The sequence below is a fragment of the Schistocerca americana genome, chromosome 2 (genome assembly GCF_021461395.2).
Source record: "Schistocerca americana isolate TAMUIC-IGC-003095 chromosome 2, iqSchAmer2.1, whole genome shotgun sequence".
Lineage (NCBI taxonomy): Eukaryota > Metazoa > Arthropoda > Insecta > Orthoptera > Acrididae > Schistocerca > Schistocerca americana.
The window spans coordinates 171,583,798-171,655,886 of record NC_060120.1 but is presented as its reverse complement, the minus strand read 5'-3'; the positions used below and the strand labels follow the sequence as shown (position 1 = coordinate 171,655,886).

At 38.8% G+C, this 72,089-nt stretch overlaps 1 protein-coding gene across 2 annotated transcripts; it reads left to right on the top strand.

Annotated features, from left to right (window-relative positions):
- The first annotated feature begins 19,506 nt into the window (after positions 1-19,506).
- LOC124595964 (tRNA-uridine aminocarboxypropyltransferase 1) lies at positions 19,507-52,879 on the top strand. Of its 2 annotated transcripts, none has more exons than XM_047134900.1 (5): positions 19,507-19,822; positions 25,716-25,856; positions 35,972-36,033; positions 47,306-47,445; positions 50,380-52,879. In XM_047134900.1, exons 1-5 carry the CDS (start codon positions 19,640-19,642, stop codon positions 50,625-50,627), a joined length of 774 nt encoding a protein of 257 aa, XP_046990856.1. In that variant the 5' UTR covers positions 19,507-19,639; the 3' UTR covers positions 50,628-52,879. The 2 variants fall into 2 exon arrangements, with proteins under 2 accessions (XP_046990856.1, XP_046990855.1); XM_047134899.1 differs by having other exon boundaries at positions 19,507-19,828; positions 50,380-52,878.
- Positions 52,880-72,089: the final 19,210 nt, after the last annotated feature.

The window sequence follows — 72,089 nt, the reverse complement described above, 5'->3', positions numbered from 1 at the left end:
ACAATGTTAAAGAAATTATGGTACATTCTCCACACAATGACCACTAGGTGGCCCAATTTTCAAAAACAAAATAAATAAATAAAAAGCAACCATGGTCTATGGGTAGGGTCTTTGATTCATTATCAAAATGTCTTTGGTCCCGGGTTCGAACTCCGCCGCTACTTAAATTTTGATTAATAGTCAGCATTGGCGGCCATAGATTTCTGGCATAAGAAGTCGCCCTCATTCTGCCAACAGCCTTGTCAAAGAGGGCGCAAGAGCAGACAGAAGTTCAGGGGGCACTCTCTCGTCCAAGGGGCAGGAAACTGCCCTAAAGGCAGAAGAATCCGCAATGCTCAATGGCATGAGGATGCAGAAGGCAATGGAAACCACTGCATTAAAGACACATAACAGGTATCCACAGGCCTGTAATTGAAGAAGTCTCATGATAATCTCTCCCTTAGCAAAAGATTCTGGAATAGTCCCCGATTCGGATCTCTGGGAAAGGGGCTGCCAAAGGGGAGGTTACCATGAGAAAAAGATTGAATACTCAACGAAATAATAACGTTCTATGAATCGGGGAGTGGAATGGCAGAAGCCTGAACATGGCAGGCAAACTATAAAATCTGAAAAGGGAAATGCAAAAGCTCAGTCTAGATATAGTAGGAGTCAGTGAAGTGGAAAGAAGACAAGGATCTCTCCTCAGATGAGTATAGGGTAATGTCAACAGCAGCAGAAAATGGTAGAGTGTGAGGAGGATTTGTTATGAATAGGAAGGTAGGGCAGAGGGTGTGTTACTTTAAATAGTTCAGTGACAGGGTTTTTATTATCAGAATCGACAGCAAACCAACACAGACAACGATAGTTCAAAATGGTTCAAATGGCTCTGAGCACTATGGGACTTAACATCTGAGGTCATCAGTCCCCTAGAAGTTAGATTACTTAAACCTAACTAACCTAAGGACATCACACACATCCATGCCCGAGGCAGGATTCGAACCTGCGACTGTAGCGGTCGAGCGGTTCCAGACTGAAGCGCCTAGAACCGCTCGGCCACTGCAGCCAGCTGATAGTTGACGTATACATGCTGGCATTACAAACTGAAATGAAGAGATAGAGAAAGTGTATGAAGATTTTTTAAGGGTAATATAGTATGTAAAGGGGGATAAAATCTAATAGTCTTGGGGGACTGTAATGCAGTTGTAGGGTATGGAATGGAAGAAACGGTTACAGGAGAACGTGGGCTTGGGACAAGGAATGAGAGAGGAGAAAGACTAATTTAGTTATGTAAAAAGTTTCAGCTAGTAATAGCGAATGCCCTGTTCAAGAATCGCAAGAGGAGGAGGTATACTTGGAAAAGGCGGGAAGATTTCAGTTAAATTACATCATGGTCACAAAGAGATCCCAAAATCAGATACTGGATTGTAAGGCGTACCCAGGAGTAGATATAGACAGATAGCAGTATAGTAGTGATGAAGAGTAGATTTAATTTAGTCAGGAAGAATCAATACATAAAGAAGTAGGATACAGAAGTATTAAGGAATGACGAAATACGCTTCAAGTTCTCTAAGGCTATGGGTACAACAATAAAGAATAGCTCAGTAGGAAAAACAGCTGAAGAGGAGTGAACATCTCTAAAAAGGGCCACACAGGGTAACAGAAGAAATACTTCAGTTGATTGATGAAAGGAGGAAGTACAGAAACGTTACGGGAAACTCAGGTATACAGAAATACGAGTCCCTGAGGAATGAAATAAATAGGAAGTACAGGGAAGCTAAGACGAAATTGCTGCAGGAAAAATGTGAAGACATTGAAAAAGAAATAATTGTCGGAAGGATAGACTCAGCGTATAGGAAAACCAAAACAACCTTCAGTGACATTGAAAGCAAGGGTGATAAAATTAAGAGTGCAACGGGGGATTCTGCTGTTAAATGGAGAGGAGGGAACAGATAGGTGGGAAGAATACACTGAAAGCTTCTATGAAGGGGGAGATTTGTCTGACGTGATAGAAGAAGAAACAGGAGTCGATTTAGAAGATATAGGGGATCCAGTATTAGAATCACAATTTAAAAGAACTTTGGAGGACTTAAGATAAAATAAGGCACAAGGGACAGATAACATTCCATCAGAATTTCTAAAGTCATTCGGAGAAGTGGCAACAAAACGACTATTCACGTTGGTGTGTAGAATGTATGAGTCTGTCGACATACCATCCAACTTTCGGAAAAGCATCGTCCACACAATTCCAAAGATGGCAAGAGCTGACAAGTGCGAGAATTATCGCACAATCAGCTTACAGCTCATGCCCGCACGTTGCTTACAAGGATATACAGAAGAATGGAAAAGAAAATTGAGGATGCGCTAGATGACGATCAGTTTGGCTTTAGGAAAAGTAAAGGTACGAGAGAGGCAATTCTGACACTGTGGTTAATAATGGAAGCAAGACTAAAGAAAACTCAAGACACATTCATAGGATTTGTGGACCTGGGAAAAGCGTTCGACAGTGTAAAATGGTGGAATATGTTAGAAATTCTGAGAAAAGTAGGGGTAAGCTATAGGGGGGAGATGGGTCATATACAATATTTAGAAGAGCCAAGAGGTAATAATAAAAGTGGACAAACAAGGACAAAGTTCTCATATTATAAAGGGTGTAAGACAAGGATGTAGACTTTCACCCCCGCTGTTCAATCTGTACATAGAGGAAGCAATGATGGAAATAAAAAAAAGATTCAGGAGTGGAACTAAAATTCGAGGTGAAAGAACATCAGTGATATGATTCGCTGGTGACATTGCTATCCTGAGTGAAAGTGAAGAAGAATTACATGATTTGCTGAACAGTCTAATGAGTACAGAGTATAGATTGAGAGTAAATCGAAAAAAGACGAAGGTAATGAGAAGTAGTAGAAATGAGAACAACGAGAAACTTAACATTAGTATTGATCGCCACTAAGTAGATGAAGTTAAGGAATTCTGCTACCTAGGCAGTAAAATAACCAGAGATGGACAGAGCAAGGAGGACATCACGAGCAGACTAGCAATGGCAAAAAGGGTATTCCTGGCCAAGAGAAGTCTGTTACTATCAAACATAGGCCTTAATTTGAGGAAGAAATTTCTGAGAACGTACATCTGGAGCACAGCATTGTATGGTAATGAAAGACGGTCTGTGCGAAAACCAGAACAGAAGAGAATCGAAACATTTGAGATATGGTGCTACAGACGAATGCTGAAAATTATGTGGAGTGATAAGGTAAGGAATGAGGAGGTTCTACGCAGAATCAGAGAGGAAAGGAATATGTGGAAAAGACTGAGAAGGAGAAGGGACAGGGTAATAGGACATGTGCTAAAACATGAGGGAATGACTTCCATGGTACTAGAGGGAGCTGTAGAGGGCAAACACTGTATAGGAAGACAGAGACTGGAATACATCTAGCAAATAACTGAGATCATAAGATGCAAGTGCTATTCTGAGATGAAGAGTTTAGCACAGGAGAGGAATTCGTGACAGGCCACATCAAACCAGTCAGTAGACTGATGAAAAGAAAAAGTCTTTAGCAGAGTAAAAAGGATCTGCATAATAGATAACCAACTGTACAATCTGTGCTAAAATAAATCGAATGATTGTTCTACCTCTTGAGAGGCAGTTTGTTAAACATCTTCATATGTAACATTTCAATAGCTGTTCCTTGATTTAGATAGTCTATAGTATTGTATGCCAATATCCCTATTATTTCTATTACTATGAGAGTGTAAATCCTGTCTAAGATAGTATTCTGATAAGCTGTTCTTTGTGTACAAAGACAACAGTGTAAATGTACAAATGTATTACAGTAAATATGTTTAGGTCAGTAAACACAGGTCTGAGTTTGTAATGATCCTTATAGCTTTCTTTTTCAGCAGCAAAATGCCCTTATTGTGAGTGCTATTGCCCCAAAATGAAAGCCCATAGGACATAATACTGCAAAAAAGCAAAATAGGCTCATCTTACGTAAACCAAAAGTATATGGCTCTTTTAAATTTCTTAACAAGTACACTGTTCTAGCCAAACTTGTACTACTATACTCATATTTAATGTGTAAATCCCAATCCAGGTTTACTGTGAATAACAATACCTGAAAGTCTCTACTGACAAATCTCTTAAAGTAAATACAGTTTGTTTAGTTTTGCTCTCACTGAAAAAAATCCATTAACTCAAAATCAGATTGACACTTGCATTCCTGTCCTTAGTCATAGTAAGAAGGATATCAACATCTAAACTGACACTGAAAAAATGCTTTCATTAGCCTAGAGAATGGAGTGAATATTTATATAAAATGGTAAATCATTTATCACCAGAACAAATAGCAATGGTCCCAAAGCAGAACCTTGTAGCACACCACAATTAGTGTCAGCTATCTATGATCTCTCCTTTTCAGTAAACACAGTTTGTTTACAGTTATTAAGAAATGAATCAAAAGTGTTACCGACTTTGTTATTAATGATTCCATAGCGAACAAATTTATTGAGAAAGGAATCATGCTCTACACAATTGAAAGCATTACTAAGGTCGCAAAAAGTAGCCAAAGCCACATTATTCTCCTCATAAGCACTAAGCACCTTTTTAATCAAAGAATCAGGAGCATGAGCAGTAGATTTTTCCCTCCTACGGCTATATTTTGCAGCAGAAAGAATGCTACTATGTTACAAACAATCGCATAATTGGTGATAGATGACAGATTTTAAAACTTCAGATAACCCAGTGTCAGAAATACTAGGTGGTAACTAGAGGATCAATTTCTCTCTGCCCTCTTGAAATTTTAGCACTTCTGGCAATAAATCTCCATTGTTTGCCTAACAGCAAAGAAACAATGATTAGCTATTGTAATGAAATATGGTCACGTTTAAGTTAAAGAAGTCTGAGTTTGTAGAACTGTTAATGATTTAATTTGGCATTCTTACTGAAAGACAAATAAACCAACCACCATTTTGTCCTACAGAGCAATCAAATTATTACCGCCTGCTTTTGGTACCATTTTTGTTTGGAGAACTGACGAAAGATATTAAAAAGGATGTGACTTCCACGCCTGGTAAGGATGGAATACACTGCCAGATGATATAAAATCTCCCAGAAGTAGCATTCAGAAAAGTGTTACACATAGTTAACCAAATATGGATGAACTACATATTAATAGAGGATTGGACAACTCAAGTAGTGGTACCTATACTGAAACCACTTAAAGATAATGAGCAGGTCAAATCATATAGACCAATTGCTCTATCTTCTTATATCAGCAAAATCTTAGAGCGCCTGGTAAAAAATCGTTTGGAATGGTAGCTGGAATCGAATCAGATACTTTCATTGAGTCAGTATGGTTTTAGAAAAGGCAAAGGAACAATAAATAATTTAAATATCTTAACCTCAAATATTTATGAACCAACAACAAGAAAAGAGAGTGTAGAAGCTCCTCCTGGTTATAGTTGGAGTGTATGTTCGTATATCTATGTTGATACAGAAGTTGGAAACCATTGGAATCCGCCACGAATGATTTATGGAATCAGCACCTTCCTTTCCAAAAGACATATATGGGTTCAGTTCCGAGATAAAGGAATTGGGCCATGTCGTCTTACAGCACGTCTTCTGCAAGGAACTTCCCTCAGCTCCATACTATTTGCGCTATATGCTAACGAGATGGAGAGAATTATTCTTTCTGCAGTTAAAATTTTCGAGTGCGCAGATGATATTAGTCTGTATGTGTGGACCAATGGGATAGATCAGCCTGTGTGTGAACTACCAAAGGCGATGGGTGCATGGGATTTTACATTACATAGCTACGGGTTACAGATTTCGCCAGAAAAATCGGTACTTTTCTCTTTCACGAACATCTAGATGCCTGAACAGTGTAAGACTCTCTAGTTATAAAATACCACTAAAATCTCAGGCTAGGTTTCTTGGTGTTCTCTTCGATTCCAGAATGAGTTGGGTTAGTCACATGGGAAAAATCATTGAATTATTTTCGGATCGGTGACAAGAGTATGGTGGGGGGCTCACCCCAACATTCTGCTCACTCTATATCACAAGTTGATACATTTCTGCATAGACTATAGATGCACGTTCTATCACAATGCTGCTACCAGGTACCTAACGTTGCTCGATAAAGTGCAGTACAGAAGATTATGCATCTGCCTCGAAGCTATGCATTCTTCCCCCGCTAATGCTCTCCTTCGGAAAGCATCAGAAATGCCTTTGCATATTCACAGAAGAGTGATCGTTATATCTTACAACGAATGGCATTAAACATCCACTGATAAAGAAATGCAAAATGCTCTCTCAAATCGGGAATAACAGAAATGTGAGGAGACAGCAGTTTTATATCTACTTTCGATACTAATGCTGGAAATATCTACAAAATAAAATACACCGAAGTGAGACTCTCCCAATGTTCCTATATAGCTACCGCAGGTCTTATCACAATATTCTTGTAACAAACGTCTTATTTTCCAGCAAAGGAGAAAAATATGGGCAGTTTTCACGAACATCATACCTGTCAGAAAAATGGGTAGGATATCTTCAACTATTTACAGGTGGCCCAAGAAATGGGGACGGCAAATCGTGCCAGATGCACCTTCTCATGTCCAGAATCTGCAGAAGAAAGAATCAACTACCAGGCGACACTACCATATTTCTAGCTGAAACTTTCGCTGTTACACAGGGTGGAGAAAAATTGTGTCACGAAATTTTAACCCTGGATAGGTGGTCCACTAGCAACCAAAATTACTAACGTTGTGTAGGTCGACAACGCACCATTTTTAAGATAAGGACACTTGGCGCCACGCGCTCCTATTGGCCTTGGGACAAACAGCGAGACCTATTCGAAACGTGTGTGTATGACGTTGGGGCGGTGACGGGACGAAGGACGTTTGTATGTGTGAACTACAGTCTAACATAACAATCGCGACACTTCGCCTCGATTTTGTTGTCTACTACGCCAGCAGCGCGCCAAGCGGCCAGTAAGTTCAACTGCTGAGATTGGGACGATAGTAAAAGCGAAAGGGACTAGTAGTTGTTTATTTTGGTTTGTAGAGTGTGTTTTCCAAATGGGAGCGTAGCGTAGCACAATAAATTGTAGCAACAACAGGAAGAAGATACCACATCTGTCTTTTTTCAGGTTTCCTAAAGAACCCAGAGAGGAACATACCATCATGTTACTAAACTTTATTGTCAGGATTCGCCTGCAAACTACAGGTATATCGATGATTAATGGTTCGTTTTAGGAGCAGAAAATGGCTAGTGAATAGCAGACGAGAAGATCTTATGAAGAAAGCCCTGTTTATCTTTATAATAACGTTAAGTTTTGTCCGCTAAACGTCGAACAAAATCAGTTTGTGAATGCAGACAAGAATAAACTCGTGTGGAATGCAGTTAACCACATTGTTTGACTTTCCAAATAAGCCACCTCAACTGATGATGAAGAAGAAACTACCACAAAGGTTCGACAATCCGTCTAAAGCTGTAAAACACGCTATGGCACAGAAGCAGCCCAGTTCAACTCTCCATATATTAGTGCCAGATTCTTCTGAATCGTCAACACCAACCTGCTTTGACGATGAATTGGTAAAATTAAGTGCAGTCTAGAAAAAGCGTGTGGAGTATCGAAATGTGCAGATCGCTAGACTTCGTGCAAAACTGTTATGGTACAAGGACTGACAGCAACAGAAACTGTATCAGAAGGATCAAATGAAGAAGCACAAACCAATTTCGAAGACTATAGGTTCCCGATATTTAAAAAAAGATGCCATTGACTTGTGTTAAGCCAGATTAGCATGCCATTTGCAAACTGGAAAGACGAAAATAAGCTATCTGCTCTACATTTATTATATTGCAGCACTCAGACATCGAAGTTTTGTCGGAATGTTTTATGTTTCAATCAGTACATACATTAGAAAGGTATATGGAAGGCATACAAATAATATGTGGGGTAAGTGACAATACGTTCCACCTTTTAAAGCAGAAGGTACAGCATTTATCCGATACTGATAAGCTCTGACCTATGGTCATTAAACTCCCATACACCAAATATCTCCTAATAGTAAAAGAACAAGCGCTTCTCTTATAGCAGGAAGAATGGAATGAAAGTCAAAAAAGAAGAGGTAAAATCTATGCACATATACAGACGTTCATACCAAGGCAGCGATGGTTTGCGAAGTCCAAATATTCAAGGAAAATTGTAACATCCATTGTGAGAATGCATCTCAATCATAGCTCTTTCCATGCCCATTTACATAGGATGTGGGTATTGGAGGCAATCTTATTTCAGTGTAGACACTGTGAGAAAGGCAGAGTCAACTTTTTGAAGGATCTCTTAAGACGTGGTCACTGCCAGTCGCTTTGCACAATCCTGATTCTCAGAGACACAATCAGGAGAACCTATGATGCTATAGTTAGTTAGTTGGTTGCGTGTTCCGTTGATCAATCCCACAGTACAGTAGCTGTTATGATTTGGAATGTGTCAAGTGTACAAGAAATGCACATATGAAACAAGATTTTTTAATATATATATATACATATATATTACAGTACAGTGTTAAACATTAATATTTCTATGATTCACCCCATTCCCTTAAATGGCACAACATGCATATACTATATTTATAGATTTATTTGTTCCTTTTCAAGAATACATCTATGCTATAGAAGAAGTTGTTAAGGAGATGTGATGTCAATATATTTTTGAAGCTATTACTGCTGTCTATCAGACATTTTATTTAATCTGATAATATGTCAAAATTTTTTATAGTATTATATTTTACCCCTTTCTGTGCCAAAGATAGATTAGGTAAAGGGTAGTGTAGGTCTTTCTTTTTTCTGGTATTATAATCATGAATGTCACTGTTGTTTTTAAATTGGTCCATGTTGTTGAGAATAAATTTCATTTGTGAGTAAATGTACTGTGAGGCTGTTGTAAGAATTCCGAATCTTTTAAAAAGATGCCTACAAGATGTGCGACTATGAACCCCGCAATTATTCTGACCACTTTCTTTTGGGCAGTGAATACTTTTTGTCTAAGTGTTGAATTACCCCAAAATATAATTCTGTATGACATCAGAGAGTGAAAGTATGCAATGTATGTTAGCTTACTAGTTTCTATATCCTCAAAATTGGCAATTAATCTATATGTACATCCAAAAACTTAGTATGCCTCCAAAAACTTAGTATGCCTCCAAAAACTTAGTATGCCCTACCCTGTCTACTGACTTCTGTTGATGAGTTATATTTATTGAAGAAACTGTACTTTTTGCAGTAGAAAATTGGATGTACTGTGTTTTTTCAAAGTTTAGAACAAGCCCATTTGCAGGAAATCAATTAATGACTTTTTCAAAGACCTTATTTGTATAATTTTCGATTGCAGTTTCTTTTACTGGATTAATAATGATGCTTGTATCATCAGAAAACAGTGTCAGTTTAGCTCCTTGTTTCAGATAAGAAGGGAGGTCGTTCACATATATCAAGAACAAAAGGGGATCCGTGATTGAACCCTGTGGAACACCTAATCTAATTTCACCCCAGTTAGATGAAGTGGCAAACTTATTTAAATCACTTGACCCATATAAAGAAACTTCTTGTTTCCTGTATTGTAGGTATGACTTAAATTACTCATTGGTGACATTTTACTATTTAAAGACTGTATTATGTGAACAGTGAAATGGTATATTGCTGTCTCAGTGGAACAGCATTTTTGAAATCCGAACTGTAATTTACTAAGCATCCCATTACTGTTGAGATCGTTAACCACTGTTGAGTACATTAGTTTCTAGAAGATTTTTGAAAATACTGCAAGCAAGAATACTGGCCGATAATTATTGACATCTGTGTTGTCCCCCTTTTTGTAGAGAGGCCTGAGAATGGCATATTTTAACCCGTCTGGGAAAATACCAGACTTATAGCTAAAGTAGACATAAAATTCAATTGTGTCTTTATATCAACCTGTATCTGAAGACATATATAAATAACGAGGAACAAATGTAGCCTTGCTATTTGTAAGAGTATCAATAGATTTAAATTGTGATGGCTAAAAAGTCTGTGTTCTAGAAGCCAATACAATAAAATAATTAATAAGTTAAAATATTAGCGCAGGGAAAATTCTGCCTTCTATTGCTAAATTCCTTGATCGAATATCCAGAGACGTTGATGTGTTGTTGTGTTTTGGTGTGAGCGATAGTTTTTAGTGTTTTTACAGTTAATGTATTTGCGGTTGTACAGTAGGTTTAACATTCGTGTTGTCGTCCTTATTTGTGAGCTGATTGAAGTGTTATTGTAGAACCCCAACACAAACCTGTTACCATTCCGTATACATTCAGAAACGAAAATGAATCCGAAGTTTCACCCTGCCCCGGACGATGATCCTTTCGAAGGTATGAAAATAGGTAACTGGATGATTTTGGACGATATCGATGAGCGAAGCAGCTGTAGTAAGTGCGGGAAGTCCAGAAAATATTTTTGTTACACATGTTATATTGCGGTTGATGAGTTACAATCTCGCATTCCTAAGGTAAAGGTGAGCAGATTATCACACCATTAAATAATTACAGCGATGAGCAGTGGTGTTATAATTTACCATACTGACTGATTCCATAAATGAATCGGATTGCAGATTTCCATAAATCTTCCCACATTTTTAGCCTAGGCCTAGTCACTTTAATGGTTTAATTATCATTTGTTGGCTAGAGATTGTTGTGAAAGTGCATAAAAATGAGTAACTACTTTAATGCTAAACGATTTCTTCTGTGGCATACATTGTTTATTCAATTGGAAATTGTATCATTCACCAGACACAAATATTGTTCCAAAAGTGTGTCCAGTTTCTACTGCTTAGCTTGTGTTCAGTGATATTTTACAAGCCAAACATTTTTCAGAGTTATTACATTTAGTGACTAGCATGTGTCATGTAGCTGAGTATAAATATCTCATTTTATGAACAAATTACATGTTCAGTAACATTTTCAACTACTTAACAGTGCTCACAGCAGCTTACACGTATTAGCCCACCACTTCCACTGATCATCATATAAAACTTTACTGCTATTTGTGTTGCTACCTACACCAGGAAGTTGTGTATATACAAGAATATGTGAAAGAACCAAAATAGAAAATCAAATTGTGCCTTGGATACAGTACACCAGCTATTCATATATAAATATTCACAGCTAAAGAGCTTTGTGCTAATAAGCGCCAACATACAAGCAGTTTTGTGGAGATATAGAGCAGCTGGCCACTTTTTATCGAATTTTATTCATCCCCAGACACATTTTGATCTTATACCCATCTTCACTTGTTGTGATGCATTTATATCCTCATCAGTACAACATTTTTGCTGACTGTGTTGGTAAGTTGGCCACATGTTGAACGATACGCTGCATCAATTCACCAGTTAGGCTAAAAGTGTAAATGCTGTACCCATATGTACAAAATTAAGGTAGAAGTTAAAGAATAGAATGCAGCTGCAGCATTCAAATTGAAGCCAACAAAAGCATTGTATTGACGAATAATATATATATATAACACCAATTGAAGATAGGTGAAAGCCCATAACACATCTTGGCATAAATAAAGGTCTGGAAAAAGTGGATAGTTGCTGTAGTTTTACAAGTTATTTAAGCCACTGCCACAGAACCCAACTACCACTAGGCATAACATGGATACATTGGAAATACGGAAGCGTCCGATCCCACCCGTCTGCTTTGACCCATGACGTCACAAATATGGCGGAAACAAAAACAAACACACACACTTTCCACAAGAAGCCTAATGACACCAACGGGACAAGCGCGGGAAATGGGGTGTTTTGGGTGGGGGGCAAACTAAATATAAACAAATTTAGACGCCTTGCGTAGCTACAACGTGTAAGTGAAGACAGCCATGCATGAATACCCACCCACCTCCCCAGGGGTCGTAACCCCTGCAACCCATAGAAGATAAAAATGCTTCAGTAGCTGATTAGTGTTTTTTGTCTTTTTTAAAAAAAAATCTCACGGGATAGAACGAACAGATCAGAAAGATAAATATAATAAACTAAAACAAAACTTCGAGGAAACAGATAATTAAAATAAGTAATAAGTGTTTAAAAAAAAAAAAAAAATCTCACGAGATAGAACGAACAGATTAGAAAAGTAAATAAAATAAGATAAAACAGAACTGGAGACAGCCACACTCAAACCAAACACCGCGCCGTCGTGACGTCACACACGACAACACCCTTACGTCACGGGTCAAAGCCGACGCATGGGATCGGACGCTTCTGTCGACCCGGATACATTAATTTTTAAATAAAGAACAAAAATGTTTTGTTGGGAAAATTTTTGTAAATTCTGCTCTGAAAATGTTTTTTTCCTCCAACCTTGTGTTTAAGCAGAGTGTGCGTCACAAGACATGATTCTTAGATGATTCAAATGTCATTTCATTCCCAGTAATTACTTAAATCAATTTCCACACAAGTTTATTTCTCACGAGTATCAATGGAACCAGGGAACTTTGTTTTTAATGAACGTCCTTCTTGCATCAAGACTGGATCTGGCAGTTTTCCTATAATATCTTCACCCGTTATAGTCGAAACATCATTTGCAATGTATTCGAAACAAGTTTTCTGAACATTAGAACTTTTTAGGCACTGAATTTCATATTCAGAGTCAGAAAGCACTTTCAAAATTACAGATACATACTTAAAAATTGCAGGTCTTGTTCTTCTATTTCCTGTTAAACAGAGACTGGAATACATCTAGCAAATAACTGAGATCATAAGATGCAAGTGCTATTCTGAGATGAAGAGTTTAGCACAGGAGAGGAATTCGTGACAGGCCACATCAAACCAGTCAGTAGACTGATGAAAAGAAAAAGTCTTTAGCAGAGTAAAAAGGATCTGCATAATAGATAACCAACTGTACAATCTGTGCTAAAATAAATCGAATGATTGTTCTACCTCTTGAGAGGCAGTTTGTTAAACATCTTCATATGTAACATTTCAATAGCTGTTCCTTGATTTAGATAGTCTATAGTATTGTATGCCAATATCCCTATTATTTCTATTACTATGAGAGTGTAAATCCTGTCTAAGATAGTATTCTGATAAGCTGTTCTTTGTGTACAAAGACAACAGTGTAAATGTACAAATGTATTACAGTAAATATGTTTAGGTCAGTAAACACAGGTCTGAGTTTGTAATGATCCTTATAGCTTTCTTTTTCAGCAGCAAAATGCCCTTATTGTGAGTGCTATTGCCCCAAAATGAAAGCCCATAGGACATAATACTGCAAAAAAGCAAAATAGGCTCATCTTACGTAAACCAAAAGTATATGGCTCTTTTAAATTTCTTAACAAGTACACTGTTCTAGCCAAACTTGTACTACTATACTCATATTTAATGTGTAAATCCCAATCCAGGTTTACTGTGAATAACAATACCTGAAAGTCTCTACTGACAAATCTCTTAAAGTAAATACAGTTTGTTTAGTTTTGCTCTCACTGAAAAAAATCCATTAACTCAAAATCAGATTGACACTTGCATTCCTGTCCTTAGTCATAGTAAGAAGGATATCAACATCTAAACTGACACTGAAAAAATGCTTTCATTAGCCTAGAGAATGGAGTGAATATTTATATAAAATGGTAAATCATTTATCACCAGAACAAATAGCAATGGTCCCAAAGCAGAACCTTGTAGCACACCACAATTAGTGTCAGCTATCTATGATCTCTCCTTTTCAGTAAACACAGTTTGTTTACAGTTATTAAGAAATGAATCAAAAGTGTTACCGACTTTGTTATTAATGATTCCATAGCGAACAAATTTATTGAGAAAGGAATCATGCTCTACACAATTGAAAGCATTACTAAGGTCGCAAAAAGTAGCCAAAGCCACATTATTCTCCTCATAAGCACTAAGCACCTTTTTAATCAAAGAATCAGGAGCATGAGCAGTAGATTTTTCCCTCCTACGGCTATATTTTGCAGCAGAAAGAATGCTACTATGTTACAAACAATCGCATAATTGGTGATAGATGACAGATTTTAAAACTTCAGATAACCCAGTGTCAGAAATACTAGGTGGTAACTAGAGGATCAATTTCTCTCTGCCCTCTTGAAATTTTAGCACTTCTGGCAATAAATCTCCATTGTTTGCCTAACAGCAAAGAAACAATGATTAGCTATTGTAATGAAATATGGTCACGTTTAAGTTAAAGAAGTCTGAGTTTGTAGAACTGTTAATGATTTAATTTGGCATTCTTACTGAAAGACAAATAAACCAACCACCATTTTGTCCTACAGAGCAATCAAATTATTACCGCCTGCTTTTGGTACCATTTTTGTTTGGAGAACTGACGAAAGATATTAAAAAGGATGTGACTTCCACGCCTGGTAAGGATGGAATACACTGCCAGATGATATAAAATCTCCCAGAAGTAGCATTCAGAAAAGTGTTACACATAGTTAACCAAATATGGATGAACTACATATTAATAGAGGATTGGACAACTCAAGTAGTGGTACCTATACTGAAACCACTTAAAGATAATGAGCAGGTCAAATCATATAGACCAATTGCTCTATCTTCTTATATCAGCAAAATCTTAGAGCGCCTGGTAAAAAATCGTTTGGAATGGTAGCTGGAATCGAATCAGATACTTTCATTGAGTCAGTATGGTTTTAGAAAAGGCAAAGGAACAATAAATAATTTAAATATCTTAACCTCAAATATTTATGAACCAACAACAAGAAAAGAGAGTGTAGAAGCTCCTCCTGGTTATAGTTGGAGTGTATGTTCGTATATCTATGTTGATACAGAAGTTGGAAACCATTGGAATCCGCCACGAATGATTTATGGAATCAGCACCTTCCTTTCCAAAAGACATATATGGGTTCAGTTCCGAGATAAAGGAATTGGGCCATGTCGTCTTACAGCACGTCTTCTGCAAGGAACTTCCCTCAGCTCCATACTATTTGCGCTATATGCTAACGAGATGGAGAGAATTATTCTTTCTGCAGTTAAAATTTTCGAGTGCGCAGATGATATTAGTCTGTATGTGTGGACCAATGGGATAGATCAGCCTGTGTGTGAACTACCAAAGGCGATGGGTGCATGGGATTTTACATTACATAGCTACGGGTTACAGATTTCGCCAGAAAAATCGGTACTTTTCTCTTTCACGAACATCTAGATGCCTGAACAGTGTAAGACTCTCTAGTTATAAAATACCACTAAAATCTCAGGCTAGGTTTCTTGGTGTTCTCTTCGATTCCAGAATGAGTTGGGTTAGTCACATGGGAAAAATCATTGAATTATTTTCGGATCGGTGACAAGAGTATGGTGGGGGGCTCACCCCAACATTCTGCTCACTCTATATCACAAGTTGATACATTTCTGCATAGACTATAGATGCACGTTCTATCACAATGCTGCTACCAGGTACCTAACGTTGCTCGATAAAGTGCAGTACAGAAGATTATGCATCTGCCTCGAAGCTATGCATTCTTCCCCCGCTAATGCTCTCCTTCGGAAAGCATCAGAAATGCCTTTGCATATTCACAGAAGAGTGATCGTTATATCTTACAACGAATGGCATTAAACATCCACTGATAAAGAAATGCAAAATGCTCTCTCAAATCGGGAATAACAGAAATGTGAGGAGACAGCAGTTTTATATCTACTTTCGATACTAATGCTGGAAATATCTACAAAATAAAATACACCGAAGTGAGACTCTCCCAATGTTCCTATATAGCTACCGCAGGTCTTATCACAATATTCTTGTAACAAACGTCTTATTTTCCAGCAAAGGAGAAAAATATGGGCAGTTTTCACGAACATCATACCTGTCAGAAAAATGGGTAGGATATCTTCAACTATTTACAGGTGGCCCAAGAAATGGGGACGGCAAATCGTGCCAGATGCACCTTCTCATGTCCAGAATCTGCAGAAGAAAGAATCAACTACCAGGCGACACTACCATATTTCTAGCTGAAACTTTCGCTGTTACACAGGGTGGAGAAAAATTGTGTCACGAAATTTTAACCCTGGATAGGTGGTCCACTAGCAACCAAAATTACTAACGTTGTGTAGGTCGACAACGCACCATTTTTAAGATAAGGACACTTGGCGCCACGCGCTCCTATTGGCCTTGGGACAAACAGCGAGACCTATTCGAAACGTGTGTGTATGACGTTGGGGCGGTGACGGGACGAAGGACGTTTGTATGTGTGAACTACAGTCTAACATAACAATCGCGACACTTCGCCTCGATTTTGTTGTCTACTACGCCAGCAGCGCGCCAAGCGGCCAGTAAGTTCAACTGCTGAGATTGGGACGATAGTAAAAGCGAAAGGGACTAGTAGTTGTTTATTTTGGTTTGTAGAGTGTGTTTTCCAAATGGGAGCGTAGCGTAGCACAATAAATTGTAGCAACAACAGGAAGAAGATACCACATCTGTCTTTTTTCAGGTTTCCTAAAGAACCCAGAGAGGAACATACCATCATGTTACTAAACTTTATTGTCAGGATTCGCCTGCAAACTACAGGTATATCGATGATTAATGGTTCGTTTTAGGAGCAGAAAATGGCTAGTGAATAGCAGACGAGAAGATCTTATGAAGAAAGCCCTGTTTATCTTTATAATAACGTTAAGTTTTGTCCGCTAAACGTCGAACAAAATCAGTTTGTGAATGCAGACAAGAATAAACTCGTGTGGAATGCAGTTAACCACATTGTTTGACTTTCCAAATAAGCCACCTCAACTGATGATGAAGAAGAAACTACCACAAAGGTTCGACAATCCGTCTAAAGCTGTAAAACACGCTATGGCACAGAAGCAGCCCAGTTCAACTCTCCATATATTAGTGCCAGATTCTTCTGAATCGTCAACACCAACCTGCTTTGACGATGAATTGGTAAAATTAAGTGCAGTCTAGAAAAAGCGTGTGGAGTATCGAAATGTGCAGATCGCTAGACTTCGTGCAAAACTGTTATGGTACAAGGACTGACAGCAACAGAAACTGTATCAGAAGGATCAAATGAAGAAGCACAAACCAATTTCGAAGACTATAGGTTCCCGATATTTAAAAAAAGATGCCATTGACTTGTGTTAAGCCAGATTAGCATGCCATTTGCAAACTGGAAAGACGAAAATAAGCTATCTGCTCTACATTTATTATATTGCAGCACTCAGACATCGAAGTTTTGTCGGAATGTTTTATGTTTCAATCAGTACATACATTAGAAAGGTATATGGAAGGCATACAAATAATATGTGGGGTAAGTGACAATACGTTCCACCTTTTAAAGCAGAAGGTACAGCATTTATCCGATACTGATAAGCTCTGACCTATGGTCATTAAACTCCCATACACCAAATATCTCCTAATAGTAAAAGAACAAGCGCTTCTCTTATAGCAGGAAGAATGGAATGAAAGTCAAAAAAGAAGAGGTAAAATCTATGCACATATACAGACGTTCATACCAAGGCAGCGATGGTTTGCGAAGTCCAAATATTCAAGGAAAATTGTAACATCCATTGTGAGAATGCATCTCAATCATAGCTCTTTCCATGCCCATTTACATAGGATGTGGGTATTGGAGGCAATCTTATTTCAGTGTAGACACTGTGAGAAAGGCAGAGTCAACTTTTTGAAGGATCTCTTAAGACGTGGTCACTGCCAGTCGCTTTGCACAATCCTGATTCTCAGAGACACAATCAGGAGAACCTATGATGCTATAGTTAGTTAGTTGGTTGCGTGTTCCGTTGATCAATCCCACAGTACAGTAGCTGTTATGATTTGGAATGTGTCAAGTGTACAAGAAATGCACATATGAAACAAGATTTTTTAATATATATATATACATATATATTACAGTACAGTGTTAAACATTAATATTTCTATGATTCACCCCATTCCCTTAAATGGCACAACATGCATATACTATATTTATAGATTTATTTGTTCCTTTTCAAGAATACATCTATGCTATAGAAGAAGTTGTTAAGGAGATGTGATGTCAATATATTTTTGAAGCTATTACTGCTGTCTATCAGACATTTTATTTAATCTGATAATATGTCAAAATTTTTTATAGTATTATATTTTACCCCTTTCTGTGCCAAAGATAGATTAGGTAAAGGGTAGTGTAGGTCTTTCTTTTTTCTGGTATTATAATCATGAATGTCACTGTTGTTTTTAAATTGGTCCATGTTGTTGAGAATAAATTTCATTTGTGAGTAAATGTACTGTGAGGCTGTTGTAAGAATTCCGAATCTTTTAAAAAGATGCCTACAAGATGTGCGACTATGAACCCCGCAATTATTCTGACCACTTTCTTTTGGGCAGTGAATACTTTTTGTCTAAGTGTTGAATTACCCCAAAATATAATTCTGTATGACATCAGAGAGTGAAAGTATGCAATGTATGTTAGCTTACTAGTTTCTATATCCTCAAAATTGGCAATTAATCTATATGTACATCCAAAAACTTAGTATGCCTCCAAAAACTTAGTATGCCTCCAAAAACTTAGTATGCCCTACCCTGTCTACTGACTTCTGTTGATGAGTTATATTTATTGAAGAAACTGTACTTTTTGCAGTAGAAAATTGGATGTACTGTGTTTTTTCAAAGTTTAGAACAAGCCCATTTGCAGGAAATCAATTAATGACTTTTTCAAAGACCTTATTTGTATAATTTTCGATTGCAGTTTCTTTTACTGGATTAATAATGATGCTTGTATCATCAGAAAACAGTGTCAGTTTAGCTCCTTGTTTCAGATAAGAAGGGAGGTCGTTCACATATATCAAGAACAAAAGGGGATCCGTGATTGAACCCTGTGGAACACCTAATCTAATTTCACCCCAGTTAGATGAAGTGGCAAACTTATTTAAATCACTTGACCCATATAAAGAAACTTCTTGTTTCCTGTATTGTAGGTATGACTTAAATTACTCATTGGTGACATTTTACTATTTAAAGACTGTATTATGTGAACAGTGAAATGGTATATTGCTGTCTCAGTGGAACAGCATTTTTGAAATCCGAACTGTAATTTACTAAGCATCCCATTACTGTTGAGATCGTTAACCACTGTTGAGTACATTAGTTTCTAGAAGATTTTTGAAAATACTGCAAGCAAGAATACTGGCCGATAATTATTGACATCTGTGTTGTCCCCCTTTTTGTAGAGAGGCCTGAGAATGGCATATTTTAACCCGTCTGGGAAAATACCAGACTTATAGCTAAAGTAGACATAAAATTCAATTGTGTCTTTATATCAACCTGTATCTGAAGACATATATAAATAACGAGGAACAAATGTAACCTTGCTATTTGTAAGAGTATCAATAGATTTAAATTGTGATGGCTAAAAAGTCTGTGTTCTAGAAGCCAATACAATAAAATAATTAATAAGTTAAAATATTAGCGCAGGGAAAATTCTGCCTTCTATTGCTAAATTCCTTGATCGAATATCCAGAGACGTTGATGTGTTGTTGTGTTTTGGTGTGAGCGATAGTTTTTAGTGTTTTTACAGTTAATGTATTTGCGGTTGTACAGTAGGTTTAACATTCGTGTTGTCGTCCTTATTTGTGAGCTGATTGAAGTGTTATTGTAGAACCCCAACACAAACCTGTTACCATTCCGTATACATTCAGAAACGAAAATGAATCCGAAGTTTCACCCTGCCCCGGACGATGATCCTTTCGAAGGTATGAAAATAGGTAACTGGATGATTTTGGACGATATCGATGAGCGAAGCAGCTGTAGTAAGTGCGGGAAGTCCAGAAAATATTTTTGTTACACATGTTATATTGCGGTTGATGAGTTACAATCTCGCATTCCTAAGGTAAAGGTGAGCAGATTATCACACCATTAAATAATTACAGCGATGAGCAGTGGTGTTATAATTTACCATACTGACTGATTCCATAAATGAATCGGATTGCAGATTTCCATAAATCTTCCCACATTTTTAGCCTAGGCCTAGTCACTTTAATGGTTTAATTATCATTTGTTGGCTAGAGATTGTTGTGAAAGTGCATAAAAATGAGTAACTACTTTAATGCTAAACGATTTCTTCTGTGGCATACATTGTTTATTCAATTGGAAATTGTATCATTCACCAGACACAAATATTGTTCCAAAAGTGTGTCCAGTTTCTACTGCTTAGCTTGTGTTCAGTGATATTTTACAAGCCAAACATTTTTCAGAGTTATTACATTTAGTGACTAGCATGTGTCATGTAGCTGAGTATAAATATCTCATTTTATGAACAAATTACATGTTCAGTAACATTTTCAACTACTTAACAGTGCTCACAGCAGCTTACACGTATTAGCCCACCACTTCCACTGATCATCATATAAAACTTTACTGCTATTTGTGTTGCTACCTACACCAGGAAGTTGTGTATATACAAGAATATGTGAAAGAACCAAAATAGAAAATCAAATTGTGCCTTGGATACAGTACACCAGCTATTCATATATAAATATTCACAGCTAAAGAGCTTTGTGCTAATAAGCGCCAACATACAAGCAGTTTTGTGGAGATATAGAGCAGCTGGCCACTTTTTATCGAATTTTATTCATCCCCAGACACATTTTGATCTTATACCCATCTTCACTTGTTGTGATGCATTTATATCCTCATCAGTACAACATTTTTGCTGACTGTGTTGGTAAGTTGGCCACATGTTGAACGATACGCTGCATCAATTCACCAGTTAGGCTAAAAGTGTAAATGCTGTACCCATATGTACAAAATTAAGGTAGAAGTTAAAGAATAGAATGCAGCTGCAGCATTCAAATTGAAGCCAACAAAAGCATTGTATTGACGAATAATATATATATATAACACCAATTGAAGATAGGTGAAAGCCCATAACACATCTTGGCATAAATAAAGGTCTGGAAAAAGTGGATAGTTGCTGTAGTTTTACAAGTTATTTAAGCCACTGCCACAGAACCCAACTACCACTAGGCATAACATGGATACATTGGAAATACGGAAGCGTCCGATCCCACCCGTCTGCTTTGACCCATGACGTCACAAATATGGCGGAAACAAAAACAAACACACACACTTTCCACAAGAAGCCTAATGACACCAACGGGACAAGCGCGGGAAATGGGGTGTTTTGGGTGGGGGGCAAACTAAATATAAACAAATTTAGACGCCTTGCGTAGCTACAACGTGTAAGTGAAGACAGCCATGCATGAATACCCACCCACCTCCCCAGGGGTCGTAACCCCTGCAACCCATAGAAGATAAAAATGCTTCAGTAGCTGATTAGTGTTTTTTGTCTTTTTTAAAAAAAAATCTCACGGGATAGAACGAACAGATCAGAAAGATAAATATAATAAACTAAAACAAAACTTCGAGGAAACAGATAATTAAAATAAGTAATAAGTGTTTAAAAAAAAAAAAAAAAATCTCACGAGATAGAACGAACAGATTAGAAAAGTAAATAAAATAAGATAAAACAGAACTGGAGACAGCCACACTCAAACCAAACACCGCGCCGTCGTGACGTCACACACGACAACACCCTTACGTCACGGGTCAAAGCCGACGCATGGGATCGGACGCTTCTGTCGACCCGGATACATTAATTTTTAAATAAAGAACAAAAATGTTTTGTTGGGAAAATTTTTGTAAATTCTGCTCTGAAAATGTTTTTTTCCTCCAACCTTGTGTTTAAGCAGAGTGTGCGTCACAAGACATGATTCTTAGATGATTCAAATGTCATTTCATTCGTTCCACAAGGAGAGCCCCAGAGTCGCATGTGTTGATGCTGTGATGCTTCGATCTTCGGCTCACATTTGTGGCTGTACGTGAAAACTATTTGAGTAGACTTTTGTACTATGCCTGTGGAGAGCTTTCTCATACAATTCAAATAGTAATTTCCTGTCATGTAAAAAATTTATTTTAAACACTGAAGTTTATTCCATAGCATAGGGTCGAGGCCCCAGTTATGGCCACATTAAGGGCAATTCGAGATACACCACATTTTTAGTATAGGAAGAAAGTATACGAATTACTTAAAAAAATTGTATCTATTGCTTCAAAGTCTACACATTACAACCATGTAAAAACAAATATTCTAAGTTATTTAACAAAAGCAGAAAAAAATATTGAAAAATAAATGGCGCATTTCCCCAGTTTTGGCCATGTTAACCCCACCTATGGCCAGTTGTTTCCCCACTTATGGCCACTTCATATTATAATAAAACTATGGCTAAAATAATTGTCAATCCATGTGCCAGAAAGTAATTTCTGCTTTATACAAGTATATAAGACAACAAACATACATCAAATAGGTAAAAGGTACAGAAACTGAATGAACAGAAAAAAAAATTCGTTAGGCAAAGAATTGTCCCAGTAATTACTTAAATCAATTTCCACACAAGTTTATTTCTCACGAGTATCAATGGAACCAGGGAACTTTGTTTTTAATGAACGTCCTTCTTGCATCAAGACTGGATCTGGCAGTTTTCCTATAATATCTTCACCCGTTATAGTCGAAACATCATTTGCAATGTATTCGAAACAAGTTTTCTGAACATTAGAACTTTTTAGGCACTGAATTTCATATTCAGAGTCAGAAAGCACTTTCAAAATTACAGATACATACTTAAAAATTGCAGGTCTTGTTCTTCTATTTCCTGTTAAACTAAATTTTACCAAAATAAAGTCCCCTACTTTCAAATTCTCACTCGAAGATAGTTTCACATTTTCTGGTATTTCATCTTCATCTCCTTCTACATAGTCATCGAAACTGCTTCCATTGTCCGTCCATTCTCGTTCCTCGGAAGAACTTGTTGGCCTATCACTTAACTCTTGTCTGTTTCTTGTTTTCCCCTTTTTTACGTGTGAGAATGCCAAGTGCTGCTCTTTGGACTTTAATTCCTTCATAGCTTTTCTCTTCCTTTTTTCCTGCTCCTTCTCCTGCTTCTCTTTTTCCTTCAGTTCATGATATTCCACCCACTTGTCACTAGTCACAACAGTGGGTGTATGTTCTTTCTTTCTCTTTGTGCCTCGTTGTTTAGGTTCTGGCCAAGTGATGACACTTTCAAAAACTGTTGCTAATGATTTTGGTGGTGTCACTTGGATACACACTGAAGATGGACTATGGTTGGATATTGGAGTAACTGAATTATGTGAAATACTGTTGGGGGTTGTTGATATATCTGCAGGAATAAGACTGTTGGTGGGTGTTGAAGGAATATCTGAATTGCGTGTTGAAAATATGTCAATATTATCAACATTTTGATTAAGTCTGTCTGCGTTTTGTGAAACATTCTCTGTTTGATTATCTTCAGAGGGAGGCGCTATGCTATCTGTCAGAATGTCATCAGTGTTACCACTAGCACCATGCATTTCAACCTCATCAGCTATTTTTCTCCAGAACTTGAAAAGTAATAATGCTTCTTGATTTCCTTCCCACTCATGATTGCTTCTCTTGGTTGCTCTGAACTCATCTAGAAGGACAGGATCAATTTGCTTTTCTATGTATGAGAAATGTCTCTGAAGTTACTCAATTGTCTGAACTGTGGTTGAGGCTGGTATACTACGAACAACTATCTTGCTGTAATCTACATTGTCCACATTAAATGGAAACAGACCAGTGGCCCTGAAACCAGCATGAATATTTGCCACCATTTTAGGTTCTGTAATAATTTGTGACAGAACAGAAGGTACATCAGATTTTGAAATTTCAGTGCCATTATTTTCAAAACGCCATTTCTGAACAATCTTCTTCCACATTTTTTTCATAGGTCCAAAGACAGCTACATCTGATGGTTGCAAGATGTGTGTAGAATTGGGATGGAGAGCAACTAGAATGATCTGATTTTCCCTACAATATCGGCTCAAATGAAGTGTCAAATGAGAGCAGTGCCCATCTAAAAATATTACTACAGGCCGGGGAATTTCAGCTTCTTTCAAGAACGGATCAAATATATTTGTTATATACTCAAAAAAACTTTCACCTGTCATCCACCCATTTTCTGTTTTTCCAATGCCCCAGTTTGGAGGAGCTGCTTTCACCAATGATGCTGGAATCCTTGCATATTTGAACAGTGTTAAGGGAGGAGCAAATTTTCCAGCAGCATTCACTGCAAACAATGTAGTAACGTTATCTTTGTCAGAGTTACACGACTCTTCATAAACATGATGGCCACGAGGACCTATGATTAATTCCCCTTTAGGAGCCAGAAAAAAAGAAGTTTCATCCATATTAAAAATTCTATTTGGGTCATTTAACACATCTATATCATTTAAAGTGATGGATACTTCGTGAAACCAGTTTCTTATTTTCTCTTCTGTAACAGAACCTCTAGACCTATTGACATATTCTGCATGTTTTTGTGACAGAACCTTGTGCCTCTTAAGAAATCCATAATACCACTTTTTTCCAGGTCGATTGTTAGTAAATGTAGCCTTACAACTTTCCATATCTGCATTCTCAATAAGTTTGTGCACAGATGCACAGAGATTTTCTTTAGTAACTGGAAATCCCATGCTAGAACAGTCCAAAACCCAGTCCACCAATTTTTTTTCAATTTGTTCTCCTAAGACAGAATGTGGACCACAGTGCCCTGTAGATTCTTTTGGAGATACACCAGAAATTTTGTTTCTTAATGTTGTCCTTGGAACTTTGTACAACTTGCTTGCAGTAGCAACCTTCATTCCCTCATCAACAGCCTTTAGAGCATCTTTAACTTTGCTGGGAGAATACTGAAACTTCTTATTCTTTGGTTGACTCATTTTTCCTATAAATAATGCACAAAGATTTAGTTAAAGAATGTTGCCTATTTGAATAGTGCCTATTGCATATTTTGTATCTTTCAAGCATAGGTAAATTAGTATGATATGCCAAGACAATACTAACAATGAGGTATATATTGATATAAAAATACCAAAAATATTTTAATAAGCCTATTTAAATAAAATTAGCCTAGTGTAATGTAGGACAGAACACTAATATTGATGTTTTTGTATCAGTTTTTAGAAGTGGCCAAAACAGGATACATATATGTCTCCACTTATGGCCACATTCGTGGCCATAACACGGAACCAGGGCTAAATATGGATCTGTTAATGGCCACTTACTTTTGATAACATGTTTTTAGGCTGAGCGATATAAAACTTAAAAGAAATGAAAATATAATGTCTTATCTTACCTCTGAACAGATTAAGTTTCTTCTGATGTTTTATTTAAACATGTAAAATACAAAAAAACAGATCATGTGTTGCTTAAAGAAAACTTCTGCAAAACCCAGCTTCTGCAACACTGATCATTTCACAAAATGATGTCTCCAAACAAAAACAGACAAAAGAATTATTATGTAGACAAATGAAGAGAGCCTTTCACAAAGTTTATAATAATCTATAGTAGAACTGGCTGGTATTCCAGAGAAGCTTAAAAATTAACCTTTGACATCAAGGTGGCCATAAGTGGGGTAGTGGCCAAAACTAGAGCCTTCACCCTACTAAGTATAAGGTTCTGACATCTTGAATTCCTGTGTAGCCATTAATAACTGAGTTGTGACAGTGTAACAACAGACAGGAATGTACTATAGTTATTTTATATGAAAAAGTTGGTAATGCAACAGATTTAAATTTTTTACAGAAATCCAAAAATATATAATAATTAAAATTATAATGTTATTACAGTTACTGATTCAAAATACATTAGTTATTTCTTTGAAGCACTAATCAGATGCATTTTACAGTTGCCGGTGAAGGTTGATATAATAAAACATGCGCGTGAAATTGATGGGAAAAGTACTGCTGCACATGCTGCAATTCTTGCTCCAGATGACGTAAAGATTTACACGTATCCAGATATACCACATTATGAAGAGGAAGAGAAGGTAAACTACATTTTCAGGTGTATTTACCATGCCAGCCTCTTGATTTAGTATTATATTGTTTTGTTTCCTGTAAAACTTGGGCTTCCACATATGCGCTGATGCTATAAATTGTCACTTCTGGACATTGGACAATTGGTATAGTGTGCAATTTACCCGTTTTCTCATTCTGGTGTAGTCATAATCCTGCGTGCAGTGGTTTAAAATTGTCTGAATGCTACAGAACAAACATTTTTAAAAACGGTAATTTGGGTGGGGGGTCAAGAGGGATGTTCAATTCTAGTTGTCGACTTTGACCAGCGATGTAATGTAATGGCTGCGGTGATGTTACCTTTTTGGTGCTTATTCTCAAAGTTCAGTTGTTAGTTGACAAAACCAGCAAATATGAAAGCAAGAAACCTAGTTGTAGTGGCACAGACTGATCTTTAGTTTATCCCAAGTTCTAGATTAAGTTGGAAGGTGAGATTTAATTATGAGTTGGCAAAAGCAAAGAATGTAAGAGTAGAAGACTTAGTTTGTTTATGATGTTACTGAATGTTTTGTACACCACAGGTCAGATCCGGTCACTAGTATTGAATATTTAACTTCATCCATAAATGGCTTTATTCATTTGGTTCCTATTACTTGTTGTTGAAAGCAGTCTTGCTCTTCTTGTAAATTAATAGTGAATTCCATTACAAGGGATTTTAAACAAAAACAAGTGGAAGGGAAATTGTATGGTGATGGGCTATTTAAGAGTGGCTGTGGGAATAATTCAAGGAGCTGTCTGTTTCATAATGAACATGTCAGTGTAGAAAACTTGTGGTGATTTTATTACTTGTGAGCTAAAAATAGCTTTGATGTGTACAGAAAGATAAGTTGTACAAAAAAGCAAAAAGAAAATTCATTACAACTCTTACAAGTTAATGGGTTAACTGCTAACAGGTTTCATTTTAAGAATAAGCTAAAGTATTGAGGAACAACATAAGAAAGAAAAATGCTGTATAAAATATTAGAGCTGGGAGGAGCACTTACGAAACAGGTTAAATTTTGTCATCTAGGAAATAAAATCACATATGTAAGCTGTTATTAGGTACCTTCAACTTATAACATCTCAGGTTTTTTTCTGTTACAAACTAATCATACGAAAACAGTGAAACTTGTCACTTCTTAACATAATCTCCATTCAGCCATAAACATTTTTCACACCAACACCGTGATTCCATAGCTATTGCAAACGCTTCTTTAGGAGTCTGTTTTGATCACCAGAAAATCGCTGATGCAGTAGTGTTAATATGCGACTGTGGAGTATGTGTTTCATTATTGCAAACAACCAAAAGTCTATAGCAGACAGCTCAGGTAACTAGAGAGCACGGGAAATCACCTCACCATTGTTGATAAGAAGAAACTGCAGTGTCTCGTTCGCCTGATGGGGTGGTGTGTTGTCTTGGTGAAAGAGAACACGTGCAGCCTTTTCAGCATGAAATGCTGTAGGTAGCTTATTCTTCAAAACATCTTGGTGGGATGCACCTGTCACCATAGTGCCTTTTGAAACAGAATGAGTAAGGTTTACGCCATTGCTGTCCCAGAATATGGCCACTTTAATTTTTTCAGCACTGGCACTTACCTGAAAGGTTTTTAGCGGCGAAGAGTGCATGTGCTTTCATTGAGCCGACTGGCGCTTCAATTCATGATTGAAAAACATCCTGCATGTCTCATACATTGTCACAATTGATGAAAAGGATGTCCTATTCTTGCCTCCGTTACATGTCAACATTGCCAGCAATGTGCCACATGCACAGCTTTGTCATCATCTGTCAGCATTCGTGGCACCCATCTCGTGGACCCTTTCCAAATTTTTAGTTATTCATGCAGGGTTGTGTGCACAGATCCTATGGAAATACCAACTTTGAAGGCAATGTGTTTCACACTCATTTTGCAATCCTCCAAAACAAATTTTTCCACATACTCAATCGTGTCATCAGACTGACTGGCGTGAGACTGACATTGTCTTGGTTTGTCGCCACACAACATTCTGCCTTCTTTGAACTGTCACACCCATGATTGTACGTTAGACACATTCATGACACCCTCACTGCATATCTCACTCAGCTGGCAGTGAAATTCAATCAGTGTCACAGGACACAAATGGAAGAAATGAATTATTACAAGCTATTCCTGTAATGAAAACATTATTTTAATTATCAAAAACAGTTCTCACTCACCACTGCCGCTAGAGTTCTGCATGATGTACTGTACAATGCTACCATTTCTGTCACACACTCACAATGAGAGCATGCATATTTTAAAACAAACTGCATGTCTCTGTCTGTTTCCAGTCCTGAGAAAAACATTGAAAGTGATATAATTTGAATGCATGTCATAGAAGAATTTAAGTGATTGGCTTGTACTATCTGACAGAAAGCTGCAACAATGGAATGTATTTTCTGATGTTATATATTGACCCTTAAGAAATAATAATAATGGCGGAATCTCTTTTACCATCAATCTACAGAAAAGGGCAAGTCGTTAAGTAAAACCTCTACGAACATTCTGTTGTTGAAGGATAGTAAAATGAAGCTTGATTGTGGATTACAAAATAAAGAAGTATTAGCCAAACTGAAGAAGTGACAGTATTATTACAAAAATGGAAAGGACTGACCTGAAACTTAGAAATTATGTAGATGTTTATTGCATTTTTTTTTTCTGCTACATGTACATCTATACTCCGCAAACCACTGTGAAGTGCATGACAGAGCATATGTCCCATTGTACCAGTTAGGGTTTCTTTCTACTCTGTTCACTTTTGGGGCATAGGAAGAATGATTGTTTAAATCCCTCTGTGTGTGCTACAAACTTAAGGGGTTGTAGTATATTCATAGGGTAATCTTTTCAAGCCAATTTTTGAAACTTTGTAAGTAGGCTTTCTTGGGATAGTTTACACCTATCTTCAAGAGTCTGCCAGTTCAGTTTCTTTAGCACCTCTGTGACACTCTGCCATGGGTCAAACAAACCTCTGACCATTCGTGTTGCCCATCTGTATATACATTCAATATTCCACATTAGTCCTGTTTGGTATAGGTCCCACACACTTGAGCAGTATTCTTAGAGTGGGTCACTCGAGTGATTTGTAAGCCAATTTGTGTATGTAGATTTATTGCATTTCCCCAGTATTCTACCAATAAACCAAAAACTACTGCGTGTTTTACCCATGACTGAGCCTACACTCAGGTGTTCGTACGGATTGTCTGATTCATTGGTATCATAGCCATAGGATAGTGTGTTTTTCATTTGCGAAGTGTACAATTTTACATTTCTGAACATTTTGGTCTGAAACACAAGGAGGATTTGACGAATATAGCAGATGATTAATTTGGAAGATGTTCCATAAAATTTTGGGCGTGTAGCCGCATAAATTCAGTTTCTTCTTCTAACATTTTGGCTGAATACCATCCAGCCATCTTCAAAGTGAGCTGAGATGACTAACGCTCCAGCACTTGCTCCGTCCTTTTAAACTCGAGGGTCGAACCACTGCGTATGTTGCCAAAGGTACACAAGGCACCAGAGACGTCGATAGGTGGCAAAGAGGTGTAACATATGCATGGAAATTAAAACTATGGCTGCGCAGTCGATCCACACGGTGAAATTGATGTGTCATGGAGAGATGTACCGTCGGGAAGTCTTTACGATTTAATTACAGAAATTGCCAGATTCCATAATTTGTCCAAGCTTAAGCTGCTATCTCTATTAATTAAATTCTTCGCCAACCAACCTTCAGTTGCTTCTTTCACTACTTAGTCCCAGAAAGATAAAGTCGAGGATAAAATTTCGATATTATCGTACACCATAGAGTGCCCAGTGTCAGTACAGTGCTCTGCCACAGATTTATTAGGCTGTAAGAGACGGGTGTACCTGTGGTGCTCTGTGCATCTCTCCTAGACTGAACGTGTCATCTGTCCGATGTATGAATGACTGCAGTCAGCAGAACAAGTAAGATGCGAAACTTGTTGAGCAGTTATGAAGGCTCACACACAAAGGATTAACATTTCTGTGGCAGAGAGGCCTGCACTGTGTAAACTTCACCAGGATTCTGAGACAGTGGTTCTTCCAGCTGATAAAGGTAATGACACTGTCTTAATATCTTATGATGACTATCATGAAAAAATGAACAGTTTACTGAGTGACAGCAGATACCGGGAGACCAGTAAAGACCCCACCAACCAGGTGGTAAGGAAGACTGCTTTGCTGCTGAATGCCTCCCCCCTTCCACCAGAAGTTGTGTGAAGATTGAAACCAAGTGGTGCAATTCCTCGAAGGCTTTATGGACTTCTAAAGATCCACAAGAATGGTGTTCCTCTACGTCCAAAAGTGAGTAATATCGGCTTTCCAACCTATGATTGTGCCAAACACTTAGTGATGTTATTAAGGCCTCTGGTGGGAAAATACGCTCATCACATATATAGCTCTGTGGACTTCATTGACAAACTGAAATCACTCAAACTGAAAAATTCTTATATGTTAGTCAGATTCGATATAGTGTTGTTGTTCACAAAGGTTCCTCTTTCGGAATCGTTCTCTCTCATTAGAAAGACTTTCGATAAAAAGATTTCAGCTTTATTTGAACATGTTTTGACCTTGACATTTTATTATTCTATAATGAATTTTATGAACAGACTGATGGTATCGCCATGGGTAGTCCTATGTCACCCTTGGTGGCCAACTTTTTTGTGGAGGACTTCGAGGAGAAAGCGCTGGAATCTGCTAACTTGAAACCTACAGTGTTTTGGACATATGTTGGTGACATGTTTGTAGTGTGGCCCTGTGGTGAAGACGAGCTGAAAGAATTTTTAAATCATCTGAATTCTATCCACAGACAAATTCAATTCACAATGGAAATTGAAAAAAAATGGATGCCTTCCATTTTTGGATGTGTTGATACGGCGCAAAGATGATGGCACTTTGGGACATGCAGTGTATCGAAAACTAACCCATACGGATTTATATTTAAATGCAAATAGCTGCCAGCATCCTACGCTGACAATGAGTGCACTCAGAACTCTAGTACACAGAGCACACATCATTGCTGACAAGAGCAGTCTGGAAGACGAGCTTCTACACCCGAGAAGAGTTTTTGAAGCCAGTGGGTACTCTCCCCAGCAGATACGTAAGACACTACAAATGAAATCAACAGTGGACACAAGAAAAGCGGACGAAGACACGGACAGTTTTAAATCCATGGCTTTCCTGCCGTATGTGGAAAGCCTTTCAGCAAAAATAGGATGGTGGGGTTTATAAGATCCCCTGTGAGTGTGGCCATTCATACATCGGACAGACGACACATACAGTCCAGGAGAGGTGCACAGAGCACCGCAGGTATACCCGTCTCTTACAGCCTAATAAATCTGCAGTGGCAGAACACTGTATTGACACTGGGTATTCTATGGTGTATGATAATGTCGAAATTTTATCCTCGACTTTATCTTTCTGGGACTCAGTAGTGAAAGAAGCAATTGAAAATCCGTTGGCGACAAATTTAATTAATAGAGATAGTGGCTTCAGCTTGGACAAATCATGGAATCCGGCAGTTTCTGTAATTAAATCACAAAGTCATCGCGATGGTACAGCTCTCTGTGACATATCAATATCACCGTGCGGATCGGCTGCGCAACCATAGATTTAAATTCCATGCATATGTTACACTTCTTTGCTGCCTATCAACGTCTCGGGCACCTTGTGTAGCTGTGGCTGCATCTGCAGTGATTGGGTCCTCAAGTTTAAAAGGAGTGTTAGTCACCTTGGTTCACTCTGAAGATGGCTGGATGGTATTCAGCCAAAATTTAGAAAAAGAAACAATTTATGTGACTGCACACCTGAAATTTTATGGAACAATCTTTACCCTGCAAAAACATGAAGATGCACCATGTTGAAGATATTTTCCATTATAATTACCATATTGTTAATTTAATTTTTCCATCAGTGCAGAAATATTGTTGTAATGTTTAAATAAAATTTAGTCCACACTCTTGGTAAATGGTGGGATGGTTCCTTCATCAAGGCCATGGCTGACCACCTGCCCAATCCATAGAGAGCATACTTTAAATTTTTCTGTGGTCTAAACTATATGTCAAAACTGCAATGGCAGTTAGAGGGGACTGAAATGAACAGAGGTCATACAGGACTGTGTCATTACCACACACAAAAGTCCTATATGAAATCTGCATATTTAGGCCCCCTCTACCTGCCTTTACATTTTTAACATATAGTTTAGGACACCCTGTATATTTTCAGCTACTGATTTTGCTTGTGTTACTGGATGACTACCATGTCACTTGGAGATGATGCTGAAATGAAGTAAATCAATAAAATTTAATTTTTTTTTTCCAACATAGGATTATACAGCCAACCGGTTGCAAATAATTCTTAGGTAGCCAGAATTCTGGAAACATCCCCCAGGCTGTGGCTAAGCCATGTCTCCGCAGTATCCTTTCTTTCAGGAGTGCTAGTTCTGCAAGTTTCGCAGGAGAGCTTCTGTAAAGTTTGGAAGGTAGGAGACGAGGTACTGGTAGAAGTAAAGCTGTGAGTACCGGGCGTGAGTCGTGCTTCGGTAGCTCAGTTGGTAGAGCACTTGCCCGCGAAAGGCAAAGGTCCCGAGTTCGAGTCTCGGTCGGGCACACAGTTTTAATCTGCCAGGAAGTTTCAATTCTTAGGTACTTTGACCTAGGTTTCAACACCTACTAAGAAGGGAGTTCTCATCAGAATGAGATTTTGATAACTCCTATAAAATACATAGAAAATTAAGCATAACAAAAACATATTAACAAAGATGACAATTTTCAAGGTGTACAAAGGTTACTTACATAAAATTACATTGCGAAAATAAAGTGGTCAGAATTTAGCAGCTGTGCTCCAGTCAAAAGTGAAATAAAACATTCCAGCCTTTACCACATGTACGTAGCTAGGAAAAACACCAGACTTGGCCCAGTGGCTTACATTGCCTCCATGAGAACAATACAAGTCATGCCGCCTATCAACAACAGATGGTGACATGTGCCCATTTGAAACATTATATCAGAAATAATTGAAAAAAATGACAGTTAATTTTAAAAACAAAATATAAAGGAAGAGAACTTAATGTTTGTCGACAAGTGTCTACTTTGATAGAGTCAAAGTAGACGGGTCTTGAGAAATAAGGGTAGCTCATGATTTATGTAGAAGTTTTTAGAAACATGCAGTTAAAACCTCCTATCTTGATAAGAAATTGATTAAAAATATTAATGCCAAGCTGAAAAAGAAAACAGTGCTCTGTAATGAAGTCTGACAAAGGGAATGCTGAAATCATTGCTACTCAGAATGAATATAAGTCTAAGACATTACAATTTTTGAGGCGAATAATGTTTTGGAGCTAGATGAGGATCTGTTCCTCCATGATATAAAAAGTAATTAGACTTACTGTTAACAGCACTATGCATTTGCTCAAACCATGTCATATAAAAATCTAATTAATATGAATCCACTGGTCCCAGATGTTGAGTTCCCAATCTAAAGTATATAAAAGTCACCATCCAATACTTCTGATTGTGAACAGTATGAACTGTGCATATCAAGAGTTAGCAAGGTTTCTTCAAGAAAAAAATAAAAAAAAGTCATTTATTTTTAGAAATAATTATTCTGCCATCAATAGCCAACATCCAGTCAGTAAAATCAAAGATTTGCAGCGTGACCAAGACACTAAATTGTTTTTATTAGATATCACGAACCTATATACTAATGTACTTCTTCAAACCACCATTGACATTGTTGAAAAAAACCTACATACTTTTTAAAAAGATATTTCTGATGAGCAAATCACTGACCTAATTCGTTTGCTAAGAATATAGTAAAAGACAACTATTTTGTTTCCACTGGCAGACATTGCCATCAGCCTGATGACTTGTCAGTGGGCAATCCACTGGCAGGCATCTTGGCCGATATTTTCATTAATTTTTTGGATGAGACATTCTTCAGTAATTTTTCAGCTGATGATCTTGGTATTTTGTCATATTGTTGGTACATATAGACATTTTAATCATATGCGGGAAGGAATTCACTGTTTGTTCGAGATTTTCTTCATGTCTTCATGAAAAAATCAGCTTCATATGAGAATTCGATAATAACAACTGTCAGATTAATTATTTGGATCTCGGTTGTTGCTATTGACAATGACAGAATTTCTTTCGGTGTTTTCCAAAAAGCCAGTAATACAGATCAAATTGTGCCTGTTAGTCAGCGCATCCTCATTCCCATAAGAAAGCATTTTTCCATTCAGCATCATCATGCGGTTTCTGTACCTTGTCACCTGAAAAGCTTAATGAAAAGATGAATGTAATAAAAACTATTGCAGTTAATAACGGCTATGATCTAATGTTAGCTGACAAGATCTTCAAAGTCAAAACTGACACTAAAGTGACCACTTCGGCAGCAGTGCTGTTTCTGAAAGTAAGAAGTACAGATGTTTTCTTGATTCCATTTTTAGGCTCTATTTTGTATCAAATTTGTCATCTTCTGATTAAAAAATATGGAATTCAAAGTTACCTTTTTCTCGAACGATAACTTGCAAAAATATTTCATTCATAATCTCAAGTCCACAGTAGCTCCTATACGCAATTCAGGAGTGTATAAAATCACTTATGATGTGTGTCCATATAGGACAAACTGGAAAGCCTTTTAGTGTCAGGTACAAAGAACATTTGTTGGGAGAAAGAGGCACTAATGTACATAATTCCGCTTTTGGTTATCAGCTGCTAATTTCCGGACACAAACCAAAATGCAGTGAAGAAATTTCCCTTTAGATAGAGAAAAGAAAGGTCACAGGCTCAAAGAACTGAGGATTTTCAGGCATATTCATCCTCAATGAACAGTTTCAACTATATAACAAAAATGTTTTCAATGGTTTAATTCACTGCTTGCGAAATTTTGATTGCTCTATTTTTACTACATTTTCCTGCTCCTGGTTCCGAAACATTATTTTCTTTGAGTCTCAAAGATATGTGCTACTGAAGTTACCTTCATGCAAATACTTTTTGGATTGTACAGCTGTTTGTAAAATTTTTCTTATCTTTCTGTCCTTTACGTAACAGTAATTTCTGTAAAGCCTAACAGATATCTGTTAGTTTTACTTAATCTGCTTGAGTACTGTGTGCTTTCAAAATGACATTAAGCTCTCTTCCTTTATATTTTATATTAACTGTCATTTTTTTCAATTATTTATAATGTAGTGTTTCAAATGGGCTCATGTCACTGTCCGCTCCTGATTGGTAGTGCAACTTGTATTGTTTTCATGGCAGCAATGTAAGCCACTGAGCCAGTCAGTCTGATGATGTTCCTGTCTAGGTACATGTGGCAAAGGCTGGAATGTTTTATTTCACTTTTGACTTGGGCATAGCTGCTAAATTCTGACCATTGCTTTTTAGCAATGTAATTTTACGTAAGTAACCTTTGTACGCTTTGAAAATTGTCATCTTGGTTAACGTGTTTTTTGTCATTCTTAATTTTCTATGTATTATTTTATAGGATTTATCAAAATTTCATTCTGATGAAGACACCCTTAGTAGGTGTTGAAACCTAGGTCAAAGTACCTAACAGTTATTTGCAACCGGTTGGCTGTATAATCCTATGTTGAAAAAATTTTAAATTTTATTTATTTATTTCATATCAGGGTCATCTGCAAATGACATGGGAGTCATCACAGTAACACAAGCAAAATCAGTTGCTGAAAATACACAGGGTGTCCTAAACTACATGTCAAAAATGTAAAGGCAGGCAGGGGGACCTAAATACGCAGATTTCGTATATGAATTTGGGTGCAGTAATGGCACATTCCTGTATGACATCTGCTTATTTCAGTCACCTTGGCTAATGTGTTTTTTGTCATACTCAATTTCTATGTATTATTTTGTAGAATTTATCAAAATTTCATTCTGATAAAGGCACCCTTAGTAGGTGTCGAAATCTAGGTCAATGTACCTAATGGTTATTTGCAATCGATTGGCTGTATAATCGTATGTTGAAACTAGTATACGGTTGCTGAGTAACAGCCATTTTTAAAACTGTTAAATTTAAAATTTTATCTATCCTTATCATTATCATCATCATTATTACAGGTCGTTCTTGTATATCCAGGAAAGGCAGCATCTACAATTGAAGAACTCTTCATACAACCAAGGTAAGTATCCTGTGTGGTGATGGAGCTAAATTTATTCTTTCTCTCAGACATTGATAAGCAACTGTATATTTGTGGAAAGTTGGTTGAACCAACTGACACAGGATGTCGGCCTTGACTTGCAAAGTAATGGTGGTGTGGTGTGTGTCATCTTTTGTCCACAAACAGAGATAGAATAAAATAGTGAAAATTTGTATTTTGTTTGTACATTATTTTTTGGAAACTGAGTTTTTGTGACAGAGTGGTCTGTAGTAGTAGCCTGATGTCAATGTTGAAAGAGGGCTATTTGCTTACAAGTTGGCACTGTGATAGTAACCATTTGTTAGCTTGAGAGGAATGAATTAAAATTTTGTCAACAACTGGTTTAAAGACTAGTCCTACCCCTTTTAATACTTGGGTAAAAAATTTCTGTTCAAAAACTTTGAGTGATGAAAATGTCACTGATAAAAGACAAAACCAAAGAACATTTGCTTTTATTATCATTTGAGAACTCTGAATAAATTTGCAAGGACACAGCACCATCCATCAATTGTTTATGAAGTCACAGAAGTTATTGTTTTGATTTAATACATCTACGTACAGGGTTATTACAAATGATTGAAGCGATTTAACAGCTCTACAATAACTTTATTATTTGAGATATTTTCACAATGCTTTGCACACACATAAAAAAACTCAAAAAGTTTTTTTAGGCATTCACAAATGTTCGATATGTGCCCCTTTAGTGATTCGGCAGACATCAAGCCGATAATCAAGTTCCTCCCACACTCGGCGCAGCATGTCCCCATCAATGAGTTCGAAAGCATCGTTGATGCAAGCTCGCAGTTCTGGCACGTTTCTTGGTAGAGGAGGTTTAAACACTGAATCTTTCACATAACCCCACAGAAAGAAATCGCATGGGATTAAGTCGGGAGAGCGTGGAGGCCATGACATAAATTGCTGATCATGATCTCCACCGCACCGAAAATTCAAAGCGTTTGACTTTGTCATCGGGTGTCAGGGCTTGTAGCAATTGTAGACGGTAAGGCTTCTGCCTTAGCCTTTTCCGTAAGATTTTCCAAACCGTCGGCTGTGGTACGTTTAGCTCCCTGCTTGCTTTATTCGTCGACTTCCGCGGGCTACGCGTGAAACTTGCCCGCATGCTTTCAAGTGTTTCTTCGCTCACTGCAGGCCGACCCGTTGATTTCCCCTTGCAGAGGCATCCAGAAGCTTTAAACTGCGCATACCATCGCCGAATGGAGTTTGCAGTTGGTGGATCTTTGTTGAACTTCGTCCTGAAGTGTCGTTGCACTGTTATGACTGACTGATGCGAGTGCATTTCAAGCACGACATACGCTTTCTCGGCTCCTGTCGCCATTTTGTCTCACTGCGCTCTCGAGCGCTCTGGCGGCAGAAACCTGAAGCACGGCTTCAGCCGAACAAAACTTTATGAATTTTTCTACGTATCTGTAGTGTGTCGTGACCATATGCAAATGAATGGAGCTACAGTGAATTTATGAAATCGCTTCAATCATTTGTAATAGCCCTGTATATACTCTGTAATGTAATTGAATGGATAAAATGTCTACTCACCAAGCAACGGCAGAACACACACAAAAAGGAGGTTATAATTAGGCACACAGAAAAGGAGGTTATAATTAGGCAAGCCTTTGGAGTCAGTGGTTCCTTCTTCAAGCAGAAGGGTTGAAGAGGAAGGAAGAGGGGTGAAGGAAAAGGACTGGAGAGGTCTAGGAAAAGGGATAGATTTAAGAAAAGTTACCCAGAATTGTGGGTCTGGGGAGACTTACTGGACCGGATGAGAAGGAAAGGCCGATGACTGGGGACTGCACCAGATGAGATTTGAAAACCTGACAGCTTAAGTAGTGTTGGAAGACATGGTAATATGCAAGACAAATATTACTGCTAAAACATCATGTACGAGTTAATATGAGTGAAAAGCTAAGTGCATTGTATATAAGAGGGTGGAAGGGGCACAGCAAAAAATAGACAGGTAACAAATGATAGATACAGAAAACTAACATGGAGTGAAGAAAGGAGTAGTTACCGTGAAGAAATGCTGACATGGAAGAAATTTACATAAATTAAGGCCAGGTGGGTGGCGAGAACCAAGGACATGTTGTAGTGGTAGTTCCCACCTGCAGTGTTCTGAGCAACTGGTGTGTGGGAGAAGATCCAAATGGTGCATGTGGTGAAACAGGCACTGAGGTCATGATTGTCAAGTTGTAGAGCATGCTCTGCAACAGGATATTGTGTGTTGCCGGTATACACCCTATGCCCATTCATCCTAACTGTTAATTTGGTGGTAGTCATGCCAATGTAAAAGTCCAAACAGTGTTCACATAACAGCTGGTATATGACGTGTTGTGTGGCAGGTTGCTCTCCCTTTGATAGCATATGATTTGCCAGTTACAGGGCTGGTATAGATGGTGGTAGGAGGGTGCAGAGGGCAAGTCAAGATGGGTGCAGAAGCAGCATAGTGTCTGCCAAGACATGTCATATACCATGTTCTGCCACTACTTGGTGAGTAGACTTTTTATCTATCCAATTACATTATATTGTTAAAAATTGATTGTTTTCTTTGTTATACATATATACTCTGTGTGTCACCTTCCAGTGTATAGTAGTGGTGCGTGGGAAGAGAAACTGGTGGTAAGCCCCTGCACAAATTCTTTGCTCATTTCTTCTTGAAACATATGTTATTAGGAATTTAACAGTAAACCTCTGTGTGACTCACATTTCCGCCCTTGTAATGTATGCCACTGCAGTTTGTTGAGAATCTCTCCAGTGCTCTTGCACCGACTGAATGAAGCCTTGACAAAACAGGCAGCTCTTCATTGGATCTATCTCTTCTATTAACCAATCCCAGTAAGGGTTCTGGACTGCCGAGTGGTACTCAAGAATTTGTCATGTGAGTTTTTTGTAAGCCATATCATATGGATCACGATGTACTTACTTTGAATTCCAAAATCAGGTTGGGGCTGATGTGAGATTTTAGGTCATCCACCTTTGGTATAGGCTGTGGCTACAAGCAGGATTGAGATGGTGATGAATGTCAAGCTGAGGTTTTCTAGGTCTCTCTGGTGGGAGTCAGTACAAAAGACTTAAATATCAACTGGGTGGCACCTGTGGGGAGAGCCCTAGTCGGAGTGGGTGGCATCAGGGTGGATGACACACGATGAAGCGTAGTCCATCATCTCTTGCTGGTGGTAAAACGCCAGCAGTCTGTAAGCGTTCATGAGCTCAATTCAGTGCACAGAAGTATGACCCCAAATTGTTCCCCTCCCTGGCCACACCATGGGAGTAACGTCAGGCTAAGGATAGCAGCAGATCTTATTCGCCCCAGTACCTTGTATGTTCGAGAGCTGATGGGGAATCTTTCATGATGATGAAGCCTCAGTTTTTTGTTGAGCATTCAGAGGACAAGTTTGGGTAGGTGGAGGGCTTGTCCAAAATGAGATCTGCTTCAGTCTTGATCAATACAGCATCCTCTGCCCAGTCACAGGTGTTAATTGCTTGTGACAAGCTGGGGGATATTTCTGTAACCATCATGCCCCATAAGAGCTTAAATATGGTCCAGGGTATCATATTTCACAAGGACCTTCTTTTGAAGTCTGGGCGCCAATTTAGAGCGGCAAGGTGTGCAGTTTGTCCGGTGTGTTCACCGGGGTCCAAGGGATAATCAGGTTGCTACCGGTGCCTTCATCTTGGCCTTCGAGGGTGATACATTGCCCAAGAAGGTCTAGGTGATGGTCTGCTGCTGTGATGTAAAGCCCTATATCCCTCACCCGATGTGATGCTTTGAGTGCTGGAAGTTCGGCCATATGTCTTCCTGCTGTACTTCCAGCATCATATGTAAAGATTGTGGATGCCCATCGCACCCCAATACCCCACATGCCCCGCCTCCCATCTGTGTCAGCTGTGGTGAGCACCATTTGCCTTGCTCGGCAGACTGCAGGATTCTCCAGGAAGAAAGGAAAATCATGGAGTACAAGACTCTGGACCGACTGACCTACACTGAGGCTAAGAGAAAATTTGAATGCCTGCATCCTGTGCTTATGACATCGTCTTACGCCATCGCTACAACAGTTCTGGCACCATCAGCTCCACCAGCACCAGTCATCTCTCAGAGCCGGAAGACTACAGCTGCCCCCTTGATGGTGGGGGGCATTCCCCTCCCTGTTGCTCTTGCACCACTTACTTCGAGAGCAAACCCCCCCCCCCCCCCCCCCCAACCATCGGGGACATCCATCCCCACTTCTAAGTCGGAGAAGCGTAAGTCGTCGTAGGCTTCTCTCGCTAGGAAGGGGTCTCTCGGGTCACTCCCTTCCCAGGTTTCTGCTAGTGGGAAAGATGACACCCGCCAGTGGCTGAAGAGCCCAAAAGCAGCTGGTCGTAGGGCTTCACGCTCATCCTCAATCCCGGAGACTGAGCCAGTGAAGTCCTCCCAACCAGGGAAAACCAAGGAGCAGCGAGAGAAATCCAAAAAGAATACCCCGAAGACCAAAGAAATTGTGTTGGCACCCACAACATCACTGCCTACAAGCTCTGCATCTGAGGATGGGGTGGAGATTTCAGTGTCCGCTATCGACCTAGATCTTGCCAGACCATCAGACACAATGGATATAGACTACTCAGGCAATAAGTCGCAGCTGGTGACTCTGAGGCGTAAACTAACTCATTGAATGTTCCTTGCCTTCCCAGTCTCATGACATCATCCTCCAGTGAAATTGTCGTGGTTTTTTCGACCGCTTGGCTGAGCTAAGCTTTACACCTGCTATCTGCATTGGCCTCCATGAAGCCTGGTTCCCGGCAATGTGGACCTCTGCCGTCCATGGCTATAAGGGATATTCCAGGAACCATAGCGACTATAATTGAGTGTCAGGTGGTGTTTGCGTTTATGTTGTAGACTTAGTCTGTAGTGAACCTGTGCCCCTTCAAACCCGTCTTGAATCTGTGGCTGTCAGAATAAGGACGATGCAGGAAATAACTGTCTGCAATGTATATCTTCCACCAGATGATGCAGTACCCCTGAATGTATTAGCTGCACTGATTGATCAACTACCTAAACCTTTTCTACTTTTGGGAGATTTTTATGCCCATAACCCCTTGTCGGGTAGCACTGTGCTTAATGGCCGAGGCAGAGATGTCGAAACTTTCTGTCTCAGTTCGACCTCTGCCTCTTAAATACTGGGGCCACCACACATTTCAATGTGGCTCATGGTATTTACTTGGTCATTGATTTACCAGTTTGCAGCCCAGAACTTCTCCCATCTATCCACTGGAGAGTATGTGATGACCTGTGTGGTAGTGACCACTTCCGCCATCTTCCTGTCACTGCCCCTGTGTCAGACCCATGGATGCCTGCCCAGATGGGCTATAAACAAGACGGACTGGAAAACTTTCACCTCTGCTGTCACTGTTGACTCTCCCGCACACTGTAACATCGATGTGACGGTTGAGCAGTGACTACAACAATTGTTTCTGTAGCAGAAAACGCGACCCCTCACTCTTTAGGGTGCCTGAGGCGTTAGGCAGTCCCGTGGTGGTCACCGGAAGTCGCTAAAGAAATTAGAGTGTTGGCGAGCTCTACAGCATCATAAGTGGCACCCATTCCTTGAGCACCTCATAGCCTTTAAACTGCTCCGTGCCCACATTCGCCAACTTCTCAGACAACCGAAGCAGGAGTGTTGGGAGAGCTACGTCTTGACCATTGGGTACCATACGTTACCTTCCCACATCTGGTCAAAGATTAAACGTCTTTTCGGGTACTAGATCCCAACAGGTTTTCCTGGTGTTACCATAAATGGCGTCTTATCTACCGACGCAGACGTGATAGCCAAGCACTTTGTTCAAGCCTCTGTGTCAGAGAATTACCCCCCAGCTTTCGCATTCTCAAATGGTGGCTGGAAGGGAACGTCCTCTCATTCATTGACACAGCTCCTGGGCCTGATCGGATCCACAGCCAGATGATTAAACATCTCTCATCTGACTAGAAACGACATCTCCTCGTTATCTTCAACCGGATGTGGTGCAATGGTGTCTTTCCATTGCAATAGCAGGAGAGCACCATCATTCCAGTGCTCAAACCCAGTAAAAACCCGCTTGATGTGGATAGCTATCAGTCCATCAGCCTCACCAGTGTCCTCTGTAACCTGCTGGAACATGTGGTATGTCTGCGTTTGGGTTGGGTCCTGGAGTTGCGTGGCCTACTGGCTCCATGTCAGGGCGGCCAACACCATACAACACGACCTGGTGACATCATATCCTTGCCACATTGTATGAGTGGGGTCTCCAGGGCCTGCTCTTGATTTTTATCTGAAACTTCCTGTTGCTCCGTACTTTCTGTGTCCAAGTTAGTGCCTCCCATAGTTCCATTCATATCCAGGAGAATGGAATTCTGCAGGGCTCTGTATTAAGTGTGTCTCTATTTTTAGTGGCCATTAATGGTCTAGCAGCAGCTGTCGGGCCCTCCGTCTCACCGTCTCTGTATGCAGACGACTTCTGCATTTCGTACTGCTGCACCACTGTGGGGTTCAACTTTCAACTGGTGACAGGAGCTTTTAGGATGTGTCTGGTGTCCAGCGTACTGGTCCCTCCATTGCAGATGAGACGTGCACAACTGCTCGCCAGTTATGCAGCACACATTCGTAGTTCTCCTGAACATCCGAAGTACCGTCTCCTTTTCCCGCCTGCGGCAGTCCATCTCCCGTATTGGCGGCCGAGGTCGAGGCTAATGATTGCAGTTCGCGTCCTCTCCCTTCTCTCTGAACTGGAGTCCTTCCCTTTACCACCTCTACTTACGGTCCTCCATGGTGTACGCTTCAGCCGCAGCTTCATCTGGACCTTGTGCATGGCCCTAAGGACTCCTTTAACTGTGTGGTTCTTCGCTGTCACTTCCTCTTGATTCTTGGTGTGTTCCGGAGCTCTCAAGTGGTTTACTCTAACGGGTCGGTGCCTGCTGGTCGCTTTGACTTTGCTTACGTTGGCTATATTGACCAGCATTGCTTACCCGATGGCTGCAGTGTATTCACTGCAGAGCTGGTGGCCATTTCTCGTGCACTTCAGTATCTCCATTCTTGCCCAGGGGAGTCTTTTCTTTTATGTACTGACCCCTTGAGCAGCCTGAAAACTATCAATGAGTGCTACCCTCATCATCCTTTGGTAGCGTCCATCCAGGAGTCCATATATGCCCTGGAACGGTCCAGTCATTCAGTGGTGTTCGTCTGTACCCCTGGTCACATTGGAATCCCAGGAAATGCACTTGCTGACAGGCTGGCCAAACAGGCTACACGGAAACCACTTCTGGAGATGGGCATCCCTGCAGCTGACCTGCGTTCATTATTATGCCACAAGGTTTTTCAGCTTTGGGAGACGGAATTGCAAAATCTCAGTACGCACAACAAACTGTGAGCCATTAAGGGGACCATGAATCTGTGGAAGTCCTCGATGAGGACCTCTCGTGGTTCTCTGCCGGCTCCGCATTGACCATCCCTGGGCGACCCACGGCTACCTCCTGTGCCGTGAAGACTCACCTCAGTGTCGGTGCAGTGCCCGGTTGACAGTGGCCCATATTATTCTGCTCTGTCCTCCTTTGGCTGCCATGTGACCCCTAACTAAGGTACGAGCATATGGGATTGGTTCCTAAGTATGTGAGTGGCTTGAAGACTTCTGAAGTAATAGAACCCAGTACTTTGTCCACGATGGTGTGTTCATCGCAGGTGAGGGTATCATCTGGAGTGCCCCAGGGAAGTGTGGTAGGTCCACTGTTGTTTTCTATCTACATAAATGATCTTTTGGGTAGGGTGGATAGCAATGTGCAGCTGTTTGCTGATGATGCTGTGGTGTACGGGAAGGTGTCGTCGTTGAGTGACTGTAGGAGGATACAAGATGACTTAAGACAGGATTTGTGATTGGTGTAAAGAATGGCAGCCACCTCTAAATATAGATAAATGTAAATTAATGCAGATGAATAGGAAAAATAATCCTGTAATGTTTGAATACTCCATTAGTAGTGTAGCACTTGAAACAGTCACGGCGATTAAATATTTGGGCGTAACATTGCAGAGCGATATGAAGTGGGACAAGCATGTAATGGCAGTTGTGGGGGAAGGCAGATAGTCGTCTTTGGTTCATTGGTAGAATTTTGGGAAGATGTGGTTCATCTGTAAAGGAGACCGCTTATAAAACACTAATATGACCTATTCTTGAGTACTGCTCGAGTGTTTGGGATTCCTATCAGGTCGGATTGAGGGAGGACATAGAAGCAATTCAGAGGCGAGCTGCTAGATTTGTTACTGGTAGGTTTGATCATCACGCAAGTGTTACGGAAATGCTTCAGGAACTCGGGTGGGAGTCTCTAGAGGAAAGGAGGCGTTCTTTTCGTGAATCACTGCTGAGGAAATTTAGAGAACCAGCATTTGAGGCTGACTGCAGTACAATTTTACTGCCGCCAACTTACATTTCGCGGACTGACCACAAAGATAAGGTAAGAGATATTAGGGCTAGTACAGAGGCATATAGGCAGTCATTTTTCCCTCGTTCTGTTTGAGAGTGGAACAGGGAGAGAAGATGCTGGTTGTGGTATGAGGTACCCTCTGCCATGCACCGTATGGTGGATTTCGGAGTATGGATGTGGATGTAGATGTAGATCTTTGGTTGCCTGACTCGTTATCATTGATTTTTGTAGACAATGCCTTGATTTGGTTTTATGTTTCATCCGTGAGGGTGGGTTTTATCATTCAATCTGAGTTTTAGCACATGTCCTTTGTCCCTCTGTGTCCTCGACCCTAGTGCTTTTAGGATGGAAGTTTTAATGTGTTGCAGGGTGGCTGGCTTTTCCTTTTTATTTTCGTTGTCAGCCAGCCACTGTAATCTACTTCCTTGTTTTACTCTCTTCTAACTGTTTCTTGCATATCTCTGTTGTTTTCTTGTCCTCTTTTGTTCCTTTTAGTGTTCGTTGCCTTTTCTTTGTTCTTGTGGTCTTCCCTTTCTTTCAGTTTTGTGTTATATGTCTTGTCTGTTTTATTCTTACACTTGTGGCATTTTTTTAATTAGAAACAAGGGACCAATGACCTCGTAGTTTGGTCCCTTTCCCCCCTCTTTCAAACCATCCAACCAATCTGTCATAGATGATGAAAGATGTGAAACAAATACTATCAAAGAGATAGAGGGGCTGGCCAGTACTTACCTCAGCTCAGTACAGCCGATAGATACACAAAACAGAACAGAAAATTTACATTCCTAGCTTTTGGAACTTCGTTCCTTCATCAGGGAGAAGAGAGGGGAAAGAAAGGGAAGAAGGGAAAGTGGATTCAGTTACCCACAACCCAGGTTATGAAGCAACAGGGAAAGGAAAACAGGGAGGATAGCAAGGATGGAGGCATGGTTGTCAGAGGGGAAAGCCAGCATTTGGCTAATATAATGTTAGTTTTTTATTACTGTTTAATTAAACTAAGATTAAACCCTGATTTTGTTCATATGTGTTTACCTTGGTAACATAAATACAGCTATTCGTTACCAAGTGTACAAAGTGAAAAAGTAATTTTTTTCCTTTGTTTTTCTAATATATTGTACCGTACTATCTATGTAACGCTAAGCACTGTTGAGAGCGAACCATACGTTTATATAAAAAGGTTATTTTTTACTGAAAGAACATGGGATGTGGAGGGGGGGGGGGGGGAGGAGAGTAGACAGACCCTTGGTATGATAAGCAGCAAACTCTTCGACACACAGTTCCGTGTCCATGTCCATATACTAGGCATGTGCTGATGTGTCGTTCCGGCATACAATTTTCTTCTGTGTACCTGTATTTTCTCAATCAGATACTTCATTCCATGTAACTGGAGCACATTTGCTACAGTTCTAGAGTATGTATGTAACCATACAGAAGACTGCATGCTCTCGGGAAAAGTAACAGATGTAGTTTCTCTTGCATTCAACCATTCACAGTACCAGCAAGGCTATATTGGCTGATGTTACAAGGACAGATCAGTCAATCATCCAAACCATTCCCCTTGCAACTGCTGAAAAGGATGCTGCCCCTCATCAACAGCGACGTGTTTGACTGTACCACGGGTGTCTCTACATTGTGGTTGCACCTATGGTTATGGCTGTCTTATGTGGTTGCGGCACTCAAGCCACCCTACCTTGGCAAGATCCATTGTTCATGGGAGGAATGGCAAATTGCTGAACTGTTAATTGATTAAGAGACCAGGGTTTATACTGAGAGGATCTTAAAGCTTTTGAATAATATATGATATAAATTGGAATTGTTCGCATTCATTGTACATGAAGGAAAACACGCGCGCGCGCACACACACACAAATAAACGATATACGAGGATACTTCAAAAAGTAAATTACATGTTATTATTGTAGGCCAAATAACATTAAAATCTCTCTCCTTGCACCCTTCCCCCCCTCCCAATGTTTTTTCAGCTTGCCGAAAAGATGGAAATCACATGTTGCAAGATGTAGACTCTTAATCCACGTCTGTGCAGCCTGGGTCAAATTGTTCGCACCATTTCACTGTGGCTGGACACCGACATTGCATGTGGTCTACATACTGCCAGAATCTCGTGGGTAATCTGTGTACAGTTTAGAGGTTTTGCCCACAAGAATCATACTTTCTGCATACTTTAGCTTTGGAGTATGTTTCCGGTTGCCATGCCGCTTTTTTCCCACACTGTGATGCACCTGTTAACCATACCATAGCAGAAATGTGTCTGCAGAAAACTCAGAATGTGTATTGTCTTCTGACAATGTGCCACTCTTGCTGCACAGTGGTCTTAGCATGGGACAGCTTGTGTAACTGAATTTTTGAAGTCCCTTCGTACTTCTAACAGTATTATGAAAAGGAAAGTTGCTACACACCATATAGCGGAGATGCTGAATCGTGGATAAGCACAACAAAAAGACTGTCACAAATATAGCTTTCGGCCAGTAAGGCCTTCATCAGAATTAGATGGTGAACACACACATACACACTCACACAAATACAACTCTCACACACACCACTCTGTGAGTTGCGTTTGGTTGTATGTGCGTGTGTGTGTTTGCCATTTAATTCTGATGAAGGCTGTACTGGCTGAAAGTTGTATTTTGTTGTGCCTATCCGCAACTCAGTATCTCCACTATACAGTGAGTAACAACTTTCCTTTTCACGATATTGTTACATACCATCCTGGATTTTTATACTTTTTCTTTTGTAGGTAGATCATAGGTTTTTTGTAACTGATTAAAATTAATCATAGTTTCCTGTTTCCTTTTCATTTCAGATCTGCGAACAGCAATGTACGGGACGATACAAAAAGTACATGGAGCATAACAGAAGGCAATTTACCTGTCACAAGAGCTGTTTTTATTGATAGCACATGGAATCAAAGTCGAGGAATTTACAAAGATCCTCGTCTGAGAGGTAAAATATTGAGTTACTTTTTTTCCTGCCAGGTTCATTTTCTTTCCTTGAAGCCTTTTATTAATTCCATTTCCACCTTAGAATATCTCTCTCTCTCTCTCTCTCTCTCTCTGTGTGTGTGTGTGTGTGTGTGTGTGTGTGTGTGTGTGTGTGTGTGTGTGTGTGTGTGTGTGTGTGTGTGGGGGGGGGGGGGGGGGGGGAGGGAGAGAGAGAGGGAGAGAGAGAGGAGGGGGGGGGGGGGAGAGGGAGAATAGTGGTGGTGATATCAACTTTTTGTTTAATTTTAATTGGTATTAATATAGACCCAAATTCACTGGTACTGTGGATATACTTAATCTTGTGGTTGTTTGTTTGAATCTGCACAGTAACAACATGAGATCAGTGCTCTGAACAACTGAAATATGTTGCTGCCTCACTGAGTCAGTGCTGCCCTATGCAAAAATCATGTATTGCAATTGTGGAAACATATGGACATCTGTTATCTGCTAAAGTGTCTGTCAAGATTCTCATCAGGACAGCCACTCACATAAGTGCTACTACCAAAAAGAATTACCTTCAGTTGCGACTGCTGCTTTCGTGCTAATAGCCAATGATTTCATTACCATGACGTTAGGCCAGACCTGTGTCAGAATTACAATGTTTCATAAGGGGAGTCATAAACTCAAGGACAGCACATTGCAACAGCTTACACAGTCTATTAAGCACCCAGAGGGAGCCACAGGTAACAGGAAACTGTGCTGAGGGCCCAGATTGGCTGCAAATGAAAGGAGGCAATTACATCTTGGTGTTTGACAAGATCAATATGTAGTTTTATTTATTAAAATGAAGTATATAAAGCACAATCACCCATCATAGTAGACTTTGCAATTCACCATGACCTTTACTGTAAATAGACAGCATATCATCAGGATTTAATGTACACATTTGTGTTGAATGAATACACAGTGGTTCATAAATGGCAACAGATGCACTAGTGAAGGCAGAATGTGCTCAATCTCAGACACCATCAGTGCCTTGTAGGCGATGACATCATGATGAGGGAAATTTTCCGAAGTTGTAATTCCTTTCATCTTATTCTTGTCAACACAAAATAAATTCTAGGGTAACCCAATTTTGACCACCGTCTACATCTATAAACAATAAAGTGAAGTCGAACTTAAAACCATTGAGAAATGCTGGACCTGAAAACAACTTTTGATAAGTTGTGGTAGATGTAGCAAAATTGTACGTAATGCCCACATCATAAATTTATTTGTAGATGGTAGGACACCACCTATACACAAGGTGAACTGTATGATGTAGCGGCATTTGGCAAATGAGCTGTTATGTATCTGATAGTTGCGTAACCTGTTGCAAAGCACTGTCCTGGAGCTGAGAAAAGTGCACCAAGGCAGCAGCGGGTCTAAACTTATGTAGCTGCTGCTGTGGAGAACTCTCCCATGCATTGTAAGCTCGATTGCATCAGCCAGTAGATGCGCTGCTATATAAAGAGTCTTGGTCACATAACAGCTCATTTGCTGAGATGCCACAACATGTTACAGTACACCATGTGTACAGGTGGTGTCCTAACATCTACAAAAAAAGATGTAAAGATTAATAGCTATTTGCTTGTCACACATTTCTTTGCAGTTGTAAGTTGCCTTCACTTTAAATTCCATTGATGTTCATTGTCATCAAAGTTTCATTACCCTAGCTGTAGTTCCTATTCACAAGAATAATACGTAAGGAATTCAAGTATTAGAAAATTTGCCTCTTCAAGATGTTGTTGCCTATAAGACAGTGATATTGTCCGAGACTGTTTGGTTTTTTCTGCCTCTGCTAGTGCATCTGTCGTCGTTGATAAGAAATTTTGCATCTGTTCAAAATGAACATGTAAATTAAGTCCTGGTGATATGTTGTGTATTTGGATTAAAGGTCATGGTGATATTGTAAAATTTACTGTAATGGATGATTATGACTGTGTTATGATTGGAATTAAGTATTGTATAAATTTAAGCTATATTGATGGCTAATAATACAGACAGTACAAGTGCCTCCAAATGACATTGGGAATCCCTCACAAATTGCTGGTTCTGGTCACAGGGAAGTTGTGTTTATAATGTTTCGATTGAATTGGATCAAAAGGGGTGAACAGACTAAAACATAATAAAACAAAAAACAGTAGAAAGGTGCCAGAATAGAAATCAAACAATGTTATTGTGATGCACATCATACATTTCTATTTGATGAGAGGATTACACAACTTTAATTGGAGTTTGTCATGGCAGAGTATTATAAAAGTTATTGATATGTCTTTATCATTGTTTTAATTAATTGGTGCTAATTAAAACATTATCTTTTAAGTGAAACAGGTAATCAGAAGCGAGGTATTTTAATCTCCTGCATCAATTGAGATAAATCACTTGCTTCAAAGTAGGCTTCTCTAAAAAAGTGTCAAAAACAAGTTGGGCTGTAATTTCTTACCAGGCTTTGCAGGATTTGTTGACTCAAGCCATCCCCCACAAATCTTATTATGTCGATGTGAGTAAGATGTGGTTCTGACTTTCAGTATATGTTAGCAGAGCTGGGGATAATTTCTGAAAGACAAACGAAATAGGAAAGCTTGGAACACACAAACAAAGCTGACAAAGTAAATATAAGAGAAAGCATTGATATGGATAGCAATGGATACTTTAAAGCACAGTTTTATCTAGTGACGAAAAGTGTCTGTTACGTTGCAATAGGAGCAACTTTTATCATGTAGAATTTAGGTTATGGTGAACAGAGCAATTTTTTTCTGAAGCAGTTGATTTGAAATAGATGAATTGGTCACAGCCAATCTCATATTAATAAAAAGCTTGGGAAGTTGAATAGAATTATCACAGTGGTCATTAATGTATCACCAGCTGGGTTTTTTCATGACTGATATTGTAGTGTTTTAAATTTTTGTTTCAGCACTGCCGTGTGTAATTCTTCAGTCGAGGCTGTCACAGTTTTGGCGCCATCAGAAGGGAAGTCCACGATGGTATCTGGCAACAGTGGAGGCCATACATCAATTCCTTGTAGAGCTAGTGACTGCCAGTAGCTCTTCATATGATGGAGAATTTGATAGTCTTTTATTCTTCTTTAGATACATGTATAGCAAAATACATAGCCTTTATCCAAACCGAGATTTACGTGCATACAAAAGACCAATAAAGTAATAATTTAGTATAAAACCATTTCAGCTGTTCTACTGCTCTATTTTTAAAACCCCATATTTAGCTTGCAGCTAAAGGGAGTAAGAGATACTTAAACTTCTTTTATGCTTTGGTGGCTTCACATTAGGTTAAAAATCTACATGCAGGGATTGGTTTCTGTTTCATTGTGTGGTATGGTGAACCAGTAAGGAACTAACGGATGAAAGACACGTTGCCATAGTGAGTTTAGGCATAGGTATAGGAGTAAGCGGAATGACAGTTATGAGATGGTTGTTGAGGAGACTCAGCTTGGATTTTTCTGGAATTAGTGTCCCATTGGAGTGGATTCTTTGTGGTATGTGTCATCTGAATGTGTCAGAATTAATTCCTTAACAGTATTTGGCACTGGTGAGGTGTGTGTGCTGAACAGTTGAAGAAAACTGGAACAGTTGTAGTTTGGTTGACAGGCATGTTAATTAGAAAATGTAGTTGAATCAGTAGTTTCCAGAAATTTTAAGACATTGCTTTGTGAGTTGAAAGAAAAATAAAGAAATAATAAATGTCAGTATTTACAGTGCTGGAAAAAAGTAGTAGTCACTCCTCACACAGGAACAAGACACACACAAGATGCAAGGCAACAGAATAACAATGGATTAATAGCTGAGGATCAGATTAGGTAGTATTGGCAATTAGTTACCAGTGATGAATATGTCAAGAAATTACAGGGTGAAAAAGTTGACAGAAGTTAAAATCAGCTAGTTAGATGCAAAACATTAGGGAGGAGGAGGAAAATTGAAGAATGAGTGCTCTCAGGTGAACTGTCTTCTGCAGTAAAACCAAATGCCATGCTCCTGAACATCCTATTGATCATGAAGGCAAGACCTTGAGTATTTGTTTCACCTCTTAAATGAATTTTGTGTGCTTTATCCCATTTTCTATTTTATTTCTCATAATGGAGGATGTTTTGAAATCAGGAAGTTAGAAGTTTAATTATGTTTTCTAATTTGTGTCCGTCAAGTGTGTTTTATTTTAGTTGTTCTCTTTTCCATGATTTATAAGCAGAAACTCCTCTTCCTCCTCAAGTACTGCTGGGAATAAACTTTTATCTTCCTTTTTAATTATTTATAATATTTATACTTTGACTTGTAAAGACAACTCTGTTACCAAAATTAAATGAAGGGAAGAGATAATTGCGCCCACCCCCTTCTTGTTTGTTAATACTTCAGAGTTCAAGAGATGCAGGAAGCACAAATAAAAATTCCAGATTGTAAAACTGTCTTCCAAGTTTTACTTTATCCACAGGCAGACCACAACCAACAGTGAAATTTTGTCCGAACAATGCCATCTGAGAGTTATTCACTTTTTAAATTCATCTTCATACCTCCAATCTTTGGCATTATTGTTTGTGAGTAAAGTTATTGTTATGTATCACAAGTTATTTGGAAATTAATTGATGTCTTGTTTCTGATATAACTCACAAGTATCAGATATTAGAAATATAATGAGGTAGGAGATCATCTCCCCAGTATAATCACATAAATTGGAGACCGAGCGCTGTATCGTTTTATGTTATGCTGTTCTACCTACCCATTATTCCTGTTAAGGAGAAGTTCTTGTATTTGTAATTTTTATTTTTGACTTTGGTTTTATATTAGTCACGCCAAGTATTTATTGTCATTTGTTGAAAATGTGTGCATGTACTGTCATGATTGCTATGCATTTGTGACCTATTTTAATAGTTTTGCATTTACTATTTTAATTTGACTGTTTATTGAATTGCTGCTTTAAGTGTTAAATTTAATTCTGCATAGTAACTGCCATGATCTTATTCTCTGTTATGTTGTGATGTATGTGTGTGTTAGGTCTGCACTTATTTCTTGTTTGTATGTTGGATTTAAGTAGCTTTGTGAACTACTCCCTAATATGAATGAACATAAAATTGATTGTATAATTTGTACATACTATACTGATCTCTGCTACTATGTAATAGTTTGTAATTTTTGTTGTTTTGAACACATTATATAATTTCAGTGTAGTAAAGTTGAAAAGGCAGCTGTAATAAAATGGGAATAGGAAACTCTCTCTCTCTTGTCACATGGAAGAAAGGATCCTTGGATTTGAAAGTTAGTGTTTCTGCTTTTTTGTTCATTTGTACGCATTTTGAGTAAGTAGGCTTTTTACAGTGGTTATTTTAATTTAGTTAAGTTTAAAGATTTTTGTTATAAAAAGACGCACTCTAACTGGAAATGAGAGAAAAAGTAAAATCCACAATATCTAAGACAGAAGGAAAGAGTATATTTCTTCCCAGTATGAATACCTTTTGCAGAATTGACAGACAAAAATCAAAAAGATGGTGAAATTTGGTAATGGAGAGTTCTGGTAGAATGTAAATAATATAGGATCATTGAGTATTAGAGGCATTGAGTTGTCGACAGGCGTGTAAACCTGACTGAAAATTCCTGTAGCTTCTGGACAAATCCTTTCCCTAGCTTAGAGAGAAAACACATGCACGCGCATGTGTACGTGACCACATGCACACGAGAGCGCTCGTTCTCTCTCTCTCTCTCTCTCTCTCTCTCTCTCTCTTTCTCTCTCTCTCTCAAAGCCAGTGCTATCCTGCATCCATTGTTGGTTATATTTGGCTCACAAATCCTACAGTTTGCTTACAAAAATAGTTGGGAGTAAATTTCCTATGTTAGTTGTCTCTACATTGATATTTGCATACATACTTTGCAAGCCACCATAAGGTGCATGGCTGGGGTATCCTGTACCACTATGTAGCATATAAACCATTGGAAGTGTTTCGGGTACACGCCTTAAGCTCGAAACGAACATAGTCTGGAGTGTATAAGTACTCAGCCTTTCATGACCTGAGTGATTCTCGTCTCAGTATCACAGCCTACACCGTAAGCCGATGACATTCGAATGACATCGCAGAATGCAGTGTGGGGTCCGCTGTTCAACCATAAGACAGGGCAGTCTGCCCTGAGCCACGAGGGTGCCACCCAATCATTGGAGGAAGTTAATGGGCATGATCCGCTGCATCGCCGTGCTGTCTTCACAGTTGCAGCTGGAGACGCTGCTGACAATGGCATTCGAATGACACCACACTCGGCCCCGTTTTTTGTATTGTCAGCAGTGCTGGATGTCTATTGTTTCGCACGAGAGCCAACTGATGCCTTCACCGAAATGTTCCTGATGTACTATGGCTGAGGACTGGAATAGAGAAATTAATGGAATAAATCTACTGATGCCGTGACATCTCATTTCACTCTTCAGAAGTGACAGTCCAAGGGTCATTTAACACAGATGTCAGTACATTGATGTCACCTTCTTAGGACAATGTCTGAACCTACAGCCTACAGTACAGTGAGTCAAAAAATTGTGTTTTGGTCACAGAGAAGAAGTTTGACGGTCATGAATTTTCTAAAGTAGTTTTTATTGCTAATAAAGAACCAGTGGATTTGTCTAGTTTTAGAGTTAATGGATGTCATGATTGGTTTGTGCCTGTTAGATGTGCACAGAGCAGCCTTGAGGTTCATTCAGCGTCATGTATGGAATCAGTTCCATTTGGTTGATTGTGTGGAGTGGCGGCACCGTCTGCTGACAAGAGCCTGAAAACTATTTTTGTGGTAAGCCAGAAAGGGATGGAGAACATACTGACCGTAGTTTCCAGTCTACGAGTTGACATTCTTCTTTTGTTCCTTGAAAGAAATGTTTCTACTCTCTGTTTACTCAGTGGGATCAGGAATTATAGTTAGAAATAAAAGTTTTGAGTTCTAACTGATTCAGTTATGTTTAAGAAAATTTCACGCGCACAACGTAATAATAATAATAATAATAATAATAATAATAATAATGAAGATGATGATGATGATGATGATGATTCTGTCATAAACAGCACTATGAGTAGTTCAGAGGTGACCTCTATGGTAAGTTCCCATAAAATGGTCTTTTGTCCTGACTTCAAATAATCAAAGTTAAATGCTCGCCACAAAGGTGGAAAAATTATATCACTATTTGCCACACGGTTTTGTTAACATTATGGGTGGCACACAAACAGTTACTTTCGTGAAATCTAAGCGATCCAGGACAGAGTACAGTTCTCGCAAGTTTCCTTCCTATTTGAACCAAAAACATGCGTTTAACAGCAGCATAACTGTGACATCATCCGAGGCAGCGCAGCGCATAAGCCGGCATTTGACAGATGCATATCGATTGAAAGCTGGGTGTGAAGTGAAGTCAAGTCACTGCCTATCTGGCCGTATTTATATATGGGCGCAGTGGACGACCGTCGGGAACATCTACCGTCATCCGCTCTATCCCCAAGTAGCAGTATCTAAATGGCCGCTTTCTTAGACACACATCATTTTACAACACTGTTGTGTATCAGTTTAGAATCTTTGTAATTTTTGTATGAATGTAGTTATGTAGGCTTTAATCACGGAAAAAGGTTTAGCTCGCGTACATGTAAACTTAGCTGTCCAGAATTTTTAGAGTGGAACTGACAGTAGAACGTGACCTCTGAACTACATCTTTAAGAGATCTTGTATTGATTGTTATTTACATCAAAGTCTTGAAACTTGTTCTAGGTGTAATCAAGTGCTGTAGTCGCAACCATCATTTATACATCTGATAATTTACTACAATAAGGACATTTTTGTTTAAAATTTAATTTTTAGTAAATTACTTGAAAACCATTAGAGGTAGCTTAATGGGGTCACATAGTTGATGCTTTTATATTGAACTGAATCCTCATACGAATTTTTATATTTCTAAGTCTAATATTCAGCACCTTCAATTTTTCGTAAAAACTTCGATTTTGACCAAAATATTGTTCTGTTAAAGTTGATACTTGTAACAGTTGAGTTTTACGTACATTTGCACATTCTGAACTATTTTTGGTTTTGTTGCTTTATTACTGAGCACCACCTTTTTTTTTTTTTTTTTTTTTTTTTTTTTTTTTTTTTTTTTTTTTTTTAAATGATGTATTTAGGGAAATATATTCATCTGATCACTCTGTGATTTGACAATTTAAACATTAATATGCTGAAGCATATGTTGACAAAGTGTGGAAAAGCAACTTTAATTTTTAATTTCATTCTTCGATTATGGTACAATACTTTGTATGCTACACACAGGTGTGCTATGATGACGTGGCATTAGTAGCAGTGAACTGGGGTAAGTGCCGGCATGCTCGCTTGCCTCTGTATCTCTCAAATGACACAATGCTTGTTTCGCCACAGTTGGTCAAGATGGGGAAGAGGGACCAAAAAGTTAGGTCATCGGACCCTTCGGACTAGGGAAAGATGGGGAAATGGGCTGTTCCCTTTCAACCATCCCAGCATTTGCCTGAAGTGATATAGGGAAATCATGGAAAACCTAAATCAGGATTGACAGACACGGGTTTGACCCATCGTTGTCCTGAACACGAGTCCAGTGTGCTATCTGCTACACCACTTTGCTTGGTCAGTTCCAGTAAAATGTTATACATGTAAACAATGGAGGCATATGGCTAGGCAATACTGGGAGTTGAGATGAAACATGATTAGATATAAGAATTGAGTCCTCATAATGAGTGTCATCAAGGACAAAGCTTCGACAGAACCAGAGATTCGAGATGTATCAGAGCTGGAAGCAGTAAACATATTGTAGAAAAGGTAGCACAATTAACAGCGGATAATACCAGGGGTGCCACAGGTTCTATAAATCAGGGAATATCAGAATTTCAAACACATCAGTAAAATTTCAAAAAAACACTGGAAAAATCTTGTTTTTTGCCTCAGTAGATGAAATGGTTTGTTTACTGAGGTGTCATGCATCGTCACTGGCTGGGTGCAGCTGAGAATATGTGCTGCTTCCCTACTCTCTCATTACCACTGCTTATCCCCCTCCTACTATTCCCCTCAGCTTGCAGTCAGTGCTGTTACCATTTCTTGTTGCTAGCCTAGCAGCTGCCAACGAGAGACTTGAAGAGTGGTTTGTTTGGATCTAATTCTCACAGACTGTAGACACAGTAGCCTTAGACAGGTGTTGTGTGTGCGTGATTTGTGTCTGAGTGATTGTATGAATGTTTGGGTGCTCTCGTTTTCTGACAAAAGCTATGGCTGAAAATTTAGTTGTGTGAGGATAATTGTCTTTTCTATGTGCCTGTCTGTGGCTCAGCAATCATCTTTATGGTGAGTTGCTATCAATGCTCATTATTTTTGATTCTCAGAGTTTTTGAAAAAGTAATCTGTTGCATGGATTGATCACCGTGCTCTCATTTAATTGACTTGCTGTCTGTGGCCCATGAATGGCAGGCCACATGAGTGGATTTCTGCGATGGGCCAAAACCACAGGCCGTTTCTGAAGGTATCTATAATGGACTGGGCTTGCCGATCAGAAGCTATTCGGTTCCCACTAATGTGAAGGCTCTGCCCTTTGGATCTAGTCTTAGCGATCTGCCCGCAGGCCAGGTCTGATTGTGTGTGGCGTAATGCAGGGAGGCCAGAGGCCATGGGTGATGGATTTCAGAAATTGCATCTGTTTCACCGCAAGTATATTGTGGAGTTCGGCGTTTTACAGTAATTTTATTTGTTCAAGTACATTTTGTCACTTCAAAAGTAGTTTATGTATTAGAAAATAAGGACAGTAAGAAGAAGAAAACTGTGTTAGTTGCTGGTGGTTTGTACACTAGGTAATCACATATTTCTCAAAAGAAAAATCACATAATACCTGTAAAATAATAGATATAACATAGTAGATAATAACCGACAATAACGAACATAGTAGAAGCAACATTTTATTGGCAGTCACCTACAGTGTTGGTTTACAGAATTCTTACCTGCCTTACACACTTCTTTCAAGAGGTCTACTATTTTTCTGAGATTATTTCTGAAATCGGGAAGGTATTTTAAATCTGACTCTCAACTCCAAGGAAAGGTGCATTTTTTTCACCAAATGTGTTTCGTTTTATTGAAATAAAATAACATAAGTGGTCTTAATGAAACACATATTCCATTTGGCTTGCTTTCTCCATCTACGAACAGTTAATTGTGAAAGATGTTGATGTTAGTACCTAAGATTTTTGCTCACATCAGCAAACGCCATCTGCTTGCAAGTTGTTTTTAGATATTTCCTCATTTTCACTGTTGTTTCTTGTACTGTAGCTGCAAAGACAGATTGTCACCTTACATCTTAACTTATCCTTGAGATCTCAAAATCTGTCAGGGAAAAATCCTAAAACTTGTCTGGAAATCAGGGAAATATAAGGGAATTTCACCAGGTGAAACTTGTGACAACCCTGAATACAGAACTGCATGGGTCGATACAATTGTGATTGTCACAGTGGGGTGTAGATTTGTCATTTGCAAGTTAAATTGCACCAAGGATGTGCAGGCTTTAGTGGGAGACTTCGGAAATGTGGCTCAGATGGAAGCTTGGTCTGATAAGAAATTGTTGAGTGTTGCAAAATTGAGACTAACAGGGGAAGCAAAAACTTATGTAGGTTACACGGAAGCTCTTAAGAGAGCCGCATCAGTTGAAGAATTTAAAAAAGAGTTAATTCAGAGACATATGAAATGAAATAGTGCTAGACGCTGTAGGTAACAGTTAGGGTAATAAATAATAATAATAATAATAATAATAATAATACTAATAGTGATAGTGATAGTGTACCCCACTCATGGTTACTACAAATATTGGAAATATACAAAGTAGATCCTAAATTGATACAGTTCCTAAACATAGTAATGAAAAATTGGAAAACCACACTTAATATCCAAACAAATTCAAATAATATCACATCACAGCCAATACAGATTAAGCGTGGAATATACCAAGGAGACTCACTAAGTCCTTTCTGGTTCTGTCTTGCTCTGAACCCACTATCCAACATGCTAAATAATACAAATTATGGATACAATATTACTGGAACATACCCACACAAAATCACACATTTGCTATACATGGATGATCTAAAACTACTGGCAGCAACAAATCAACTACTCAACCAATTACTAAAGATGACAGAAGTATTCAGCAATGATATAAATATGGCTTTTGGAACAGACAAATGTAAGAAAAATAGCATAGTCAAGGGAAAACACACTAAACAAGAAGATTACATATTGGATAACCACAGCGACTGCATAGAAGCGATGGAAAAAACAGATGCCTATAAATATCTAGGATACAGACAAAAAATAGGAATAGATAATGCAAATATTAAAGAAGAACTAAAAGAAAAATATAGACAAAGACTAACAAAAATACTGAAAACAGAATTGACAGCAAGAAACAAGACAAAAGCTATAAATACGTATGCTATACCAATATTGACCTACTCATTTGGAGTAGTGAAATGGAGTAACACAGACCTAGAAGCACTCAATACACTTACACGATCACAATGGCACAAATATAGAATACATCACATACATTCAGCAACAGAAAGATTCACATTAAGGAGAAAGGAAGGAGGAATGGGATTTATCGACATAAAAAAACCTGCATTATGGACAGGTAGACAATTTAAGAAAATTCTTTCTAGAACGAGCAGAAACTAGCAAAATACAAAAAGCAATCACTCATATAAATACATCGGCTACACCACTGCAATTTCATAACCACTTCTACACCCCTCTAGATCACATAACATCAACAGACACGAAGAAAGTAAATTGGAAAAAGAAAACACTACATGGCAAGCACCCGTATCATCTAACACAACCACACATCAATCAAGACGCATCCAACACATGGCTAAGAAAAGGCAATATATACAGTGAGACGGAAGAATTCATGATTGCAATACAGGATCAAACAATAAACACCAGATGTTACAGCAAGCATATTATTAAAGATCCCAATACCACAACAGATAAATGCAGACTTTGCAGACAACAAATAGAAACAGTAGATCACATCACAAGCGGTTGTACAATACTAGCAAATACAGAATACCTCAGAAGACATGACAATGTAGCAAAAATAATACATCAACAGCTTGCCTTACAACATGAACTTATAAAACAACACGTTCCCACATACAAGTATGCACCACAAAATGTACTGGAGAATGATGAATACAAATTATACTGGAACAGAACCATTATAACAGATAAAACAACACCACATAACAAACCTGACATCATACTCACCAATAAAAAGAAAAATTAACACAACGAATCGAAATATCCATACCCAATACAACAAATATACAAAAGAAAACAGGAGAAAAAATTGAAAAATACATCCAACTGGCTGAGGAAGTCAAGGACATGTGGCATCAGGATAAAGTTAACATTATACCAATTACACTATCAACTACAGGAGTCATACCACACAATATCCACCAGTACATCAATGCAATACAGCTACATCCAAACTTGTATATACAACTACAGAAATCCACTAATTATTGATACATGTTCAATTACCCGAAAGTTCCTGAATGCAATATAACATATACCGTACAGTTAAAAGGAAGTCACACTTGATCAAGGTCTGCGTCACTTTCCATTTTTGACCAGACATAACGTCTGAGAAAAGAAAGAAATAATAATAATAATAATAAAACTGAAACTGTGGAACAATTTGCAGATTGGATAAGGAAAATTATTGAACGTGCCTATGAACTAGGACAGAGTACTGGAGTTAATGAAATTATTTTGCATGAAGTTGAGCAGAGGGTGATAAATGCTTTTTTAAAAGGGTTGCATGTGGAAATGTCAACCTCTGTGCAGACAGGGGTCCAATGGATTTGCGCACAGCAGTGTGGTTAGCTATAGGATGGGAGAAGATCGATTTGTCGATTGGAATGCGGGGTAAATGGGTGGTGTTTGCAGCTAATAAAAAATGTTTCAGATGTGGATGAATGGGTCTTGGAAGGGGGCAGTGTCACCAGCCTCAGGGTGATGTGAATAAAGTAAGGGAAAGTAATAATTTTAGAAGTAGAAGAGTGGGGAGGAATAAGGTGTTAAACACCAAGGGGAATCCCAGGTCCACCTAAAGCCCTTCCCAGTAAGGTTGGATGCTGTGAAATCATATACGGAGGTGGATCGTGTGATAAAAGAAATAGTAGGAAAAAAAAGGGTTGCGGGATATTATTGGGTGTAGTGGCATTTGTGTCGGTTGCCAGTAGTGATGTGGTGAAACAGAAGCAACAGAATCCACCAAGGTGCAGATTGCGGGGAGTGGGGCATAAAGATGTCACACCATTAGGATCAGCGGCCATAGACTTCTGCCTGGGTGTGGTTCAATTTAAACAGTGTGCCACACATGAGTGAGGGATAGGACATGATTCTGGGATTATATTTCGTGTATCAGCATTGTGCCCTAATTGAGCTTCGGCAGCTTAGGGTGGAACATGGGAAAATGTTTGTCAGGTGAAGGCATTTGCAGCGTAACGATGTCACAAGGGGAGTCTGTCACAAAAGACGAACTGATTAAATTGTGAGCAACCACACTAAGACTTGATTCACATGATTGTGTACCTCAGGGTACTGAGAAATCACTTTGGGTCAGTGTATAGTCTAGCTTGCCGTTAGGAATTTTTTATATGATGGAACTGTTAGAAGAAAATGAAGTATTAGGTCAGGCAGGTTGCTTAGTTAAATGAAGTGTGATGTGCATAAAAGAAATAAAGGGTGAAAAGAAGGTACTTGTTTCTTTAGATAATTTTAGTGCAGAGGACATAGGATTAACAAAGCAGTTGTTAATTGATAATATGGATATCCAGGAGTAAGAAGAATGGGACACCAGGAGTGACAGCCACAGACAATCACTGGATGCCATAGAAACAGCCTTGTAAGAAAAAGGGAAGCACCTAGAGCGAAGCAATAGGGACAAGATAGAAAAAGTACTTTTTGAGTTTAAGGATTTACTTTTTTCAAAAGGGCCATTATCAGCTACACATATTACACAGAAACACATTCCAATGGGAAATGATTTGCCAGTCTACTGCAAACCATACAGAATATCTAGGTACTTGCAGCCGATTTTGGAGGAATTTATCGATCAATAGCTGAAAGATGAAATAATTGAAAAAAGTAATAGTCTATGGGGGTCAGGAATAGTCATCATGACAAAAAAATCACAGATGGAACACGAAAATATAGGTTTTGTTATGATTACAGACACCTAATTGCGAAAACCATAACAGATGCCTACCCTTTGCCAAACATCACAGGAATCTTGATCATTTAGGGCAATTCAAGTATTTTTCAACAATGCTTAGTAGAGTAGAGGATGCACTGCAGGCTTGACAAAAAACAGCATGTTTGGCGCTCTGGGGACACTACCAACTCAGAGGAATGCCATTCAGATTAAAAAATGCACCTGCAACGTTTCAGAGGGTGTTGGATGGAATACTCAGAGGTTTGAAACCATGGCAGTGCTTAGTGTATCTGGATGAGATAATCGTCTATGGGAGTGATATGGAACAGCATATGCAGCGATTAAGGGAAGTATTACTAAGGTTAAAAGTTTAATTTTGTGATGGAAGATGTAGCATACCTAGGTCATGTCTCAGGCTCAAGATTAATTAGATCTGTAGATGAATTTTCTGTACTGGAATCTGTAAATGAGTTGCAATCATTCTTGGGACTCGCAAACTATTACTGCCGGTTGGTAAAATGATTTGTGGATATTGCCAGACCGTTGACACAATTGGTCGAAAAGGGGTACTAAATGTGTGTGGTCAGAAGAGTGCCAGCATACTTTTGAGGAGCTAAAAGAAGATATTGAGTGCAGTATTGGTATTTCCTGATTTTAATAGAGAATTTGTGTTATCAGGCAATGCATCAAACTATGCACTTTGCTGTGTGTTGTCTCAAGAGGTAGAAGCTTATGCATTGATGCAACTAAGTTCTGAAGAAAGAAATTATTCCACAACAGAGAAAGAGATGTAAAGACCTATTTATGGAATCACATATTTCAAATGTTATGTTTATGGTAAACAGTTTAGAATAATAACAGATCATGTGGCATTAAAAGGATTGTTGGGGTTAAAGGATCCTTCCAATAGGTTGGCACAATGGGCAGTAAGACTAAGTGAATTGGATTTTGACCCCATGAAATGTGGATGGCTTAAGTAGAAAAATAACAGTATTACATATTGGGGGCAATCTGCACAGAGAGCAGATGATGAACGTAAGCAGTCTTTTAAGGAGCCACAATTTTTTATGCAGGATGGGTTACCATGCAGAGAAACCAAGTTGAGAATGCAGACAGTAGTTAAAGAGAAGCTAAGAAATGAAGTTCTGCAAGAAGCTCATGGTCATATATCAGTGGGGCATGCAGGTTGTAAATCTACCAACAGAAGGGTAGTGGAAAGGTATTGTTGTAGGAATAGGCAGACAGATGTAAACCAGCATGTGTGGAATTGCATACAGTGCGCACAGGGAGCAGATTTGTATCGAAAAAGAGTACCATTGCAGAAGTCACCTGAAGTCTTAGCACCATTCAAATTTCTAGTGATTGATGTTTTAGGTCCAGTCAGTAAAACACCTGCAAGGAATAAGTATGTACTCACAATCATACATCATTTCTCACAATATGTGGACATGGTTGCAGTGTCAAACCAGCAGGCAGAAACAGTGGCACAAGCACTTGTGATTAATTGGATATTGACGTTTGGTGTGCCGGAAACAATAACAACAGACCAGGGAACGAACTTTATTTCAGATCTATTCAAGGAATTGTGAAGTTATTGAATGTGAAGAAGCTAAGGGTGAGTTCTTTCCTTCCACAAGCTAAGGGAAGAACTGAAAGACTGCATAGACAATCAGGAAGATGCTTGTCTACCATGTTGACTCACATCACACCAACTGGGATGTCTATTTGAAGTATTTTGTCTCTGCCTCCTACTCAAAGCAGCATACGAATACAGGAATATCGCCTTATGAAGTAGTTTATAGTCATAAAATGCCATCACCATTCCATTCGACATATTGAAAGTGAAGAAGTGGAAGACTGGAGAGACTGTTAAGGAATTTGCTAGAGTGATTAGGGAAATCTGGAATAGAGTACTGAGGGCAAATACACAAGCACTGGAGAAACAGGGAGAAGCAGTGGGCTGTACATCAAGAATGTCACAGTATAAGATTGGTCAATGGGTGATGCTATCAACCTTGTGTATGCTGAAGGGAAAGACAAAGTTTTTTTTTAATTTTTTTTTTTCAAAGTATCAGGGGCTATACCAACTGGTGCAGGTACGTTGCCAGTAAATGTGAAGATTCAATTGCCAACGAGAATGATAATTGTGCCTGTAAGGTGGATTAATCCTTTTCAAGTGAGCCCAGAAGTTATTCCAGGGATGGGAAATGCAGACCAGAAAGGGAGAATGAGGAGAAAGGTATCAGAAGGTAAACAAGAGGTTGTGAATGAGATGGTAACAAGGAACCCGTCTGGATTGAGGCCTAGGAAATAATCAGTTAATATTTTCTTTAGGTTAGGTATAAATCTAGTGTAATTAGTACAAGCAGTTGTGGAGCAGCAATGAATTAAAGGAGGAGGAATGTAATAGTATTCCTGCCTGTAGGTGGAGTTTAGAGAAGGATGTACTGAGTAACACAGGACTATACACCAACTGACTGGAGAAGTAATGGGGTATGCCAGAGGTGTAGAAGAGGCAGTTAATCAGAATATCAAGAAACTACAAACTGAGATGGCCGCGGTGGTCTCGCGGTTCTAGGCGCGCAGTCCGGAACCATGTAACTGCTACGGTCGCAGGTTCGAATCCTGCCTCGGGCATGGATGTGTGTGATGTCCTTAGGTTAGTTAGGTTTAAGTAGTTCTAAGTTCTAGGGGACTAATGACCACAGCAGTTGAGTCCCATAGTGCTCAGAGCCATTTTTTGAACTACAAACTGAGCAGCTCGAGGCACATTGGTCGCACTCTGCCTTCAACAGTATAGTAGTAGTGGCTAGAGCAGGGGAAGCTTATGTCAGCAAAGAGGCTAGAATTAAACAGCAGTAGTTTGTTATTAAATGGAACAATGTGAGAGATAATGGGGCCTACTTTCCGTCTGCCTGCCACAATTTCGGGGATAACTCATCTGAATATTTTGCAGCCACGTTTGTGTTGGCCACAGGAGCCTATGGAAGTGCTGCCTATCAGAAATCTAACCATCTTAAATCTAGGCCTGGAATTAATGCAGTCTATAAATATGCTTATTTTCAGCAGGAGGGACGGCCTCTCTGGAAACCCAGTCGCGTTTCAGCATGTAAATTCATATTGGAGAATTCATTACCAGAAAGAGACATCAACTATTGCCATAACAACCGCTGCAGCGACACTTATTCTGCTGAGTGTAGTACTTGTTTTGGTTTGTAGAAGACAAAGCAAAGGACTGACCTCAGACCAACATGTAGCAGTTCACCTACGTTGTTTCTTTGTTTGTTGTCCTCAGTGTTGACGTACTGGCTGAAAAAATAGGGGGTGGCTGTGCACTACTGTCTTCTGTAAATGATGAAGCCGTCAGATGCACAGTTGCGTTTCATAGTCTTTTACTTTCACTTTAACACAACCCCCAATAATATACAGTTATTTATGGCCAGTGCACTATTGTTCTAACTTCCTATAAGCCTCATTAATAGTTAACAGGCGAACCATCCACATAATGCTACAGTAGTTTACTGTTGAACATCTATGAGCAGTAAAAGCGTAACCAAAAAATTCACAGTTAATGAAGAATAGAAATGTACATATGGAGCAGACACTGTCACTGTTTTAACACATGGCCTAATTGCGTAACACTTACTACACTGTTAAGTTGAGCATTGTTATTCTTCTAACCAACACAGGTCCCTTGTCTGAAAGTCAGCCGTGGACTGACTGACTCATGACCAAAAACTGGGCCCTTATATATCATCACAATAATAGGTGCTGAAACTATACATTGTTTGAAGTTTAATTTACAGAAATTACAATTAAAACTTAACTCATTAAATTAACTGAATACATTGAAACATTTGTTCCTTTTCACAGTTTCTTCTACTACAAGTTTTAGGCCGAATTATTTGTTTAAATGATGAAATTAAAATATATAGTTATGCAAACAATACTTTGACAAAACTGTTAATTACTTTGGAATTAATAAAGGGCTGGCTGTGCTAACATGTTTTTGAATAGAGCCAAATAAACACTTTAAGATTACTAGTATTTTGTTTTCCAAATGTTAGTACAGAATTTATATTTGTTTATTTCAACAATAGAATTTAAGTTACGAAACAATTACTGATTTCATCCTGTAATGAAACAGACTAAGAATAATCAAAATAAATTAGAAAATCAATTACATACATAAAACTAAGCACAAAATTAGGTCTGGTGTTATATTCTTTAAAACTGAGGGTCAATCTTTCTTTGTTATGAAAATACAGATTATACTCATGTATGTTAATGGTCATTATTTAAAAAATGTAAAACGAATTTAAGTAGGCAGATGGCAAAACAAGAGGGGAAGAAAAAATATCCCAACTTGCTTCGTCACTAACAGTCTTTCAGATTCCCGTTGACTGGATGCTCCGAGCTTTTGCAGCAGAAGGAAGCTGAATGCACAGTGGGGTAGTATTAAGAATAATTGATTCATTTTAGTTTGTAAATTGGGAATAGATAGTTAGAAATGATTGTGCAAGAACTGTTGTAATGAAATAAGTTCCATGGTGTTTGAGTTAAGGAGTGGACCAGTGTGAAAATTTGTAAGATTAAGTGATAGGGTTAAGAGAACTAATTGTTAGAATCAGTGGTGGCTCATAGGAATACATTCTGAGTGTTCACAAATTTTTAAATTCAGGTAAATATGAGAGCGTGAAATTAATAGCATCTGCTGTATAACAGTTTGCTTATCAAAATATTTATACAGCTTCAGCCACTGTCAATAATAATAATAATAATAATAATAATAATAATAATATGCATAACTTGTCTGAAAAAAGGAGGAATTGTTTTTGTGGAATACTGTTTTGTATATAACTAAGTTCAGTTTATGGCAAGAATAAAATAATGTTTCAGCTTTCATTACTCTCTGTTTCACATTTTTGTGTAAATGGGAGTTTACATGGCTTTTTATTTTTTCAGACAAATGTGCAAGCTTCCTAATACATGTATTAATTAACGAATTAATTTTCGGTCTGAAAATCAGGCATTCTTACATTGCAACCACACGACAACTTATGCTTCATTAAATCTTCACTTGTAGACATGCTTATTTGATTTCATCACTGTCTCAGGCAACAGGTCTGGTCTGGAAGGCTCTACTTCCTTTGCGACTAACTTATCCTGGTAATTTTCTTTTCTGTTAGTGGTCAGTATAGGTTCAACAGAGTTTATGCTGACACTGCACAGGAAGGCTGATTCCTGCGCAATAAACAACCAACTCCAAACGCAAACTGCCATTTGTGGAAATTATTAAATTCCAGTTGTACTATCTACCAACAAGGTCACTTGAATAGAATACAAATGAGGCCCTGAACCCATAAGGGCCAAAAGCACATCGTCTGCAACCTCCCATATTCAAATGAATATTAGAGAAACCAATGAGACAGCTTTTCTTGAATGTCGAGATGTACATACAATGTAGGTCTACAGTATAGATAAACCTTACACACCATAAGATCAACAGGTGCTAGGAGCTTGAATAAGTGCTACAGTCCCATAATTACTGAGGATGTGCTTTATTGTTCTTACTGCCTCAATTGGATTACTGTATGATTAAATCCAAAACTTAATACACTACATCTCATTCAGAATTCCACAAAACAGGTTTTTCTATGAATAAAACTGTAACATATACTGATGTCAGACCTTATTTTACTATATAGTGAGTGAATTGCATTATCTGTGGAGTGTGCTACTACCTAGTGGGATTTATGACAAGCAAACATGGATAAGTCTGCTGCAGTTTGCTTCCACCTGATGGCATTGACATAAACTTGTAATCGAGTGGAACGGACTAGCAGTGCATGCCATGAACTGCACAATTTTTTATCAAATTGGTATATATTTGGCCCGTAAGGCAATTACGTCGCACCAGTTGCATATGTGCAGATGCTCCTTAAAATGTACACGGGTGAAGGTGTGGTCACGACCCTGATGCTCAGTTTCACAGAGTCTAGAGGAGCAATGTAGCACAGCATGGTGGATTTAGTGCTGTGTATTTCAGGCTACTGTATATACATTATGTTTAACAGCATTCAAAGAAAAATAACCAATAAACCTGCAAGGTGTAAAAACTTAGGGTATTCAAGTGCTCTTGTGCTCTACACAACAATCACTATTGATTAGAATAATTGTTAAGAGGCAAAATAGGGGCAGAGGGGCCTATTACGAGGAACTTAGTATAAAGGATAATCTAATATAGTTGACTCGAGGGACTGGGTCTTGATAAAAAGGAGGGCAATGTAGTGTTTGACTGTACTGGGCCAAAAAATATGCTAGAGTGGAAGTGCATTGTAACAGAACCAGCCATAGGCGGGTGAGAGCGTTATGCATTGGAAAGCAAAATATGACTGACTGGCATTGTGTTGTGACGAGACGCAACAGCCGACAGTGCAACACGCTAGTGGAAGGATTGAAGCCTTTCCTCACTTGCCACCATGGAAGTGATTAGAGTACGTGCCTTAAGCCCTAAATGAACATAGTCTGTAGTGTATAAGTACTCAGCCATTTGTATACTAGATGATTACTGCCTCAGTATCACAGCCTACAACATGAGCCTGCGACTCTCAGAGTGACATCCTGGAATCCAGTATGGGGGTCAATTGTTTGAACATGGGACAGGGCAGCCTGCCCTGAGTCATGAGGGAGCTGCCCACTTGTTGATGTTCAAGGCCACCATCAGATGTGCTGCTGTGCTGTTGTCATGATTGCAGCCAGAGACATCGCTGGCAGTGGCATTTGAGTGACACCGCACTTGGCCCCACTCTTTGTGCTGCCAGTAATGCTGGGCATCTAATGTTTCACATAAGAGGCAAACCGACACCTCCATCCAGTTGCTCCTGATGTACTGTGGCCAAGGGGAGAAAAAGAAATTAATTGAACAAATCTACTATCATTCTGATGTCCCATTTCACCCTCCGGGGAGACAGTCCAAGGGTCATTTCCTTTTCTGTTCTACTCGCAAAAAGAGCAAGTGAAAAATGACTGACTATAAGCCTCCATACTAGCCTTAATCTCTCTAATTTATCTTCATGGTCCTCACATGAAATGTATGTTGGTGGCAGTAGAACCACTCTGCAGCCAACCTCAAATGCCCGGTCTTTAAATTTTCTCAATAGTGCTCTTTGAAAAGAATGTTGCATTCCCTGTAGTGATTCCCATTTGGCTCCCCAAAGCATCTCTGTAATATTTGCATGTTGTTCAAACCTAACAGTGACAAATCCAGCAGCACACCTCTGAATTGCTTTAGGTCTTTCTTTAATCCAACTTGTTGCTGATCCCAAACACTGAAACAGTACACAACAATTGGTTGCGCTAGTGTTCTATGTGCGATCTCCTTTATAGATGAACCACACTTTCTTAAAATTCTCCTAATAAGTCGAAGTCTACTACTCGTCCTCCCTACTACAGCCCTTACATTTTAATTCCATTTCATATTGCTTTGCAATGTTATGACGAGATACTTAATCGTTGTGACTGTGTCAAGTATCATACTACAGATATCGTATTCAAACATTATGGGTTTCTTTTTCCTACTCATCTTCAGTAACTTATATTTACTACATTTAGAGGTGGCTACCATTTATCAGACAAACTAGAGTTTTTGTCTAAGTCATCTTGTTTCCTCCTACAGTCACTCAACAGTGACACCTTCCCACACACTGCAGCATCATCAGCAAACAGCCACAGACTGTTGCTTACCCTGTCCATCAGATCATTTATGTATATATAAAATAATAGTGGTCCTATCGCACTTCCCTGAGGCACTCTTGACAATACTCTTGTCTCTGATGAACACTTGCCGTCGAGGACAACACGCTGGTTATCTTCACCTTTTTGTAGTCCTGTCTTCCTCAGTTGCATGTAATATTACGGTATATTGATAATTTTTACTTATGGGCCGTCTGACAGCAACTGAATAAAACACAATTTTAGTGCCACTATGAAAAGGTTAAAACAAAAGTTAACAAACGATAACATTTTAATAACAAGAGCAGACAAGGGAAATGTAACAGTATTCATGGATAAAGAGCAATACATCGCAAAAACCGAGGAATACATAAACACCAATGCCATACAAAAACTGGTCAGATCCAACTACACGATTCCAGGCAAATGTGAAACGAACACTGAAAAACATTGAACACACACTCACAGACAAACAGAAATACTACTTAACACAGAAAAACCCACAAGCACCAATACTCCGCATTCAACCAAAAGTACATAAAGACGGAATGCCAATGAGAGCTGTTGTCAACTTCAAGAAAGCCCCAACATACCGCATAGCCAAACACCTCCAAAAGTTAGTTACAAAACACTATAAAGTAGAAAACAACAGAACAGTGATAAACACAGGAAACCTAATAGAAAACATACAGAACATACAGGTACCACACACAGCATCTCTGATTTCATTCGATATAGAAAGTATGTATACCTCCTTCCCCATCACAGAAACAATAGAAATCATACAACAAAATCTCTTATCCCACAGCAACCTCACCACAGACGCAATAAAGGAAATAACAGATATGCTCAGACTGACAACTGAACAAAACTACTTTCAGTTTGAGAAAGAATATTATCTACAAACTGATGGACTGCCTATGGGATCCCCAATATCGGGAACACTAGCAAACATTTTCATCAGTCACCTAGAAAATCAGATATTTGAAAAGATAACCACAAATGAAAGTTTCAAAATCATATATTGGTACAGATATGTGGATGACATTATTTGTCTGGTAGATGAGCCAAGTGAAAAAATAGATGAACTCCATTCAGAAATAAACAAAGCTCATCAGAACATAAAATTCACACTTGAAAAAGAAAAAGAAAATCAAATAATTTTCTTGACAGTACAATTAAAAAAGAAAATGGCAAACATACATTTAACATCTTTAGAAAACCAACAGCCACAGACACAATAATACATTCCACATCCAACCAACCCCACAGCCAAAAACTTGCAACACAAAGACACATGTTACATAGATTAAACAGAATCCCACTCAGCAAGAGAAACTATGAACAAGAAATGAGTACAATCATACAAATAGCTAGGAACAACGGGTATGACACACATGTGGTACACAGGCTCAATCAAAAAATAAAAACACAAATACAAAACAAACACAACATTCCCAGAATACAAATGAACTCACAAGCTGAAAACTTACAAACACACTCAACAAACACACACAAGGACAACGCCACACAGAAAAGAACCAGATGGAACACCATGACCTACACACATAAACCAACACACAGAGTTGCAAACATCCTAAAGAGACAGGGTTTCAAAATAGCATATAAGCCTGGGCAAACCCTTCAATCACACCTAAGCCAGCCAGCTACCACGAGGGACAAATTCCAACAATCAGGAATATATAAACTTGAATGTCAAAGTTGTGATGCAGTATACATAGGCATGACACGCAGGAATTTTGAAACAAGATACAAAGAACATATCAGATGTTGGAAGTATAAAACAAACCATTCCACATTTGCAGAGCATTTAAAATACTATAACCATCATCCTACAAACATGGAACAAGAAATGAAAATAATGAGAATAAGCAACCATGACAAACATCTTATACAAATGCAAGAAAATTTCTACATCCAGAAAACCATAGCAGAAAACAAACGTGATAAATGAACAAACGCACATCAGCACAGGCTCCCTACTACACTTAGTAAAGGAAATGATAACATAAAACCAAAAGACTCTTCCCCACACCATCTAGACGGACACACACACACACACACACACACACACACACACACAGCACAAAAAAATATATATCACACCAAAACACACAGATACACACACACAGAAACATACACACATATGCATACACGAACAGACCACAGATACTTCAATAGTTACACTCATAGGGTTGGCAATTACATTCGATCTTTGGCAAAAACATTTGACAGTCGGCAACAGAAACCAAATCATTGCATTAAAACAAGCGTTCAGTTCACAGCGCTGTCGAATGTGGCGTTCATAAGAAGAAGAATAACACATAAAATGCAACAGGAGCGTAATATGTAAGAAATTGTCCATGCAACCTGTAAGTACAATTCAAAACATTACTACTTAATAGGAAATACCAACCACCAGAACTGTTTATAACCTATAGGCACAGTGACAAAAATGTAAATTAAATAGCGAACATATGTACATATTCCAGGCCACTGATGATGCCTTGCAGAAAATAAAGGCGAAACGCATATGGCACTAAAATTGTGTTTTATTCAGTTGCTGTCAGACAGTCCATAAGTAAAAATTATCAATATACCGTAACACTGGTTATGTTACTTAGTAAGTCT

What these genes read in the sequence shown, in the direction of transcription:
- LOC124595964 (XM_047134899.1), top strand. Translation starts at nt 19,640, where the DNA reads ATGAATCCGAAGTTTCACCCTGCCCCGGACGATGATCCTTTCGAAGGT. An exon ending in ATTATGAAGAGGAAGAGAAG is followed by an intron (nt 25,857 to 35,971) that starts GTAAACTACATT and finishes TCATTATTACAG; the next exon opens with GTCGTTCTTGTATATCCAGG. An exon ending in GAACTCTTCATACAACCAAG is followed by an intron (nt 36,034 to 47,305) that starts GTAAGTATCCTG and finishes TTTTCATTTCAG; the next exon opens with ATCTGCGAACAGCAATGTAC.